Here is a 72,089-nt window from a genome sequence, read left to right as displayed (position 1 = left end):
TATAGCTGTGCGTCCATTTTCCTTAAGCGTTTCGCTACTTGTGGTCTTAGCACAGAGTCCTTACAATTTTTACTCTCCTTATCCTTACTCGTCGAACCTTTAACTATATTAATATAGCCACATATCTATTCCTTTAGCCCCATTTATTGAAATCGGTTCTCGAACCTCATACACTCCTCTCACTGTTTCCTTTTACCACACACTATCTCTTTTCACACATCTACCTCGAGGTCTTACCCAAATAGTCTCATGCTTTGCCGGTAGTTTCTCTCGAGGCTTCTCTCACTGAGGGTTTTTACCTTTCACCTCCTTCCGACACTTTGTTCTCTTTGTTTTCCATCTACTCACTCTCTTTCTTTTCCAATATCGTTATACTAGAATTTCCAATCTCAACCTATAGTAAAAATAATAGCAGCTTACCTGGTAGCACTTGTACCATTTATTTTTGCCGTCCCTCGAACTTCGGTACCCTTACTTGATCAATGTCTTCCTTACCGTAGCGCCGGTTGCTAGAACTCACATGTCCACCGATACAATCATATGTGGTATATCCTACGCATTCATATATATATATATATATATATATATATATATATATATATCTTTACTATCAACTAGCCCACAAAATACTTCCATACCCTATTCAAGCCTATCCTAATTCCCGAGCTGTGACGCACTTTTTGTCTCTTCACCAGCCTAGTCTACCTCGTCTTACGCGTCCTCTTATGGTTTCCAGCCATCCCATAAACTCTAGTTTCCCTTAGGTTACTCTAACCTCTCCTTTGTCTTTTATGTCTGGATATGTAGAATTTCTTTCATACTTCCCAGGGGGTCACCCATCCTAGAATTGCTCCCACCTGAGCACGCTTAACCTCGAAACTTCGATGAAATTCGGTGCCTTAATGCTGATATAATCGCGTCTGCTCTCTCATATGGCCTCTATTACCTAATCTGGAGCGAATCGAGGTCTTACAGACCCCAAGACATTTTCGTAACACGTCCTTTCTTTTATAATTACTATTTTACCCTTTTTAATTCCCAATGTTCACTTTTCACTCACTTGCATAACTATCTTTTGTCCTGGATTTCCAGATTCCAGATGGTAGCGATCACACCTTCGTCGCCATGCCAATTCCATAACCTTTCCGAAACAACACACCTCACTTTTGCCTATTTACAGTATTTCCTTTCCATGCTTCCTCCTGTTGGGCATACCCATTCTGGCGAAACCTCCTTTACCGTTCTTACTTTTCAAAATCTATACGTAGAAAATATCGACAATACCTCACAGAACATACGGTTATATGACATATTCAGCCATCCAGTGTTTCCAGTTTCAGGTAACAGAACAAATATCCAGACTTACCTCCATGACTTGCCATATCGTCACTCGCCGTCTTCCGTCGCTACTAGGCGTCTGCGGAAATCAACGATTAGTATAAGGAATCTTATTTCCTATGACTTGGCTCTATCGCACTAGCTAAGACAGAAATAAGGTCAATAATCCCTAGATGCCCCGCAGCCTCCTGTTTATAAATGTGGCCGGCTTCACACTCATAAACAGGACTCTACTGGACACGACTTTGCACACAACCCTTAGACCGACCTGCTCTGATACCACTTTGTCACACCCCGACTTTATTAGGGTGTGATGGGCACCCGACCCCATATTCGGAGCCGAGCGAACCCGCTGACTCTTATTACGCACTTAATCTCTCTAGACTCTAAACCAAATAATCATGAAATACATAATGAAACTTTCAAAAACTTTCTTTCTGTTAATCTCAATATTTGTAATCATAGGAAACTTATATTATAACACGAATGACACATCGGCTGAACTGACAACCAATAACTACAACTCTGTCTGCAAAGTCTCCAACTTCTAACAAGACACCATAGCATAGTACACTGACTCGGCTACACTCCAGGGCCAAATGGAGCTCGCCAACTTCGCTGGAACATCTTCTATAATAGTTGTTGCTCATCTGGGTGTACCTGCGCGGCATGAAACGCAGCCCCCGAAAAAGAGGGGTCAGTACGAGCAATGTACTGAGTATGTAAGGCATGATTAGTAACACAGTAAGGAATATGAACATGAATAATAACATGATGGAAATATAGAACATGACATGAGGTAAAAGAGTAACCTGTACATATGAGTGCCGCTTAGGCGGGTACCCTGCATGCTTAGCTTTCTTTAAAAAAAACATTTCTTATTCATATATATAGAAAATAGAACATGTCATATTGCCGAGGCGTCGGTTCCGATCCATTTAACCCCATATATACATATCATACTTTACTTGCTTTGAAAACATTTCTTTTTCATATATATAGAAAATAGAATATATCATATTGCCGAGGCGTCGGCAGCAGATCCATATAACCACATATCCCGCGTCCGGGACGATATCATATCATACCAACTGATCAGGTGGCTACGCGTATATAACACTCCGCCCTTTTTCCCATCTTCCCCATATTCATATACATGTACATATATCAGCGTCTATAGCGCTCTGGCCCTTTTTCCCATCTTCCCCATATACATATACGTAAACATGTATCATATAGCAGCACGCAGGAGAGCCCAAAGAAAGTCATATAACTATCGGAGTGACGTAAGGTCGGTAAGCTCCGATTACATTATGGAATAATCAGGACAATGATGTCTCGCCTTGAATGGACTAGTATTATAAGGCGAGACTATCCATGAGAAATAGCGTTAAGAGAACACATAGATTAAGATCATAAGCCTCATAAAACATCAATTTATACACTTTGGAGTCTTTAGAAAATAGAGTCATAATAAGGAATAGAATTAAAATCAAGACTAGCTCTTTGTTCTTATATTCATATTGGCTCCTTAACTTAAGACTTTTAGACATGAAACCATTCTTGTCATAACCATCTTAGACATATTCTCTTTTTGACATCATCGTTGTCATTGCAAAAGCATATTCATCGTTGTAACCATAAAATTTTACAAAATCATGAGCCTTTGTTTTAGGAAAGTATAGACATTTCTGAAAACGCTTACGGGTTATTAGGAAGGAAATCAAGCCATAGAATCACAAACTTCTAACTTTTGAAAACAGGAAAAAACATGGAAAAACTTATGAAATTACAACCTAAGGATCATGCCTTTGAAAGAAAAGGGACGAGTCTTAACATACCTGTGCCGCGCCTTACTAGCTATGCTTATTCGTCCAACTTGTGAGTCTACATTCAAGAAGATCGACACTATCGTTAGATTCATCGACATATACTTGTCTTATCCTTTCAAGTACATTCACTTATGGTGTGCCGAAATTTCGGCAGCATCTCCCCTATAAATACACCATCCCAGAGAATCTAACTCGGCCAATTCAACAACAAACCCGAGAATGGAACTCGGCCACATTAACAACAATATAAATACCAATAATCGTGCCAACAACACCAACAATCAATTCAAGAATATTACAAACAATTCACATAATATTCCAAACAACCCCAAATGACCTACTACTTTACCCAAGACTTTCCAAATTCCACAAGAACATTTATAATCTATACTTCAACAATATCCTTCATTCTTATAATCATAAGAAACCATATTAATATCACATTAACTTCTTCCATAACCCACAAACGATTTCTGTTTCACTTCAAATCATTAAATCTTCATTCAACATCATAGAATTTACTACAACAACACCTAAAATATCAAATAGAATCAATTCACCATAACTTGCCAAACCACCTTCACATTCGGCCACCACAACTACAAACATATTTTTATGAATTTTCATCGATTCCTATACATTACAACAATAACTAAGATACTAAATAAAATTTGTTCATCATCCTTACATACAATAACACATACACCATGCACAGGTCCACTATACATCATCCATATTTCCATGATTCCTACCCATTCCCACATACTACAACATATACAATCATCCACAACACATGAAAGAAGATTGAATGCATACCTTTCTTCACACATCTCTTCACTTGACTAGGAGTGTATGTTTGCTCAAATCAATGGGTTGCTTGCTCCAACAACCACTCCATGTTGTTAAGGACGTTCCAATTAGAAGAGAACAATTTTCCTTGGCCAATTGTAAAATGGACTTGTTCGGCCAACACCGTGGCCGAATAGTCTCCTTTGTTTCTTGCTTTTCTTTAAGTTTTCTTGAACTTTCTAAATGTGAAAAATATTGTCACACCCTAACCATATTAGGGTGTGATGGGCACCCGACCTTTATTTAAGGCCGAGCGAACCCGCAGATACGTATTACACATATAATCTTTCTGGACTCTTAATTTAAATACAAATAAAATTCGTCGTAAATACTTTAAGAACATTCTCTTTATTTTTCTCAAGTCAAACAAAATCTATAATCATATGGAATTTATATCATAATACAAAATGACACGTCGGCTGATACAGCCGCTTAAGGACTGACTTCCAATACCCACGACTCTGTCTGCAAAGTCTCTAACATTAATCAGAAACCATAACACATATACTCTGACTCGACAGCACTCCAGGAGCAAGTGGAGCTTTCCATCTTCGCTGGAACATCTTATATAATGTCTTCAACTCGTCTGGGAGTACCTGCGCGGCATGAAACGCAGCCCCCGAAGAAAGGGGTTCAGTACGGAAAATGTACTGAGCATGTAAGGTATGGAATACAGAGAACAGAACCATAACCGAACAGACAGTACAAAAGTAAGTACGTTATCCAGAGTACCAAATGATTATTTTCCAGACACAAATCATGTATACCGATATCACCTGTCCGGAGGAATAGAACAAGTACAGAATACCAAATGGGTTACTTTCCAAACACAGATGATGTCATACGTCCGAAGGAAATACAGAACGTACAGACTGCTGAAACGCTTACTTTCAAAACACAGATCATGCATGTCAGAATCATGTATCACATATGCGTATAACGTGCCCCGGCCCTCCCGTGAGGGACGCGGTGAATCATATATCATGTATACATATAACGTGCCCCGGCCCTTGGTAAGGGACGCGGTAAATCATATATCATGTAAACATATAACGTGTCCCGGCCCTCGTGAGGGATGCGGTGAATGAAATCATGCATGCCAATGTCGTGTATCATGTATGCATGTAACGTGCCCGGCCCTCTTTTGCGGTACGCGGTGAATGTGCCATCCTGGCCACCACCGCGTCATTATATCATAATGTCATCATATCATATATAACATGCCCCGGCCCGCAAGTGAGAGGGACGCGGTGAACAATACAGAGGAGTACGCACGAGAACATATCCTGGCCCGGGCTCAGTGAAATCAAACTGAAGCTTGCACGAACAGAGTAGTGTGAAACCATATGCACACAAATCAAGACCCGATAGATACGTACACTTACCAACCTCTGACGGCTCAGAAACAAGTTTCGGGTCAATCCGACTTCTTATGAGAAAGTTATGGACGTGTGAAGTACAGAACATTCCATAAGCATTTTAGAACAAATCTAGGATCTTTTCCCAATGTTAGGGACATTATGACTTACAAAATTCGTTCAGAAAAAAAACTCTTTATACTTATCTCGTTACTCAATCGTATAACAAACTGGATCATATCAGACATACTTATATCAGAAGTGAATCAGAATCGTAGGCAGACTTGGAAACATATTAAGTAGAACTTCAAAAACAAATCTTTTCCGGATATCATATGGATCAAACCAAATATAACCTTTAGATTCCTATGTGCATATCAAAATATATTAAAGACTCAATGGAATAGTTAAACGTACTATCATTTGGAAATCAAAATGTTAATCATACAAATTGTCTTTCGAATACCATTCAGAAACAAATCAAACAAAACTTTGAACATTTACGCATACGGAACTCTTTAGGGACAAAACTCGGAATTCAAGAGTAGAATCTCCCCAAAGTGCATACCATATCTTGCCTTATGTGGCTCTAGGACATGCCGAAGAAAGAAAGGGTAAGCCTTACATACCTGTGCCACGCCTTATTAGCTACGCTTATTTATCCAAGCTTGCTAATCTTTCTTCACAACTTCTCAACTTAGCTAGAGTTGTGATTTCGCAACAAAGAGTGGTTTTGTTGTTTCAACACTTAGACCACGTTGAAGAGGACCTTTGAATTAGTAGGAATACTAGAAGAAAATATTTTTTGGGATCAAAATTAAAGACTTCAATTTTCCATAGTCATGGCCGAATGGCCCCTAGTCTTGCTCTCAACTTTTTTTTTTCTTCTTGAATGTTATAATTGAAGACAAATGATAAGCCTCCTCTTTTTATCACATGGATTTTAATTCTCCATGGGCCTTGGGCCTCTCTCTATGGCCAGCCACCCCTTATGTTGGGCCTCTCCTCTTTTTGTTTTTTGCCATTTACTTCATGACAAATTGTAACTCATGAAAAATAATTTTTCAAATTCCAAATTTGCCCTTAGCCTTCCTCCGTATTTCCGCATCAATATTTTCATGAACAACTTATATATTAAGTAAGACCAAAATATTGCCTTATCTTTTACTAGTCACAATTATTTCAAATTTTCCGAATATGCAAAATACGGGATATAACATCCTCCCCCCCTTTAGAACATTCGTCCGCGAATGTTCAATTGGCCTTATGGGGTCTCGTTACACTTCGGGAGGGTCCTTACAATTATGATCGAGCATCGCCTCACATCGATGGTTCATGTACCTTCGTAACGCATATTCTCATATTCCGTACAATTAGTGGTCCATGAACTATTTTCTGGTATCCAATAATCCTTTTTATCCCATTTATAGAGACTGCGTTCTTTCTTTCTTTCAAAGGTTTCAAACTACCAATTGTTAGTACTTTTGTTATAATAATTGTCCTTATCCGAAATGTCCTTTGAATCTTATCATTTTCTCCAATATCCTTTGTGAACTTAGCTTATAGCTATTCCCTTACTCCTTTTTGCTATTCTTTAAAACAGGTCGCCGTGCACTTAAGTACGGTGCAAACTTGTCCAATATGAAGGATTCAAGTTATGTTCCAAACATGTCATAATTCATGTTGACAAGGAGCATTTTCTCAAGGTATCCTTCATTCTTCCCCTTTACGTCGGCCTCACGGTACACTCATTGTCGTTTCATTTCTATTTTTTTCCATGTGTCCTTTTAATGTGCCGACATGTTTCGAGCTCCGGTCCCGAGCTAATAAATTTTCCTTTTGTGGAGCCTGGAAATGTTGCGATTCCTTTTAAGTCTAATATAATATGTTCTGCCCCCCCCCCCCTTTTTAAGGGGTTCCTTATACGTCAAAATCTTTGAGTACCCTCGTCTTTCTTTCCAACCCTACGCTTAACATATCGAAAACTCCTTATCATAAGTTTTTCTTTCATTCTCTGTCGATATCATCATTCTTGTCGACATTCCCATATCTTTCCATCAACTATTGGTCCTTTCGCACATTTAGCTCACTTACTTACTTGTAATTTTTCTTAACCGTGCACTTGCGTTGCAACGGCGCATCCGTATTTTTGAGCATTCCACCACTCTTGTTTTAGCACAAAATCCTTACGATTGGTACCTTCTCCTTTTTTTTATTTGCAGCATCGACTTGAGGTTCGTAAAATATTTCTTCTAGTGCACAAATCTGTCCTATTCTTAAGTCACCTTTTTAGGAGAGCTCTTCCACACTCGAGGCAACCGTATTAGTATAACTGCCCATTTTATTCCCTTATGTACCTTTCAAGAGCCGGAATCTTCTAACATCGTCACAAGCCCTAATCATTCTTTTCTCTTCCTTCACGTTCCTTGTCGTGGTCGCTATTCTTTTGGCTCCACTTATTTAAATTGGTTTTAAAACCTCACACACTTTTCCTTTGTTTCATATTACCATACTTTATCCTTTCCACGCACCTATGCTTGTAGTTTCATCCAAATAATCCTGTGCTTTACCAATCGTTTCTTTTCTGGAGGTCTTGCTCAGTCATGTTTCTTACCTTTCACTTCTTTCCGATATTTGATCTTTTTATTTCCCACCTACTCACTCACTTTCTTTTTCAAATATCATAGTATTAAGAATTTTCTATTCTTGACCTGCAGTGAAAATAGCGGCCTATCTTATAGCACTTGCACCATTTGTTTTCTTATTACCACTAAGGTTCCAGTATCCTTTACTAGATTGAGGACTTCTTTACCGTAGCGCAGGTTGTTGGGACACACGTGTCCACTGATACCCTCACAGATGAGATATCATATATATATTCCTATACATATTTACATATAATTATTATCAACTAACCCACAAAATACTTCCAGACGCTATTCAAGCCTATCTAATTTCCAGAGCCGTGACGTACCTTCTGTCTCTTCTCTAGTCTAACTTGTCGCGTGCTACATGGCCTTTTATGGTCTCCAACCATCCCGTGTATTCTAATTTCCCTTAAGCTATTCCAACTTCTTATTTATCTCTTGGATCTACATTTGTGGAAATTATGGGTATACTTCCCAGGGGGGTCACCCATCCTCCCACCTTGGCACGCTTAACCTCGAAGCCTTGATGGAATTCGTTGCCTTCATGCTTATATAATCGCGTCCACTTCCTCGTATTTCCTTTACTACATAACCCGGAGCAAGTCAAGGTTTTACAAATTCCAAAGCATATTCGTAACACGTCCTTTCTTTTACAATTGCCATTTTACCCTCTTTGATCGTCAATAGTCACCTTTACAAATTCTTATGATTCGAAATCTGTACGCAGCAAATACTAACAATTCCGTACAGAGTATATGGCTACATATCACTTTCAAGCAATCCAGAACTTTCTGTTTCAGGTAACAGGATAAATATATCCAGACTTACCTTTATGACCTCCCATGTCACCACTTGCCTTTTTCGCCGTATGTAAGGCTTACGTAAGAAATCTTATTTCATGTGACTTGGCTCTATCGCACGATCTAAGAGAGAAAGAAGGTCAACAATCCCTAGATGCCCCGTAGCCTCCTGTTTATAAATGTGGCGCGCTTCACACCATAAACAGGACTCTACCGGACACGACTTTGCAGACAACCCTTAGGACAGACCTGCTCTGATACCACTTTGTCACACCCTAACCTTATTAGGGTGTGATAGGCACCCGACCTTTATTTAAGGCCGAGCAAACCCGCAGATACGTATTACACATATAATCTTTCTGGACTCTTAATTTAAATACAAATAAAATTCGTCCTAAATACTTTAGGAACGTTCTCTTTATTTTTCTCAAGTTAAACAAAATCTATAATCATATGGAATTTATATCATAATACAAAATGACACGTCGGCTAATAGAGCCGCTCAAATAAAATTCGTCCTAAATACTTGAAGAACATTCTCTCTATTTTTCTCAAGTCAAACAAAATCTATAATCATATGGAATTTATATCATAATACAAAATGACACGTCGGCTGATAGAGCCGCTTACGGACTGACTTCCAATATCCACGACTCTGTCTGCAAAGTCTCTAACATTAATCAGAAACCATTACACATATACTCTGACTCGGCAGCACTCCAGGAGCAAGTGGAGCTTGCCATCTTCGCTGGAACATCTTCTATAATGTCTTCAACTCGTCTGGGAGTACCTGCGCGGCATGAAACGCAGCCCCCGAAGAAAGGGGGTCAGTACGGAAAATGTACTGAGCATGTAAGGCATGGAATACAGAGAACAGAACCATAACCGAACAGATAGTACAAAATTAAGTACGTTATCCAGAGTACCAAATGATTATTTTCCAAACACAAATCATGTATACCGATATCACCTGTCCGGAGGAATACAACAAGTACAGAATACCAAATGGGTTACTTTCCAAACACAGATGATGTCATAGGTCCGAAGGAAATACAGAAAGTACAGACTGCATAAACGCTTACTTTCAAAACACAGATCATGCATGTCAGAATCATGTACCACATATGCGTATAACGTGCCCCGGCCCTCCCGTGAGGGACGCGGTGAATCATATATCATGTATACATATAACGTGCCCCGACCCTTGGTGAGGGACGCGGTAAATCATATATCATGTAAACATATAACGTGCCCCGGCCCTCGTGAGGGACGCGCTGAATGAAATCATGCATGCCAATGTCATGTACCATGTATGCATGTAACGTGCCCCGACCCTCTTTTGCGGGACGCGGTGAATGTGCCATCCTGGCCACCACCCCGTCATCATATCATAATGTCATCATATCATATATAACATGCCCCGACCCGCAAGTGAGAGGGACACGGTAAACAATGCAGAGGAGTACGCACGAGAACATATCCTGGCCCGGGCTCAGTGAAATCAAACTGAAGCTTGCACGAACAGAGTAGTGCGAAACCATATGCACACAAATCAAGACCCAATAGATACGTACACTTACCGACCTCTGATGGCTTAGAAACAAGTTTCGAGTCAATCCGACTTCTTATGAGAAAGTTATGGACGTGTGAAGTACAGAACATTCCATAAGCCTTTTAGAACAAATCTCGGTTCTTTTCCCAATGTTAGGGACATTATGACTTACAAAATTAGTTCAGAAACAAAACTCTTTATACTTATCTCGTTACTCATTCGTATAACAAACTGGATCATATCAGACATACTTATATCAGAAGTGAATCAGAATCGTAGGCAGACTTGGAAACATATTAAGTAGAACTTCAAAAACAAATTTTTTCCGGATATCATATGGATCAAACCAAATATAACCTTTAGATTCCTATGTGCATATCAAAATATATTAAAGACTCAATGGAATAGTTAAACGTACTATCATTTGGAAATCAAAATGTTAATCATACCAATTGTCTTTCGAATACCATTCAGAAACAAATCAAACAAAACTTTGAACATTTACGGATACAGAACTCTTTAGGGACAAAACTCAGAATTCAAGAGTAGAATCTCCCCAAAGTGCATACCATATCATGCCTTATGTGGCTCTAGGACATGCCAAAGAAAGAAAGGGTAAGCCTTACATACCTGTGCCACGCCTTATTAGCTATGCTTATTTATCCGAGCTTGCTAATCTTTCTTCACAACTTCTAAACTTAGCTAGAGTTATGATTTCGCAACAAAGAGTGGTTTTGTTGTTTCAACACTTATACCACTTTGAAGAGGACCTTTGAATTAGTAGGAATACTAGAAGAAAATATTTTTTGGGATCAAAATTGAAGACTTCAATTTTCCATAGTCATGGCCGAATGGCCCCTAGTCTTGCTATCAACTTTTTTTTTTTCTTCTTGAATGTTCTAATTGAAGACAAATGATAAGCCTCCTTTTTTTATCACATGGATTTTAATTCCCCATGGGCCTTGGGCCTCTCTCTATGGTCGGCCACCCCTTATGTTGGGCCTCTCCTCTTTTTTATTTTTGCCCATTTACTTCATGACAAATTGTATATTAAGTAAGACCAAAATATTGCCTTATCTTTTACTAGTCACAATTATTTCAAATTTTCCGAATATGCAAAATACGGGATATAACATCCTCCCCCCTTTAGAACATTCGTCCTCGAATGTTCAACTGGCCTTATGGGGTCTCGTTACACTTCGGGAGGGTCCTTACAATTATGATCGAGCATCGCCTCACATCGATGGTTAACGTACTTTCGTAACGCATATTCTCATATTCCGTACAATAGTGGTCCATGAACTATTTTCTAGTATCCAATAAATCCTTTTTATCCCATTTATAGAGACTGCGTTCTTTATTTCTTTCAAAGGTTTCAAACTACCAATTGTTAGTACTTTTGTTATAATAATTGTCCTTATCCGAAATGTCCTTTGAATCTTATCATTTTCTCCAATATCCTTTGTGAACTTAGCTTATAGCTATTCCCTTACTCCTTTTTGTTATTCTTTAAAACAGGTCGCCGCGCACTTAAGTACGGTGCAAACTTATCCAATATAAAGGATTCAAGTTATGTTCCAAACATATCATAATTCATGTTGACAAGGAGCATTTTCTCAAGGTATCCTTCATTCTTCCCCTTTACGTCGGCCTCACGGTACACTCATTGTCATTTCATTTCTACTTTTTTCCACGTGTCCTTTTAATGTGCCGACATGTTTCGTGCTCCGGTCCCGAGCTAATAATTTTTCCTTTTCTAGAGCCTGGAAATGTTGCGATTCCTTTTAAGTCTGATATAATATGTTCTCCTCCCCCCCCCCTTTTTAAGGGGTTCCTTATACGTCACAATCTTTGAGTACCCTCGTCTTTCTATCCAACCCTACGCTTAACAAATCGAAAACTCCTTATCATAAGTTTTTCTTTCATTCTCTGTCGATATCATCATTCTTGTCGACATTCCCATATCTTTCCATCCACTATTGGTCCTTTCGCACATTTAGCTCACTTACTTACTTGTAATTTTTCTTAACCGTGCACTTGCGTTGCAACGGCGCATCCGTATTTTCGAGCATTCCACCACTCTTGTTTTTAGAACAAAATCCTTACGATGGGTACCTTCTCCTTTTTTGTTATTTGCAGTATCGACTTGAGGTTCATAAAATATTTCTTCTAGTGCACAAACCTGTCCTATTCTTAAGTCACCTTTTTAGGAGAGCTCTTCCACACTCGAGGCAACCGTATTAGTATAACTGCCCATTTTATTCCCTTATGTACCTTTCAAGAGCCGAAATCTTCTAACATCGTCACAAGGCCTAATCATTCGTTTCTCTTACTTCACGTTCCTTGTCATGGTCGCTATTCTTTTGGCTCCACTTATTTAAATTGGTTTTAAAACCTCACACACTTTTCCTTTGTTTCATATTACCATACTTTATCCTTTCCACGCACTTATGCTTGTAGTTTCATCCAAATAATCCTGTGCTTTACCAATCGTTTCTTTTCTGGAGGTCTTGCTCAGTCATGTTTCTTACTTTTCACTTCTTTCCGATATTTGATCTTTTTATTTCCCACCTACTCACTCACTTTCTTTTTCAAATATAATAGTATTAAGACTTTTCTATTCTTGACCTGTAGTGAAAATAGCGGCCTATCTTATAACACTTGCACCATTTGTTTTCTTATTACCACTCAGGTTCCAGTATCCTTTACTCGATTTAGGCCTTCTTTACCGTAGCGCAAGTTGTTGGGACACACGTGTCCACTGATACCCTCACAGATGAGATATCACATATATATATATATATATATATATATATATATATATATATATATATATATATATATTCTTATAAATATATACATATAATTATTATCAACTAACCCACAAAATACTCCTCCAGACGCTATTCAAGCCTATCTAAATTCCAGAGCCGTGACGTACTTTCTGTCTCTTCTCTAGTCTAACCTGTCGCGTGCTACATGGCCTTTTATGGTCTCCAGCCATCCCGTATATTCTAATTTCCCTTAAGCTATTCCAACTTCTTATTTATCTCTTGGATCTACATTTGTGGAAATTGTGGGTATACTTCCCAGGGGGGTCACCCATCCTCCCTCCTTGGCACGCTTAACCTCGAAGCCTTGATGGAATTCGGTGCCTTAATGCTTATATAATCGCGTCCACCTCCTCGTATGTCCTTTACTACGTAACCTGGAGCATGTCAAGGTTTTACAAATTCCAAAGCATATTCGTAACACGTCCCTTCTTTTTTTACAATTACCATTTTACCCTCTGTGATCTTCAATAGTCACCTTTACAAGTTCTTATCATTCGAAATCGGTACGCAGCAAATACTAACAATACCGTACAGAGTATATGGCTACATATCACATTTTAGCAATCCAGAACTTTCTGTTTCAGGTAACAGGACAAATATATCCAGACTTACCTTTATGACCTCCCATGTCACCACATGCCATTTTTCGCCGTATGTAAGGCTTACGTAAGGAATCTTATTTCATGTGACTTGGCTCTATCGCACGATCTAAGAGAGAAAGAAGGTCAACAATCCATAGATGCCCCGTAGACTCCTGTTTAAAAATGTGGCACGCTTCACACCATAAACAGGACTCTACCAGACATGACTTTGCAGACAACCCTTAGGATAGACCTGCTCTGATACCACTTTGTCACACCCTAACCTTATTAAGGTGTGATGGGCACCCGACCTTTATTTAAGGCCGAGCGAACCCACAGATACGTATTACACATATAATCTTTCTAGACTCTTAATTTAAATACAAATAAAATTCGTCATAAATACTTTAAGAACATTCTCTTTATTTTTCTCAAGTCAAACAAAATCTATAATCATATGGAATTTATATCATAATACAAAATGACACGTCGGCTGATACAGCCGCTTACGGACTGACTTCCAAAACCCACGACTCTTTCTGCAAAGTCTCTAAGATTAATCAGAAACCATAACACATATACTCTGACTCGACAGCACTCCAGGAGCAAGTAGAGCTTGCCATCTTCGCTGGAACATCTTCTATAATGTCTTCAACTCGTCTGGGAGTACCTGCGCGGCATGAAACGCAGCCCTCGAAGAAAGTGGGTCAGTACGGAAAATTTACAAAGCATGTAAGGCATGGAATACACAGAACAGAACCATCACCGAACAGACAGTACAAAAGTAAGTACGTTATCCAGAGTACCAAATGATTATTTTCCAGACACAAATCATGTATACCGATATCACCTGTCCGGAGGAATACATCAAGTACAGAATACCAAATGGATTACTTTCCAAACACAGATCATGTCATACGTCCGAAGGAAATACAGAACGTACAGACTGCTGAAACGCTTACTTTCCAAACACAGATCATGCATGTCAGAATCATGTATCACATATGCATATAACGGGCCCCGGCCCTCCCGTGAGGGACGCGGTGAATCATATATCATGTATACATATAACGTGCCCCGGCCCTTGGTGAGGGACGCGGTAAATCATATATCATGTAAACATATAACGTGCCCCGACCCTCGTGAGGGACGCGGTGAATGAAATCATGCCTGCCAATGTCATGTATCATGTATGCTTGTAACGTGCCCCAGCCCCCTTTTGCGGGACGCGGTGAATGTGCCATCCTAGCCACCACCCCGTCATTATATCATATTGTCATCATATCATATATAACATGCCCCGGCCGGCAAGTGAGAGGGACGCGGTGAACAATGCAGAGGAGTACGCACGAAAACATATCCTGGCCCGGGCTCAGTGAAATCAAACTGAAGCTTGCACGAACAGAGTAGTGCGAAACCATATGCACACAAATCAAGACCCAATAGATATGTACACTTACCAACCTCTGACGGCTCAGAAACAAGTTTCGGGTCAATCCGACTTCTTATGAGAAAGTTATGGACGTGTGAAGTACAGAACATTCCATAAGCCTTTTAGAACAAATCTGGGATCTTTTCCAAATGTTAGGGACATTATGACTTACAAAATTCGTTCAGAAACAAAACTCTTTATACGTATCTCGTTACTCAATCGTATAACAAACTAGATCATATCAGACATACTTATATCAGAAGTGAATCAGAATCGTAGGCAGACTTGGAAACATATTAAGTAGAACTTCAAAAACAAATCTTTTCCGGATATCATATGGATCAAACCAAATATAACCTTTAGATTCCAATGTGCATATCAAAATATATTAAAGACTCAATGGAATAGTTAAACGTACTATCATTTGGAAATCAAAATGTTAATCATACCAATTGTCTTTCGAATACCATTCAGAAATAAATCAAACAAAACTTTGAACATTTACGCATACGGAACTCTTTAGGGACAAAACTCAAAATTCAAGGGTAGAATCTCCCCAAAGTGCATACCATATGCATGTAACGTGCCCCAGCCCCCTTTTGCGGGATGTGGTGAATGTGCCATCCTAGCCACCACCCCGTCATTATATCATAATGTCATCATATCATATATAACATGCCCCGGCCGGCAAGTGAGAGGGACGCGGTGAACAATGCAGAGGAGTACGCACGAAAACATATCCTGGCCCGGGCTTAGTGAAATAAAACTGAAGCTTGCACGAACAGAGTAGTGCGAAACCATATGCACACAAATCAAGACCCGATAGATATGTACACTTACCAACCTCTGACGGCTCAGAAACAAGTTTCGGGTCAATCCGACTTCTTATGAGAAAGTTATGGACGTGTGAAGTACAGAACATTCCATAAGCCTTTTAGAACAAATCTGGGATCTTTTCCAAATGTTAGGGACATTATGACTTACAAATTTCGTTCAGAAACAAAACTCTTTATACTTATCTCGTTACTCAATCGTATAACAAACTGGATCATATCAGACATACTTGTATCAGAAGTGAATCAGAATCGTAGGCAGACTTGGAAACATATTAAGTAGAACTTCAAAAACAAATCTTTTCCGGATATCATATGGATCAAACCAAATATAACCTTTAGATTCCTATGTGCATATCAAAATATATTAAAGACTCAATGGAATAGTTAAACGTACTAACATTTGGAAATCAAAATGTTATTCATACCAATTGTCTTTCGAATACCATTCAGAAATAAATCAAACAAAACTTTGAACATTTACGCATACGGAACTCTTTAGGGACAACTCAGAATTCAAGAGTAGAATCTCCCCAAAGTGCATACCATATCATGCCTTATGTGGCTCTAGGACATGCTGAAGAAAGAAAGGGTAAGCCTTACATACCTGTGCCACGCCTTATTAGCTACGCTTATTTATCCAAGCTTGCTAATCTTTCTTTGCAACTGCTCAACTTAGTTAGAGCTGTGATTCGCAACAAAGAGTGGTTTTGTTGTTTCAACACTTATACCACTTTGAAGAGGACCTTTGAATCAGTAGGAATACTAGAAGAAAATATTTTTTGGGATCAAAATTGAAGACTTCAATTTTCCATAGTCATGGCCGAATGGCCCCTAGTCTTGCTCTCAACTTTTTTTTTTTCTTCTTGAATGTTCTAATTGAAGACAAATGATAAGCCTCCTTTTTTTATCACATGGATTTTAATTCTCCATGGGCCTTGGGCCTCTCTCTATGGTCGGCCACCCCTTATGTTGGGCCTCTCCTCTTTTTTTGTTTTGCCCATTTACTTCATGACAAATTGTAACTCATGAAAAATAATTTTCCTAATTCCAAATTTACCCTTAGCCTTCCACCGTATTTCCGCATCAATATTTTCATGAACAACTTATATATTAAGTAAGACCAAAATATTGCCTTATCTTTTACTAGTCACAATTATTTTAAATTTTCCGAATATGCAAAATACGGGATATAACATCCTCCCCCCTTTAGAACATTCGTCCTCGAATGTTCAACTGGCCTTATGGGGTCTCGTTACACTTCGGGAGGGTCCTTACAATTATGATCGAGCATCGCCTCACATCGATGGTTCATGTACTTTCGTAACGCATATTCTCATAGTCCGTACAATAGTGGTCCATGAACTATTTTCTAGTATCCAATAAATCCTTTTTATCCCATTTATAGAGACTGCGTTCTTTCTTTCTTTCAAAGGTTTCAAACTACCAATTGTTAGTACTTTTGTTGTAATAATTGTCCTTATCCGAAATGTCCTTTGAATCTTATCATTTTATCCAATATCCTTTGTGAACTTAGCTTATAGCTATTCCCTTACTCCTTTTTGTTATTCTTTAAAACAGGTCGCCGTGCACTTAAGTACGGTGCAAACTTGTCCAATATGAAGGATTCAAGTTATGTTCCAAACCTATCATAATTCATGTTGACAAGGAGCATTTTCTCAAGGTATCCTTCATTCTTCCCCTTTACGTCGGCCTCACGGTACACTCATTGTCATTTCATTTCTACTTTTTTCCATGTGTCCTTTTAATGTGCCGACATGTTTCGAGCTCCGGTCTCGAGCTAATAAATTTTCCTTTTCTGGAGCCTGGAAATGTTGCGATTCCTTTTAAGTCTGATATAATATGTTCTCCCCCCCCCCCCCCCCCCTTTTTAAGGGGTTCCTTATACGTCACAATCTTTGAGTACCCTCGTCTTTCTATCCAACCCTACGCTTAACATATCGAAAACTCCTTATCATAAGTTTTTCTTTCATTCTCTGTCGATATCATCATTCTTGTCGACATTCCCATATCTTTCCATCCACTATTGGTCCTTTCGCACATTTAGCTCACTTACTTACTTGTAATTTTTCTTAACCGTGCACTTGCGTTGCAACGGCGCATCCGTATTTTCAAGCATTCCAGCACTCTTGTTTTTAGAACAAAATCCTTACGATTGGTACCTTCTCCTTTTTTGTTATTTGCAGTATCGACTTGAGGTTCATAAAATATTTCTTCTAGTGCACAACCCTGTCCTATTCTTAAGTCACCTTTTTAGGAGAGCTCTTCCACACTCGAGGCAACCGTATTAGTATAACTGCCCATTTTATTCCCTTGTGTACCTTTCAAGAGCCGGAATCTTCTAACATCGTCACAAGGCCTAATCATTCTTTTCTCTTACTTCACGTTCCTTGTCATGGTCGCTATGCTTTTGGCTCCACTTATTTAAATTGGTTTTAAAACCTCACACACTTTTCCTTTGTTTCATATTACCATACTTTATCCTTTCCACGCACCTATGCTTGTAGTTTCATCCAAATAATCCTGTGCTTTACCAATCGTTTCTTTTCTGGAGGTCTTGCTCAGTCATGTTTCTTACCTTTCACTTCTTTCCGATATTTGATATTTTTATTTCCCACCTACTCACTCACTTTCTTCTTCAAATATAATAGTATTAAGACTTTTCTATTCTTGACCTGTAGCGAAAATAGCGGCCTATCTTATAGCACTTGCACCATTTGTTTTCTTATTACCACTCAGGTTCCAGTATCCTTTACTCGATTGATGCCTTCTTTACCGTAGCGCAAGTTGTTGGGACACACGTGTCCACTGATACCCTCACAGATGAGATATCATATATATATATATATATATTCTTATAAATATATACATATAATTATTATCAACTAACCCACAAAATACTTCCAGACGCTATTCAAGCCTATCTAAATTCCAGAGCCGTGACGTACTTTCTGTCTCTTCTCTAGTCTAACCTGTCGCGTGCTACATGGACTTTTATGGTCTCCAACCATTCCGTATATTCTAATTTCCCTTAAGCTATTCCAATTTCTTATTTATCTCTTGGATCTACATTTGTGGAAATTGTTGGTATACTTCCCAGGGGGGTCACCCATCCTCCCTCCTTGGCACGCTTAACCTCGAAGCCTTGATGGAATTCGGTGCCTTAATGCTTATATAATCGCGTCCACTTCCTCGTATGTCCTTTACTACGTAACCTGGAGCAAGTCAAGGTTTTACAAATTCCAAAGCATATTCGTAACACGTCCCTTCTTTTTTTATAATTACCATTTTACCCTCTGTGATCTTCAATAGTCACCTTTACAAATTCTTATCATTCGAAATCTGTACGCAGCAAATACTAACAATACCGTACAGAGTATATGGCTACATATCACATTTTAGCAATCCAGAACTTTCTGTTTCAGGTAACAGGACAAATATATCCAGACTTACCTTTATGACCTCCCATGTCACCACTTGTCATTTTTCGCCGTATGTAAGGCTTACGTAAGGAATCTTATTTCATGTGACTTGGCTCTATCGCACGATCTAAGAGAGAAAGAAGGTCAACAATCCCTAGATGCCCCGTAGCCTCCTGTTTATAAATGTGGCGCGCTTCACACCATAAACAGGACTCTACCAGACATGACTTTGCAGACAACCCTTAGGACAGACCTGCTCTGATACCACTTTGTCACACCCTAACCTTATTAGGGTGTGATGGGCACCCGACCTTTATTTAAGGCCGAGCGAACCCGCAGATACGAATTACACATATAATCTTTCTGGACTCTTAATTTAAATACAAATAAAATTCGTCGTAAATACTTTAAGAACATTCTCTTTATTTTTCTCAAGTCAAACAAAATCTATAATCATATGGAATTTATATCATAATACAAAATGACACGTCGGCTGATACAGCCGCTTACGGACTGACTTCCAATACCCACGACTCTGTCTGCAAAGTCTCTAAGATTAATCAGAAACCATAACACATATACTCTGACTCGACAGCACTCCAGGAGCAAGTGGAGCTTGCCATCTTCGCTGGAACATCTTCTATAATGTCTTCAACTCGTCTGGGAGTACCTGCGCGGCATGAAACGCAGCCCCCGAAGAAAGTGGGTCAGTACGCAAAATTTACAAAGCATGTAAGGCATGGAATACAGAGAACAGAACCATAACCGAACAGACAGTACAAAAGTAAGTACGTTATCCAGAGTACCAAATGATTATTTTCCAGACACAAATCATGTATACCGATATCACCTGTCCGGAGGAATACAGCAAGTACAGAATACCAAATGGGTTACTTTCCAAACACAGATGATGTCATACGTCCGAAGGAAATACAGAACGTACAGACTGCTGAAACGCTTACTTTCCAAACACAGATCATGCATGTCAAAATCATGTATCACATATGCATATAACGGGCCCCGGCCCTCCCGTGTGGGACGCGGTGAATCATATATCATGTATACATATAACGTGCCCCGGCCCTTGGTGAGGGACGCGGTAAATCATATATCATGTAAACATATAACGTGCCCCGGCCCTCGTGAAGGACGCGGTGAATGAAATCATGCCTGCCAATGTCATGTATCATGTATGCATGTAATGTGCCCCACCCCCCTTTTGCGGGACGTGTTGAATGTGCCATCCTAGCCACCACCCCATCATTATATCATAATGTCATCATATCATATATAACATGCCTCGGCCGGCAAGTGAGAGGGACGCGGTGAACAATGCAGAGGAGTACGCACGAAAACATATCCTGGCCCGGGCTCAGTGAAATCAAACTGAAGCTTGCACGAACAGAGTAGTGCGAAACCACATGCACACAAATCAAGACCCGATAGATATGTACACTTACCAACCTCTGACGGCTCAGAAACAAGTTTCGTGTCAATCCGACTTCTTATGAGAAAGTTATGGACGTGTGAAGTACAGAACATTCCATAAGCCTTTTAGAACAAATCTGGGATCTTTTCCAAATGTTAGGGACATTATGACTTACAAAATTCGTTCAGAAACAAAACTCTTTATACTTATCTCGTTACTCAATCGTATAACAAACTGGATCATATCAGACATACTTGTATCAGAAGTGAATCAGAATCGTAGGCAGACTTGGAAACATATTAAGTAGAACTTCAAAAACAAATCATTTCCGGATATCATATGGATCAAACCAAATATAACCTTTAGATTCCTATGTGCATATCAAAATATATTAAAGACTCAATGGAATAGTTAAACGTACTATCATTTGGAAATCAAAATGTTATTCATACCAATTGTCTTTCGAATACCATTCAGAAATAAATCAAACAAAACTTTGAACATTTACGCATACGGAACTCTTTAGGGACAAAACTCAGAATTCAAGAGTAGAATCTCCCCAAAGTGCATACCATATCATGCCTTATGTGGCTCTAGGACATGCTGAAGAAAGAAAGGGTAAGCCTTACATACCTGTGCCACGCCTTATTAGCTACGCTTATTTATCCAAGCTTGCTAATCTTTCTTGACAACAAAGAGTGGTTTTGTTGTTTCAACACTTATACCACTTTGAAGAGGACCTTTGAATTAGTAGGAATACTAGAAGAAAATATTTTTTGGGATCAAAATTGAAGACTTCAATTTTCCATAGTCATGGCCGAATGGCCCCTAGTCTTGCTCTCAACTTCTTTTTTTTTTTCTTCTTGAATGTTCTAATTGAAGACAAATGATAAGCCTCCTTTTTTTATCACATGGATTTTAATTCTCCATGGGCCTTGGGCCTCTCTCTATGGTCGGCCACCCCTTATGTTGGGCCTCTCCTCTTTTTTTTTTTTTTGCCCATTTACTTCATGACAAATTGTAACTCATGCAAAATAATTTTCCAAATTCCAAATTTGCCCTTAGCCTTCCTCCGTATTTCCGCATCAATATTTTCATGAACAACTTATATATTAAGTAAGACCAAAATATTGCCTTATCTTTTACTAGTCACAATTATTTCAAATTTTCCGAATATGCAAAATACGGGATATAACATCCTCCCCCCTTTAGAACATTCGTCCTCGAATGTTCAACTGGCCTTATGGGGTCTCGTTACACTTCGGGAGGGTCCTTACAATTATGATCGAGCATCGCCTCACATCGATGGTTCATGTACTTTCGTAACGCATATTCTCATATTCCGTACAATAGTGGTCCATGAACTATTTTCTAGTATCCAATAAATCCTTTTTATCCCATTTATAGAGACTGCGTTCTTTCTTTCTTTCAAAGGTTTCAAACTACCAATTGTTAGTACTTTTGTTATAATAATTGTCCTTATCCGAAATGTCCTTTGAATATTATCATTTTCTCCAATATCCTTTGTGAACTTAGCTTATAGCTATTCCCTTACTCCTTTTTGTTATTCTTTAAAACAGGTCGCCGCGCACTTAAGTACGGTGCAAACTTGTCCAATATGAAGGATTCAAGTTATGTTCCAAACATATCATAATTCATGTTGACAAGGAGTATTTTCTCAAGGTATCCTTCATTCTTCCCCTTTACGTCGGCCTCACGGTACACTCATTGTCATTTCATTTCTACTTTTTTCCATGTGTCCTTTTAATGTGCCGACATGTTTCGAGCTCCGGACCCGAGCTAATAAATTTTCCTTTTCTGGAGCCTGGAAATGTTGCGATTCCTTTTAAGTCTGATATAATATGTTCTCCCCCCCCCCCCCCCCTTTTAAGGGGTTCCTTATATGTCACAATCTTTGAGTACCCTCGTCTTTCTATCCAACCCTACGCTTAACATATCGAAAACTCCTTATCATAAGTTTTTCTTTCATTCTCTGTCGATATCATCATTCTTGTCGACATTCCCATATCTTTCCATCCACTATTGGTCCTTTCGCACATTTAGCTCACTTACTTACTTGTAATTTTTCTTAACCGTGCACTTGCGTTGCAACGGCGCATCCGTATTTTCGAGCATTCCACCACTCTTGTTTTTAGAACAAAATCCTTACGATTGGTACCTTCTCCTTTTCTGTTATTTGCAGTATCGACTTGAAGTTCATAAAATATTTCTTCTAGTGCACAAACCTGTCCTATTCTTAAGTCACCTTTTTAGGAGAGCTCTTCCACACTCGAGGGAACCGTATTAGTATAACTGCCCATTTTATTCCCTTATGTACCTTTCAAGAGTCGGAATCTTCTAACATCGTCACAAGGCCTAATCATTCTTTTCTCTTACTTCACGTTCCTTGTCATGGTCGCTATTCTTTTGGCTCCACTTATTTAAATTGGTTTTAAAACCTCACACACTTTTCCTTTGTTTCATATTACCATACTTTATCCTTTCCACGCACCTATGCTTGTAGATTCATCCAAATAATCCTGTGCTTTACCAATCGTTTCTTTTCTTGAGGTCTTGCTCAGCCATGTTTCTTACCTTTCACTTCTTTCCGATATTTGATCTTTTTATTTCCCACCTACTCACTCACTTTCTTTTTCAAATATAATAGTATTAAGACTTTTCTATTCTTGACCTGTAGTGAAAATAGCGGCCTATCTTATAGCACTTGCACCGTTTGTTTTCTTATTACCACTCAGGTTCCAGTATCCTTTACTCGATTGAGGCCTTCTTTACCGTAGCGCAAGTTGTTGGGACACACGTGTCCACTGATACCCTCACAGATGAGATATCATATATATATATATATATTCTTATAAATATATACATATAATTATTATCAACTAACCCACAAAATACTTCCAGACGCTATTCAAGCCTATCTAAATTCCAGAGCCGTGACGTACTTTCTGTCTCTTCTCTAGTCTAACCTGTCGCGTGCTACATGGCCTTTTATGGTCTCCAACCATACCGTATATTCTAATTTCCCTTAAGCTATTCCAATTTCTTATTTATCTCTTGGATCTACATTTGTGGAAATTGTGGGTATACTTCCCAGGGGGGTCACCCATCCTCCCTCCTTGGCACGCTTAACCTCGAAGCCTTGATGGAATTCGGTGCCTTAATGCTTATATAATCGCGTCCACTTCCTCGTATGTCCTTTACTACGTAACCTGGAGCAAGTCAAGGTTTTACAAATTCCAAAGCATATTCGTAACACGTCCCTTCTTTTTTTACAATTACCATTTTACCCTCTGTGATCTTCAATAGTCACCTTTACAAATTCTTATCATTCGAAATCTGTACGCAGCAAATACTAACAATACCGTACAGAGTATATGGCTACATATCACATTTTAGCAGTCCAGAACGTTCTGTTTCAGGTAACAGGACAAATATATCCAGACTTACCTTTATGACCTCCCATGGCACCACTTGCCATTTTTCGCCGTATGTAAGGCTTACGTAAGGAATCTTATTTCATGTGACTTGGCTCTATCGCACGATCTAAGAGAGAAAGAAGGTCAACAATCCCTAGATGCCCCGTAGCCTCCTGTTTATAAATGTGGCGCGCTTCACACCATAAACAGGACTCTACCAGACATGACTTTGCAGACAACCCTTAGGACAGACCTACTCTGATACCACTTTGTCACACCCTAACCTTATTAGGGTGTGATGGGCACCCGACCTTTATTTAAGGCCGAGCGAACCCGCAGATACGTATTACACATATAATCTTTCTTGACTCTTAATTTAAATACAAATAAAATTCGTCGTAAATACTTTAAGAACATTCTCTTTATTTTTCTCAAGTCAAACAAAATCTATAATCATATGGAATTTATATCATAATACAAAATGACACGTCGGCTGATACAGCCGCTTACGGACTGACTTCCAATACCCACGACTCTGTCTGCAAAGTCTCTAAGATTAATCAGAAACCATAACACATATACTCTGACTCGACAGCACTCCAAGAGCAAGTGGAGCTTGCCATCTTCGCTGGAACATCTTCTATAATGTCTTCAACTCGTCTGGGAGTACCTGCGCGGCATGAAACGCAGCCCCCGAAGAAAGTGGGTCAGTACGCAAAATTTACAAAGCATGTAAGGCATGGAATATAGAGAACAGAACCATAACCGAACAGACAATACAAAAGTAAGTACGTTATCCAGAGTACCAAATGATTATTTTCCAGACACAAATCATGTATACCGATATCACCTGTCCGGAGGAATACAGCAAGTACAGAATACCAATTGGGTTACTTTCCAAACACAGATGATGTCATACGTCCGAAGGAAATACAGAACGTACAGACTGCTGAAACGCTTACTTTCCAAACACAAATCATGCATGTCAGAATCATGTATCACATATGCATATAACGGGCCCCGGCCCTCCCGTGAGGGACGCGGTGAATCATATATCATGTATACATATAACGTGCCCCGGCCCTTGGTGAGGGACGCGGTAAATCATATATCATGTAAACATATAACGTGCCCCGGCCCTCGTGAGGGACGCGGTGAATGAAATCATGCCTGCCAATGTCATGTATCATGTATGCATGTAACGTGCCCCAGCCCCCATTTGCGGGACGTGGTGAATGTGCCATCCTAGCCACCACCCCGTCATTATATCATAATATCATCATATCATATATAACATGCCCCGGCCGGCAAGTGAGAGGGACGCGGTGAACAATGCAGAGGAGTACGCACGAAAACATATCCTGGCCCGGGCTCAGTGAAATAAAACTGAAGCTTGCACGAACAGAGTAGTGCGAAACCATATGCACACAAATCAAGACCCGATAGATATGTACACTTACCAACCTCTGACGGCTCAGAAACAAGTTTCGGGTCAATCCGACTTCTTATGAGAAAGTTATGGACGTGTGAAGTACAGAACATTCCATTAGCCTTTTAGAACAAATCTGGGATCTTTTCCAAATGTTAGGGACATTATGACTTACAAATTTCGTTCAGAAACAAAACTCTTTATACTTATCTCGTTACTCAATCGTATAACAAACTGGATCATATCAGACATACTTGTATCAGAAGTAAATCAGAATCGTAGGCAGACTTGGAAACATATTAAGTACAACTTCAAAAACAAATCTTTTCCGGATATCATATGGATCAAACCAAATATAACCTTTAGATTCCTATGTGCATATCAAAATATATTAAAGACTCAATGGAATAGTTAAACGTACTATCATTTGGAAATCAAAATGTTATTCATACCAATTGTCTTTCGAATATCATTCAGAAATAAATCAAACAAAACATTGAACATTTACGCATACGGAACTGTTTAGGGACAAAACTCAGAATTCAAGAGTAGAATCTCCCCAAAGTGCATACCATATCATGCCTTATATGGCTCTAGGACATGCCGAAGAAAGAAAGGGTAAGCCTTACATACCTGTGCCACGCCTTATTAGCTACGCTTATTTATCCAAGCTTGCTAATCTTTCTTTACAACTGCTCAACTTAGCTAGAGCTGTGATTCGCAACAAAGAGTGGTTTTGTTGTTTCAACACTTATACCACTTTGAAGAGGACCTTTGAATTAGTAGGAATACTAGAAGAAAATATTTTTTGGGATCAAAATTGAAGACTTCAGTTTTCCATAGTCATGGCCGAATGGCCCCTAGTCTTGCTCTCAACTTTTTTTTTTTCTTCTTGAATGTTCTAATTGAAGACAAATGATAAGCCTCCTTTTTTTATCACATGGATTTTAATTCTCCATGGGCCTTGGGCCTCTCTCTATGGTCGGCCACCCCTTATGTTGGGCCTCTCCTCTTTTTTTTTTTTGCCCATTTACTTCATGACAAATTGTAACTCATGAAAAATAATTTTCCAAATTCCAAATTTGCCCTTAGCCTTCCTCCGTATTTCCGCATCAATATTTTCATGAACAACTTATATATTAAGTAAGACCAAAATATTGCCTTATCTTTTACTAGTCACAATTATTTCAAATTTTCCGAATATGCAAAATACGGGATATAACATCCTCCCCCCTTTAGGACATTCGTCCTCGAATGTTCAACTGGCCTTATGGGGTCTCGTTACACTTCGGGAGGGTCCTTACAATTATGATCGAGCATCGCCTCACATCGATGGTTCATGTACTTTCGTAACGCATATTCTCATATTCCGTACAATAGTGGTCCATGAACTATTTTCTAGTATCCAATAAATCCTTTTTATCCCATTTATAGAGACTGCGTTCTTTCTTTCTTTCAAAGGTTTCAAACTACCAATTGTTAGTACTTTTGTTATAATAATTGTCCTTATCCGAATTGTCCTTTGAATCTTATCATTTTCTCCAATATCCTTTGTGAACTTAGCTTATAGCTATTCCCTTACTCCTTTTTGTTATTCTTTAAAACAGGTCGCCGCGCACTTAAGTACGGTGCAAACTTGTCCAATATGAAGGATTCAAGTTATGTTCCAAACATATCATAATTCATGTTGACAAGGAGCATTTTCTCAAGGTATCCTTCATTCTTCCCCTTTACGTCGGCCTCACGGTACACTCATTGTCATTTCATTTCTACTTTTTTCCATGTGTCCTTTTAATGTGCCGACATGTTTCGAGCTCCGGTCCCGAGCTAATAAATTTTCCTTTTCTGGAGCCTGGAAATGTTGCGATTCCTTTTAAGTCTGATATAATATGTTCTCCCCCCCCCCTCGTCTTTCTATCCAACCCTACGCTTAACATATCGAAAACTCCTTATCATAGGTTTTTCTTTCATTCTCTATCGATATCATCATTCTTGTCGACATTCCCATATGTTTCCATCCACTATTGGTCCTTTCGCACATTTAGCTCACTTACTTACTTGTAATTTTTCTTAACCGTGCACTTGCGTTGCAACGGCGCATCCGTATTTTCGAGCATTCCACCACTCTTGTTTTTAGAACAAAATCCTTACGATTGGTACCTTCTCCTTTTTTGTTATTTGCAGTATCGACTTGAGGTTCATAAAATATTTCTTCTAGTGCACAAACCTGTCCTATTCTTAAGTCACCTTTTTAGGAGAGCTCTTCCACACTCGAGGCAACCGTATTAGTATAACTGCCCATTTTATTCCCTTATGTACCTTTCAAGAGCCGGAATCTTCTAACATCGTCACAAGGCCTAATCATTCTTTTCTCTTACTTCACGTTCCTTGTCATGGTCGCTATTCTTTTGGCTCCACTTATTTAAATTGGTTTTAAAACCTCACACACTTTTCCTTTGTTTCATATTACCATACTTTATCCTTTCCACGCTCCTATGCTTGTAGTTTCATCCATATAATCCTGTGCTTTACCAATCGTTTCTTTTCTTGAGGTCTTGCTCAGCCATGTTTCTTACCTTTCACTTCTTTCTGATATTTGATCTTTTTATTTCCCACATACTCACTCACTTTCTTTTTCAAATATAATAGTATTAAGACTTTTCTATTCTTGACCTGTAGTGAAAATAGCGGCCTATCTTATAGCACTTGCACCATTTGTTTTCTTATTACCACTCAGGTTCCAGTATCCTTTACTCGATTGATGCCTTCTTTACCGTAGCGCAAGTTGTTGGGACACACGTGTCCACTGATATCCTCACAGATGAGATATCATATATATATATATTCTTATAAATATATACATATAATTATTATCAACTAACCCACAAAATACTTCCAGACGCTATTCAAGCCTATCTAAATTTCAGAGCCGTGACGTACTTTCTGTCTCTTCTCTAGTCTAACCTGTCGCGTGCTACATGGCCTTTTATGGTCTCCAACCATCCCGTATATTCTAATTTCCGTTAAGCTATTCCAACTTCTTATTTATCTCTTGGATCTACATTTGTGGAAATTGTGGGTATACTTCCCAAGGGGGTCACCCATCCTCCCTCCTTGGCACGCTTAACCTCGAAGCCTTGATGGAATTCGGTGCCTTAATGCTTATATAATCGCGTCCACTTCCTCGTATGTCCTTTACTACGTAACCTGGAGCAAGTCAAGGTTTTACAAATTCCAAAGCATATTCGTAACACGTCCCTTCTTTTTTTACAATTACCATTTTACCCTCTGTGATTTTCAATAGTCACCTTTACAAATTCTTATCATTCGAAATCTGTACGCAGCAAATACTAACAATACCGTACAGAGTATATGGCTACATATCACATTTTAGCAATCCAGAACTTTCTGTTTCAGGTAACAGGACAAATATATCCAGACTTACCTTTATGACCTCCCATGTCACCACTTGCCATTTTTCGCCGTATGTAAGGCTTACGTAAGGAATCTTATTTCATGTGACTTGGCTCTATCGCGCGATCTAAGAGAGAAAGAAGGTCAACAATCCCTAGATGCCCCGTAGCCTCCTGTTTAAAAATGTGGCGCGCTTCACACCATAAACAGGACTCTACCAGACATGACTTTGTAGACAACCCTTAGGACAGACCTGCTCTGATACCACTTTGTCACACCCTAACCTTATTAGGGTTTGATGGGCACCCGACCTTTATTTAAGGCCGAGCGAACCCGCAGATACGTATTACACATATAATATTTCTGGACTCTTAATTTAAATACAAATAAAATTCATCGTAAATACTTTAAGAACATTCTCTTTATTTTTCTCAAGTCAAACAAAATCTATAATCATATGGAATTTATATCATAATACAAAATGACACGTCGGCTGATACAGCCGCTTACGGACTGACTTCCAATACCCACGACTCTGTCTGCAAAGTCTCTAACATTAATCAGAAACCATAACACATATACTCTGACTCGACACCACTCCAGGAGCAAGTGGAGCTTGCCATCTTCGCTGGAACATCTTCTATAATGTCTTCAACTCGTCTAGGAGTACCTGCGCGGCATGAAACGCAGCCCCCGAAGAAAGTGGGTCAGTACGGAAAATTTACAAAGCATGTATGGCATGGAATATAGAGAACAGAACCATAACCGAACAGACAGTACAAAAGTAAGTACGTTATTTGGAGTACCAAATGATTATTTTCCAGACACAAATCATGTATACCGATATCACCTGTCCGGAGGAATACAACAAGTACAGAATACCAAATGGGTTACTTTCCAAACACAGATGATGTCATACGTCCAAAGGAAATACAGAACGTACAGACTGCTGAAACGTTTACTTTCCAAACACAGATCATGCATCTCAGAATCATGTATCACATATGCATATAACGGGCCCCGGCCCTCCCGTGAGGGACGCGGTGAATCATATATCATGTATACATATAACGTGCCCCGGCCCTTGGTGAGGGACGCGGTAAATCATATATCATGTAAACATATAACGTGCCCCGGCCCTCGTGAGGGACGCGTTGAATGAAATCATGCATGCCAATGTCATGTATCATGTATGCATGTAACGTGCCCCAGCCCCCTTTTGCGGGACGCGGTGAATGTGCCATCCTAGCCACCACCCCGTCATTATATCATAATGTCATCATATCATATATAACATGCCCCGGCCGGCAAGTGAGAGGGTCGCGGTGAACAATGCAGAGGAGTACGCACGAAAACATATCCTGGCCCGGGCTCAGTGAAATCAAACTGAAGCTTGCACGAACAGAGTAGTACGAAACCATATGCACACAAATCAAGACCCGATAGATATGTACACTTACCAACCTTTGACGGCTCAGAAACAAGTTTCGGGTCAATCCGACTTCTTATGAGAAAGTTATGGACGTGTGAAGTACAGAACATTCCATAAGCCTTTTAGAACAAATCTGGGATCTTTTCCAAATGTTAGGGACATTATGACTTACAAAATTCGTTCAGAAACAAAACTCTTTATACTTATCTCGTTACTCAATCGTATAACAAACTGGATCATATCAGACATACTTATATCAGAAGTGAATCAGAATCGTAGGCAGACTTGGAAACATATTAAGTAGAACTTCAAAAACAAATCTTTTCCGGATATCATATGGATCAAACCAAATATAACCTTTAGATTCCTATGTGCATATCAAAATATATTAAAGACTCAATGGAATAGTTAAACGTACTATCATTTGGAAATCAAAATGTTAATCATACCAATTGTCTTTCGAATACCATTCAGAAACAAATCAAACAAAACTTTGAACATTTATGCATACGGAACTCTTTAGGGACAAAACTCAGAATTCAAGAGTAGAATCTCCCCAAAGTGCATACCATATCATGCCTTATGTGGCTCTAGGACATGCCGAAGAAAGAAAGGGTAAGCCTTACATACCTGTGCCACGCCTTATTAGCTACGCTTATTTATCCAAGCTTGCTAATCTTTCTTCACAACTTGTCAACTTAGCTAGAGCTGTGATTCGCAACAAAGAGTGGTTTTCTTGTTTCAACACTTATACCACATTGAAGAGGACCTTTGAATTAGTAGGAATACTAGAAGAAAATATTTTTTGGGATCAAAATTGAAGACTTCAATTTTCCATAGTCATGGCCGAATGGCCCCTAGTCTTGCTCTCAACTTTTTTTTTTCTTCTTGAATGTTCTAATTGAAGACAAATGATAAGCCTACTCTTTTTATCACATGGATTTTAATTCTCCATGGGCCTTGGGCCTCTCTCTATGGCCGGCCACCCCTTATGTTGGGCCTCTCCTCTTTTTTTTTGGCCCATTTACTTCATGACAAATTGTAACTAATGAAAAATAATTTTCCAAATTCCAAATTTGCCCTTAGCCTTCCTCTGTATTTCCGCAACAATATTTTCGTTTACAACTTATATATTAAGTAAGACCAAAATATTGCCTTATGTTTTACTAGTCACAATTATTTCAAATTTTCCGAATATGCAAAATACGGGATATAACAAAGATGAACATGTCTTCTTATTATATATTCTTTCCACCACTTTCTATATTTATGTTTAAGTCCCTTAATAAAAAAAGAATGGATACATGACCCTTCTTTCTTTCTCTAGAAATTTCTTCTTTTTTCTTGAATTTTTCTTAAAATAAAAGATGACCTAATATCTTACTATGTACACTTTGGTCCTTCAAGAACTTTCTTGAACACCTTGTGAAATTCCCGTTTTGCCCCTAGCCTTCCACAATATTACCATGGGCCATTTTGTAAATTTCCCTTTTTACCCTTAACCTTTCTCAACATTTTCATACTACCAATGTTCATAAATAATATTCATAACCAACTTGTATATTAAAATAATTTTGGAAGATGGTCATTCCCTTAGCTTTGCCGCGACTACCTTGAAATATCCGAACGTATAAAATACGGGATATAACACGCTGAACATGTAGGCTGAACCCCAACTCTACCACTCATTGACGGGCAATTTTTCATCATGTGCCCAGCCTGGCCACAAGTATAACAAGCATCCGAACCCTGGCGAAACTGTCCGGAATGTAATCTACCGCACTGGCTGCATCGCGGTACTGGGGATCTCCTCTGGCTATAATCTTCTCTGAACTGGGAATCTGAGGCCCTCAAACTTTGGCCCTGTCCTGAACGGAAGGAGCGATCAAATCTCCTACCTACGAATCGAGGGGGCGCACTGGTCACTTACTGGCCTGAGTACCTAGGATATGTCTGTTTTGATCCCCCTCTATAGTCACTGCCTGCTCCCATAGATCTGGCCCTCTTGCTTTGCCTTCTATCACTATCACGATCACTTCTTTGTAGTTGTTGTCACCCCTCTAAATTCTGAGCATGAGCCTCTATTCGGGAAATATCCACCCCGTCTTGCAAGGACGCCGTCATACAATCTCTGATTAAATGTGGCCCTAGGCCACTTACAAATCTATGTACCCGATCTCCCATGTCGGCCACCATAGCCGGGGCATAACTAGCCAAAGAATTAAATTGCATACTATACTCCCGGGCACTCATATTTCCTTGCCTCAAATTTAGAAATCTATCCGCTCTAGTGACGAATGAAAGCATCCACGAATTCTTGCCAAACCGGAGGAGAGGAATTCTCTCCTCTTGATAATACCCAGTTATTATACCATAAAACTGCCACATCCCAGAGTCTATAAGATGCCAACTCTGCGGATTCAGTTTCGGAGGCATGGACAATCATCAATGTCCCCAAGATCTCATCTATGAAACCTTGTGGGTCTTCATCCGGCTTTGACCCGAAGAACTCCGGAGGATTTAGACTCATAAAATCACGGGCTTTGGTACTTGCTGCCCGATCACTTGAACTCGCATTTTGTCGTTGTGCCTGTGCGGCCTCGGTCATTTGTTGACCCGAAGCAACCGGTGGAGGAATTAGAGCTGGAGCTCCTCCTTGTCCTTCCACATTAGGCGGGGTAGAAGAAGTATTAAACAAGGCCTCATTATGTGATTTTCCTTCTTCTATAGTCATCGGAGGCTCTCTTTCTACCCGCCTCTTTGCCGTAGTCTTGCCCTTCTGGGCGGCTGTAGCTTTTCCCTTTGGCGGCATTCTGAAATCATAACACACTATTAAGGGGGGTAAAATCTTATACACGGCTTTATCGCACGATCTCATGAGGAGAAAGATGGTCATTTTTCCTAAATGTCCTGTAGCCTCTTGTTTATTGATGTGGCACGCAAAACACCCTAAACAAGACTCTACTAGACACGGATCGTAGACACTTCCTAGGACTAAACCGCTCTGATACCACTTTTGTCACGACCCAGCTAGGCGCCGTGACGGGTACACCCGGGGCTAGCCACCGAGCACCACTCGTTCTACTACTCATCTTACTCATTTAATGCTCTTTTATCAACTTTTATACTCAAATGGTAAGAAAATCATATTTCAAATAGAAACATAATTACTTTTATATACATGTGCCTTTCGGCCATCAAAATAATATATAATTATAATAGCATCTCGTGAGATCATCTAACCCACACTACGCATCTACGAGCCTCTACTGGAGTGCTAAACATAAGGACGGGACAAGACCCCGACATGCCCAAAAATACATACATATGATTATACACAAAAGAATCATCATAAGCAGCTCCGAACAAATGAGTGCTTTCAATCAGGTGACAGCTACTACAGATCTGGGTCGAGCTCTCCTCTCTGTCTACCTGTGGGCATGAACACAGTGTCCAAAGAAAACAGACGTCAGTACGAACATTGTACTGAGTATGAGAGGCATAAACAATGAAATAAGGCAATGATATAAAGGAAACATCAATATGGAACATCCGTATCTGACTGTCAAGTATAAGGAAAATAATGCATGCTGGCTTACTCATACTTCTCATCATGTCATGTATGCGTAAATATATAAGTTGCCCGACCACATAGGATCGGTGTGATAATAATAACATTAGCCTGCATCCAGGACTCCCGCGTTGGGGGTACCATCTCATGCCGCCCACTACTGGTGTCTGCCCGTGCCATTTGGCCATGGTGTATAGTATAGCTGACCGCCTTGGGGTTGACTGCCCGCCCAAATAGGCGCGGTGTTATATCATCATCATACATGCTCATCATAAATGCTTATCGTAACATATTTATCACACTACATGCATAAGCCTTATCAACAACTCTACTTTATCGGCGTGACGTTAGGTCGTGATCCCCCGATTTCATTATGGAGCATTCTTTGACATTTTTCCTCACCTTGAAGGAACTAACATATAAGGTGAGTGTGAGCAATAAATAACATCATATCATTTTAGGGCTCATAACATGTCTTTTATCTTATATAGCTATTCATAGACATAGGCGTTTAACTTTCTGAATATAGGAACGCATAAAGAGGAAGGAAAATCATGCTAGAAAATTCATGCCATTAGAAAGAAAGGACTAGCCTCACATACCTTTGACGTTTAACTAAGCTATCACTTGCTTGTTCTCCTTCGATATCACGTTTCTACCTTCAAGAGATAATTCACATTAACGTTAGTTAATTCGACTACGAGAACGCGCTACTATTTCTAGGGAAAATTGGGCAGCACTTCCTTGGTTTATACTACTTTTCCCATATGCTATATCGACTCCCACACGCTCACAACAACATTCACAGTAGCGCAATCAACAATCATCATTCATATACATTGACCACAATCCACCATTTCTTTTCAATTTCTCCGCATTTATGGTTATAGCTTACTATCGCGTCTCCTCATATATAATACTTATTTCATGGTATAAATGTCATTTATAACATATTCATAATCACAACACACCAACATTCATGATTCAACCCAACTACCATCCAACCATGACACTATTCACTCATTAATGACCCATTTCCTATGTCTTTCTACAATTCGTTTATCTTAACCTTCCAATACCTTAAACAACATGGTTTAGTCATGAAACTTACCTTATATAATGGTTGAACAAGACTTGAATGGAATTACTCCTCTAGCATCAAAACCCTAATTCACTTCTTTTGGGTTTCCTTGAGAGAGATGAACTCTAGCTAGGTTTCATACACTTTGTTTCATGGATTTAGTGTTATTGATCATGGATTTCCTTTGATTTTCTTGTAAATGAAGAGTGGAGAGTATTCTAGAGGTTTCTAGAGAGAAGTATCGTGGAAATGAAATGAATTTAATGAGCTTGGGTCTCCTTTTAATGACTTAAAATCTGATCCGGAATGAACAGTAGTTGAAGTGCACAGTGGTCGTAAACCCAGTTTACGGTCCGTATTCCAGTTTACGGGCCGTATTTCGTGGTCGTATTTAAGCATAACAATACCAGAAAGGTATGCTGGGAATCATGGTGATTTACGATCGCAGTTTACCGTATTTCAATTTACGGTCCGTATTCCAAGTCGTATTTAACCATTTGAACATTTGACAGAAAGTTGATGTTTTGTAAGTTGGAATACGACAAGGAAGTATACGGGCCGTATACCACTTTATGGTCCGTATTCCATTTTACGATCGACTGGGCGAAAGTGCAAATCTGCAACTTTTTCACATTTTCGAGACCCATAAATTGTCGTTGTGGAGCATAAACTACCTATTATTGCAATTGCCTTTGAAATCCTACTCAAGGTCGTCAAATGCCGTTCCCTTCTTATTAAAACATCAGATACTCATATTCTTCGTTGGTCTATTCGTTGTACGTTCACGGGGGAATTTCCGAGGTGTAGCAATAAGGACGGGATAGGACCCCGTCATAACCCAATATAGACACAAAATAATATGACCATAAGTACCACCTCCGGAGTAGTGGAGTGCTCCTATAAACCTGCTGATAAGATAAGCTCCTACGGGTCTGCACCGTCTCCCTGTCTACCTGTGGGCATGAACACAACGTCCAAAAGAAAAGGTCTTTAGTACGGAAAGTGTACTGAGTATGTAAGGCATGAACAATACCAACATAGTAAAGAAATGATGAAACGTAAGGGGAAGACATAACTTGCTTAGCTTTTAATGGAAAACACATGTTATGCATATAAAATATACCATCATCGTTAACCCGCGTCCGGGTAACTATCACTCGCCGCCCACTAGTGGTGTCATGTCCGGCCGTCTAGGCACGGTGTTATCTTAAGCCGCCCGCCTTAGCGGTGTCATGCTCGGCCATCTAGGTACGGTGTAATCATAAGCCACCCGCCTTCGCGGTGTCATGCCCGGCCATCTAGGCATGGTGTAGTCTCATCATCATGTACTTATCATAGAGCATGCATTAGAAAGCAATTAAAGCTACAACTCTATCGGGGTGACATAAGGTCGAGAACCCCCAATTCCATTATGGAGTAGTCAGGATCATCATGTCCCACCTTGAAGGGACTAGAATTATAAGGTGAGTCTAGCAATAATGAGTAACATCAAGGAATCGTATAAGGATCATTAGCTTCATAAAAAATATCATATCATGGGCTTTAGAATCTCTAGACTTAGACTCATCGTCATCATTATCATATTCGTAACGTATCTCTTATCTTTATCTCATGAGGAGCTATTTATAAACATAGACTCATAGTTTCCAGAATGTAAGAAGGTCATGGAAAAACAAAAGAAGTCATGTCATAGGAATCATGCCTTGGGAAAAGAAGGGACTAGCCTTACATACCTTTGTATCTCTTCAACTCTATTGTCTAATTGCGTGCCCCTCAAGCTTGCGATTCTACCTTCAAGGGAATTCGTACGAAAATTAGATAATTGAAGACAAACTTAAGCTTAAGCTGGAGCGACTAAGAGCTAACGAAAATTGGGCAATATCCCCATTGTTTTAACCACTTCCTCCAACCGTAACAATTTCCAACCATCAACAACAACACCCATAATATCCTAATCAATAACCTCTTTAAGCTAAGCATTATTCAATTCTCACAATTCCCCTCCAAGGATATCCATAACCATAATTATAATACAACATCATATTTATTCCTCACACACTTTTCCACAACATCATTAGCATCATCTATAACGAGATTATATTCATCTCATATTAAGAATCATGATTCACATTACCTTACTACCCAACATACCATTATTTCCATATTTAAGCTCATATTCCACTTTCTTCCATAATCCAAGTCTTTTAACCACTCAATAACATGAAATAAACATAAAACTCACCTTAGTTACTTAGAAACAAGCCTTGAGTCAATTTACTCCATTAAAATGAAATATTGAATACTAAAGAAATTCTTACTCTTCAAAACCCCTAATAGGCTTCCTGGTACATGAATCTCTTAATCTTTGCTTTTGATCTTGTTTTTTTTTTTTTTGGTATAGATTTGTTGTAGAAATATAGGGAGGGTTTTGGAGAGTTCTAGAGAGATATAGGATCTGTTTTTGGGAGAATAATGGAATAAAAATGTGGGATCTTATATTTATAATCAGGGCTGGAAAATTCTAGATCCGCAGGTAGACGAGCAGGGTCAACAGTCGACGGTCCGTCGACATGCCTCGTCGAACGTTCAGTAGTTTTTCTAAACTGCTCCGTTTTGTTTCGATTCGATTCGTTTCACTTCTAATTCCCTCGTAATGTCAAGAATGCATACTTATACTCTTGTACACATACAAGGTAAAATATCTCATGTCCAAAACTCTGGTGCGGATTATCGAACCGAAGGTACACACTGCCAATAAGCCAAAATCTCATTGCAACAAAACGGAAAGTGTAACAAGCTATGCTTAGTCGGCCGATGATGCCTACCAATACTGTTGTTTTGTACTGACCTGCACTTGCTGCATTCCTTTATGAATGCAGAGTATTAGGTTGGATCTGCTTCCGGTACACGTGGCTGATAGTTGCTTCAACATTATCTTCGAGTTTCCAGGGTGAGCATGGACATTCGCTGCCTTGAAGACTTTTGTATCATTATGTCCTATTTATATTCAGAGACATAGACACTTTATGTATTATTATTCCAGACTCGTATTATTTTCCTTTTAGATGCTCTTGTATTACCTCTCTTTTCATAATCAATCCTTTATTCCTCGTAGAAGGAATCCTATTCTTAACTCTGTACGGCTCTGTCCTTTAAAATATATTACCTCTATACAATCCATTATTCGCTTCCAAAACTCATTCTGTTCATTCTGATCGTCCCCTCTCATCCTTATTATGGTGATCCTTTTTCTAACAATCGTCCTATTTCGTTATTCATCTTTCTGTAGTCTTGGTCTTTTAAATCCAGCTAAAGATATCACTCACACTCTTGATTATACCAATCACAAACCATTACTACTTTGCCATATCACTTTTCTCTAATTTCTTTTTCAAGTTGACTTCCCCCTTTTTGCTTGCTATTATTTATGTCATTGAGGAACCCCTATGCTAGACTTTCCCCTAACAAGGTCTTATAAGCTTTCTCATCTACTGCCCCATGGGTCGCTTGCTAGTTTCACACTTGCATTCATTCTTTATTCATATGGAACATGTCACATCCTTAGTCGTTTCTTCGCTATACTTTGTATTACAGTTCTTGTTAAGTTCTCATTATACCCTGATCATAATCAAATCTATAGAGTGACACTTCTTGATCTCAGTCACAAGCCCTCTTATGAAATAGAATAAACCTCGTGAAGGAAGCATACTTAACCTATTACTCTTTCTGATCAACCCTATTACACTTACCACATAAGTTATCTCACCAATGTATTCATATTCATTATATCCCTTCATATTCGTACCCTTGTCTCCGGATGCTGTTACTTTATTTTGCTAATAGACTTGTCGTATTTTAGTTGTACTTATCCATCCAATCAATACTTCAGTATCACACTCTATTGGGGCTACCCTTTCCCTTCTGTGTCACGTTTTAGTACTACCAAGCATTTCTCTTTACCGCATCAATGTCGATCTTAAAGCTACTGTTACTATCAATTCAATAGTATTTAACTCATCTCTTGTAGTTGTTAACGATGCTCCTAACTTAATCTCGTCCTGCCATTTCTTTTTGCACAACATCTTTTCCTGTTGGGACATATTACAAGCTTATATCTTATCTCCTTTAGATTCTAGGAAACTTTCGGCAGAGTTTCCTCTATATTTCTTACTATCTCAAAGCTTGCACGCAGCAAATACCAACAATGCCTCACGGGTCCAATATATATGTATGACATATCTCAGCCACACAGGGCTCCCACTGTCAAGTAAAAGCACAAAGATGTCGAACCTTACCTCATATATCTCACTTCGAGATGTGCCTGATCCTTTAGCGATCTGCCCTGTTATCCCTTCCTATTTACTTTCCCTTTCATCCTTCAGCTTTACATTTCAATTAAACCTCAATATTCTTACCTTACTCGACACACATCTTTCGTACCGTCGCTTACCTTTGTTCTGATTCATTCAATCTCTGTAACTTCAACATCATTAATCACTTTCTTCAGTCAATACCGTTCTTCTGCTGCAATTAGGGGTTAGTATAAGGAATCTCATTTCCTATGGCTTAGCTCTATCGCACGATATTAGGGATGAAAGAAGAGTAACCATCCTAAATGCCCTGTAGCCTCTTGTTTATAGATGTGGCGCGCAACACACCATAAACAAGACTCTACTAGACACGGCTCGAAGACACTTCCTAGGACTGAACTGCTCTAATACCACTTTTCTCAAAACCCGTCTAGGGCCATTACGGGTACCCGGGGCTAACCACCAAGCACCACTCATTCTATTGCTCATCATACTCACTAAGCGTACATTCATTAATATAATACTCAAATCATAGGGAAACCATTTTTCATTTGAAAATATAGCTACTTTTACATACATAAGCCTCTCAGCTATCAAAATAATAATATAAATACAATAGTAACATCGTGAGACCATACTACCCACACATACGTATCTACGAGCCTCTACTAGAATGCTAGACATAGAGACGGGACAGGACCCCATCGTGCCCAAAATACATATATATATATACAGAAAAGAATAAGTCAGTGGCACCTCTGGAACAACGGAGTGCCCTCAAGTCAGCTAATAGCTCCTACGAGTCTGAATCACCTCCTTGTCTACTTGTGGGCATGAACACAGCGTCCAAAGAAAACGGACGTCTGTACGAATATTGTACTGAGTATGTAAGGCATGAATGAAATGAACATAATCGAGAAATCATAAAACATAAGATGAAGATAAAACCTACGTAACTTTTGAGGGTGGATACCATTCATGCCCATAACATATATAATCATAGTACATGGATCATCATAGCGCATACATCATCCTGTCATATATATATATATGTATCATGGTATCGTATTTGCTCATACACATTAAACATTATCCGTATTTGGCCACGTAGTGGCTCGACAATATCTGTATTCGGCCACGTAGTGGCTCGACAGTATCTGTATTCGGCCACGTAGTGGCTCGACAGTATCACATACATATCTTCCATATTCGGTCACGTAATGGCTCGACCATATCACATACATCATAACAAGGATCAGTATATCTCATCATCATCATTGTCATCGCATGCATCTTATAAGTGTATCGTAACCTTTCATTAATGCATACATTTAAATTTAAAGACAATCTATGAAAATCACATTATATTCGTAGCATGGACTTCGTATGAATATCGCAGGATAGACTTTATAATCTCTAGGCATAAGCTCAACATCACCACTACCGTTTATATAGCATATGTCTTACCCTTATCTCATACGAAATTCTCTATGGACATAGACTCGCAACTTTGCGGAACATTGGTCATAAGACGTGCAATAAGGCTTATGGACAAACTATTACAATGTCGGGGTGACATAAGGTCGCGAACCCCCGATTACATTATGGAGCATTCATAGGTATTTCGCCTCACCTTGAAGGAATTAGCACATAAGGTGAGTGTATACAATAAGTAACACCAATAGATTATAGTTAATGACGTAAGCTTGGTAGGAACATTATACCATGAACTCTAGAATATTTAGACTTAAGCTAATCATCTTCATTATCATATTCACAATGCATTCCTCATCTTTATCTCATAAGAAGATCTCTATTAATGTTGACTCACAGCTCCGGAATATAAGAAAGTCAGGGAGAGGTAGAGAAATAATATCATAGGAATCGTATAAGGATTGCCATCTTCGTAGGAATGTCGTTTATGAGCTTTAGGACTCCTAGACTTAGATTCATCATCAATATCATCATGCTCATACATGTCTCTTTTCTTTATCTTGTGATACTCTTTATAATCGTAGACTCATAGCTTTTGATACGTAGGAAAATCATGAAGAAGGAGGGGACATCATACTATAGGATTCATGCCTTAGAAAGAAGGGACTAGCCTTACATACCTCTTTCGTTTAACCATTTCCATCGCTTGATTGTTCTCCTTTAATGTTCACGTTTCTACCTTCAAGAGAATTCGCATTAACATTAGCTAATCGATTATATGAACGTGCTTACTAAAGCTAGAGAAAATTGGGCTGCATTTCCTTTGTCTATACAACCTTCCCCATATTGTATATCAACTCCAAGACATCCATAACAACATTCACAATATTATAGGCAACAATCATCATTCATCTACATTTTGCACATTTCACAATTTCACTTGAATTCCTCCATAATCATGGTCATGATTCCCTATTGCGTTTTCTCACATGTAATACTTACCCCATGTTCTAAATGTCATTTATAGCTTAATTATAATTACCACATCTCAATATTCGTGATTCACTCTAAACTACTACTCAAAATGTCACTATTCACACATTCATGATCCATTTTCTATCTCCTTCGACAATCCAAGTGTTTCAACTTTTCAATACCTTAAATAACATGTAAATACCATAAAACTTACCTTATATAGTGAGAAATAAGCCTTGAGTTGAAATACTCCTCTTGCACCAAAACCCTAGTTCACTTCCATTGATATTCCTTGACTTGGATGAGCTTTAATGTGTTTCTTACACTTGATTTTGTGGGTTTGATGAAGTTGATCATCAATTTCTCATGAGTTCTTGTATATGGATTGTGTGGAAGGTTCTAGAGAATTCTTGAATCGTGGAGGAGAAATGGGAATGAAATAAATGAACTTGGGGTGCTGTTTTTATAAATTAAAAATTTGTGCCGACCTTATTATACGGACACCTATACGGTCCGTATAAGTGACCGTGAAATCACCCCGTCGAATTTTCTCTTTTGTGTTCATTATACGGTACTTTATACGGGCCGTATAATTTTATACGGTCCGTATAAGTGACCGTAAAATCACCTCTTCAACAACTTGCCTCTGTGACCATTATACGGCACATTATACGGGACGTATAACTTTATACGGTCCGTATAAGTGACCGTATAATCTCACCAATGAGGGGCTTCACTGTGACCATTCTGCGGACTATTATACGGACCGTATAACATTATACGGACCGTATAATCGACTATAACTCATCTTTTCACTGATCTTTTTCCTGTCACTTCATTTGATCTCCAATCCTTAGGGAACCTTCTTAGCACTTGTTTATGACCTCATTAAAAATCTAAGGGACGTTATAAATCTTCTCCAAAACATCATTAATTCGTTACTCATAAATCCTTCTCAATACATAACGTATACCTTGTCTTTCTTGGAAAACTTTCTTCTTTTACTTCGAATGTCTTTGAAATCTCATCTAGAATCATCAAATTTTATTTCTTACTTATCAAGACATTGAATACGTCGTACCCTTCGTCAGTCTATTCACTGTGCATGAACGGAATTTTTTTCTGAGGTGTAACATTCTTCCCCACTTGGGAATATTCGTCCTCGAATGTTAAGCTATCCGGTAGTCCATGAAAATTTCACCATATATTTTCCTTCAACTGACCCGGAGTGTCATACCCACACTATTCTTGCTTACCTCTTACTCCTCTTTTTGAGTACCCACTTGGTTTTATTGGCGACGCATAAATACTTGCAAGTTACATAATCGTCCTTGCGTGATTCGTGTACATACACATCTATACATATACATGTATCCATATCCGTATCCGTATTCATAATCGTACTCATTTACATATCGTATCCACAGTCATGTTCATATACATATTCATTTACATAGCATACCCGACCACGAAGGTTCGGCGTTTCGCGTACCCGACCATGGATAGGCTCGGTGATTATATATACCTAAACTCTTTTGTCTATCTATAGTAACTTATCTCGCCATGCTCTCTTCCTTCCTTCATTTTTCCCTTGATTATCATATCTTATGTTCTACTATAGAAAACCTTAGGTCCCTTTCTGAATTGTCGCTTATAAATCGCAATATCATTAATTACGACTTTACCGATAGTACCTTTGCCTCCATTCTAGTATAGCATCGCTATCTTTTACAATATCCCTTGAGTTATTCTCTCTCAATGTCACATGGTTCAAGGTCTTCATGAATGATTTCCCGTACAGTCTCAGATGTTTGCTCAATTCGTGTTCGTTTATTTACTAGTTATTAGACTCATTTCTACGTAACTCTCACTCTTTGTTTTAGAGTCTCTATCTGTCACACCCTAGGGTCCATCATTTCAATCTATAAACTTGTATTCTCTTTACTTTCTTCCCGCCTTTAAGGATTTTACTTGTACCATTCTCAAATCCGCTGCCTCACCTTCAAATCTTGAATTCATATATCCCTTACTATACTACATCTCATATATGCCGTTTCCCATAATTTATAGCTACGATAATTCATGTGTGAAGTCTTGACATACTCATCTTGCAGTTTTGTAATCAAGTATCACAACCGACATAGCAATCCGAACAAGAATATATTTTTCTTAGCTCATCTAGTAGTTATGAGTCAATGTCTAAATCCGCTCCAATTAACAACTTTTTGCCCCATAGGGATGCTCACAATAGTAGTAGGTCTAGTTATCGATACAATCCATATAATGTCACTTGCCCTCTTCTTCGGAGTTCAAAGTTCACTTGTAACGTCATCTTTGTTTTCCGACGCCTAAGTCTCATGCGCAACTAATACCCCTTATGCCTCATACTCTTTTACTCTTGAGTTGTACCCGACATTGATTTCAAAACAAATCATAATCATACTGTATCTGTCGTTGATGATAACTTTTCTCCATCACTTTATCGTCGTTGTTATGTCCCATATTTTCATACGTCGGGACGTTTTAAAATAAGCACGACAAGTTAAAGGCAAGACTATCTTAAGATATGAAGTAGAGATTTTAACTTCCGGTTTCGTGTCGAGTCAAAATTTATCCACAATTTTCGTGTGGCATTAAATTATTAATGGAAAATTGGGATTAAACTAACCATAATCGGATTAATAAGTGGGATTGGAAAGACCAAAAATCAGTCCACTTTTGGACCATGTTTGGCCGTGCCTTTCAAGGTTATGGTCAAGGAATCTTGACTCAATTTAGTGTGATCCACATGTCCAAGTCAAGGAGGGGGGACATATAGACACAAAATTCTGATTCACTCCACTTTAGCAATTCATTTCAACACCCAAAGTTAGAGAAAGAAGAGTGTAGAGAGAGGTGCTCTCGGCTAAGAGCTAGCCGAGAGAGTGAGGTGAAATTGTGCCCAAAAATTCCAGTTTTTCTCCATCAAATTTACTCATCATCTAGTGTATAAGAAGGTGTGTTAGTTTTTGAAGAGAAACAAGAAAGTGAAGCACCCAAATAGATTGAAGTTTCGGCCAAGTGAAGCACAAGATTGAAAGGTAAGAATGTTTGTTGTTTCTTGTGTTGCATGATGATTTGAATGTATAGTTCATGCAAGTTCTTGTTGGATTGTGGTTGTAGTTGAAGTAGGGAGTGAGCCGTGTGTGAGGTGAGTTCATGACTGATTTCATTGTGCATGTATTGTTGGTGAATTGAATATGTATCAACATATGTAAATGAACAAAGATTGTAGGAGTTTGGTTGTGATGTTGCATGTTGGATATTGGACTGTTTTTGCTCGAATTTAAAATGAATCATGTGTTGAAGATTCTAATGAAGTCATGCTTAATCTTGTTGAACATGTATTGGAATTGGATTGAATGCATTGTAGTTGGATAAACGGATGAAAATCATGAAATGGTGGAAGGGTGTTGTAGCCGTGTAGTAGGGACTGTTTTAGGGAGAATTAGGGACTGTTTTGGGTCACATTTCGATTGTTGTTGTTATGGACATTGTGGTGTATTGTATGCATGTTTAATTTGTGAATTGGGGTGTTAAAGAAATGAATTATATTGAGGTGTAAAGGCAGTCCAAAACCGTGGACAGTTTTTGGAAGTTAGAAGTAAAAAATTGTGTGTGTTGAATGTTGATTCTTGTTGCAAACGTTTAGCGAATGTAAAATGCCATGATTCAAGTTAAAACTGAAATGATTGTGGGCTGTTGTAAGAATTAAAATGATGCTAAAACAGTTCCAAGATTCATGAAAGTAAAGTCATTAAAAGTGTTGTGTTGTTGCAAGTTAAAACTGGAAATTTGCTAAGTAAGAATGGAAATGCGATGTGTGTTGATTAGCCGTGTGTATGAAACTGTTTTGGATGGTGTATGGACTGCCCAAGTTCCCTAAGTCATGCTTAAACAAGTTTTGATCAATATATGAAAGAACGATTAGCAATGGTAGCTTGTAACGCTAGTTGGTTCGAATGCGAACGAAACGTCGTTTAATTGTTAGAAAGGAAGTGTGAATGTCACAAGACGTATTGAATGCCCTTGTAGACTAATTGTAGTTCTTCACATCTTGATATAGGATAAGTGTTTTTGGGCAGCAAGTACAAGTTAGAATACAACTAAACGCAAAAGGTATGTAAAGCCTATTCCTTCTTTCTTTTGGCATGTCCTAGACGTAAGAATGAAACGATATGAACCTTGAGGTAAATTCAATTCTCTAGTTTCATGTATGACTTATGATTCTATATTTCATTAAGGTTATTGTCATGTGCCTACAATATGATTGACTAATGAATAATGCATGAAAGTTCCTATACTTAAAGAATTGCACAACTAGAGACATACTTGACTTTCAAAAGCTATACCTTGTTAAAGTGATACATGTACATGAAATCTGAAATGTTTCTTGAATAGTTTGTTATGAGACTTAAAATGAACTGAATATGAATATTATTTTGACACTTTAGAGCTGGTTAGTTGCTTATCCATTGAGTCTCAAAAAAGATGAATTGCATATATGTGGTTGCCTATTATTCTGCTCGTGCTTACCGCTATATCTTTCACTGAGTCCCGGGCCAGGATACGTTTTCATGCGCATGTTTACTAAATTATTCACCGAGTCCCTCATTAAAGGGCCGGGACACGTTATATATATATATATGATGGTATGATGATGATATGATGACATAATGATATGATGATAATATGACGATATGATAATATGATGATGTGGAGATGGTGGCCAGGAGGGCATATATATATTCATTATTACCGAGTCCCTCATTAAAGGGCCGGGACACGTACATGTTTATGTTTATGATGCCACGATTATAAATACCGAGTCCCTCATAAAAAGGGCCGGGACACGTTATATATGTTATATACAGAATGACTATGCAGCTTTGATTACGAAACTATATAATGACACTGATATGAGAACGATACAGATGAAATATATTCAAAGGCAAATTTTATGAAAGTCTAGTTGTTGCATTGAATCCTATACACCTTGTCTCAATATAAGTCTATTACTATGTTTCAAGCTTTACATATTCAGTACATATTCCGTACTGAACCCCTTTCCTCGGGGGGCTTCGTTCATGCCCGCAGGTACAGACGCTCGTTTCGGAGATCCGCCAACTTAGGTCATCATTCAGCTATTTTGGACTGCTCCTTTGTTCCGGAGCTAGCTTGTGGTATAATCTCCTTATGTTGTGCTCGTATGTGTTTGTTTGGGTACGGCGGGGCCCTGTCCCGCCACATAATACGGTCATTACTCTTAGAGGTCTGTGGACATCTGTGTGGGTCTGTTTACAGTTGTTGATGCGTTTTATGTTTTGACTTAAGTTTGGGGCATACCCATTCGTAATGGCAGCCTTGTCGGCTTGCATATGTGTGTATATTTGGTATTTTGTATATCGTGGCAGCCTTGTCGGCTTGCTTAGGATTATATATATATATATATGATGTTGTTTGAAAAGTGCAACTCCTCGGGAGACAGGTGACTAAGACATACAAAACTTGACGAATTTAAAATAACTCCCTATCTTTTTATATACAAATGAGATCATGACATGCTAATTGTAAATGACTATAGTTAACATATAATATGAGTGTCCAATTCGGGCACGAGTCACGGCCTACGGGGTTGGGTCGTGACAAAAGTGGTATCAGAGCGGTCAAATCCTCGGAGTGTCCACAGACTGTGTCTAGTAGAATCTTGTTTATCGATGTGTTGTGCACCACATTTATAAACAGGAAGCTACAGGACATTTAGGATGTCATCTTTTCTTCTCATTCTAGATCGTGCGATAGAGCTGTATTACCAGGATAAATCTTTCCCTAACAGATTGTTATGTTTACAGCGATGCCTCCAAAGAAGGCAATAGCCGCCCAGAAGGGCAAAGCGGTAGTTGGGGAGACCAGTGGGACCCGGAGGGTCACTAGAGCTTATTCCCATCACTATCAGAGGAGCCTAGGGCAGCAACAGCTGCAGGTCAGGAGACAGATTTACCACCAGCTCCTGCGGCTCCAGCACCCGAGCCTCCAGCTCCCCAGCCAGGGGCCGAGGATAGGGCTATGCGTGAAGCAGTACAGTTATTGACTTGGTTGGTATCGGGACAGGCTCGGAGACGTGGGTTAGGAGGTGATTATGCGGATAGACACGACAGTTTGAGGGTCCGCGATTTTCTAACTTGTAAACCCCCAGAGTTCTATGGGTCAAAACCCGCAGAGGATCCACAGGAGTTTATTCGACAGATGCTGCGTACGTTGCGGGTGACAAAATCCTCCGAGACTGAGTCGGTCGAGTTTGCTTCATATCGGTTACGGGATGTGGCAGTTAATTGGTATGAGTCCTGGGAGTTGTCCAGGGGTGAAGATGCTCCACCAGCAGTATGGGACGAGTTCGTAGAGGCTTTTCTGGGTCATTTTCTGCCTCCAGAGATGAGGCGAGCCAGAGTTGACAGATTTATACACCTGAGGCAGAATGGTAGAAGTGTTCGAGACTATAGCATCGAGTTTGATTCGCTGGCTAGGTACGCGCCCGCTATGGTAGCTGACATGGCAGATAGGGTGCATCGTTATGTAATGGGGTTGGATAATTATTTGATTGATAGCTGCATGGCAATGGCTTCTCAGCCCGGTATAAATATCGCTCGAGTGCAGGCATATGCACAGGGAGTTGAGGGTCGACCGAGAGGGCGTCGATTTGATAGGGAGCAGGACAGGGGTCAACATAAGAGAGCTAGATCAGCTGGGTATCATTCTGGTGACTTTCGGGGCGGACAGCCCCAACAGCAGTATAGTCGATATCCTTCCCAGCCGGCACGGAGTGCACCTTCACGATTTACTGGTAGGAGGTTTGATAGCATGGGGTACTCGGGAGCTAGTCAAAGCTCCATGACTTCAGGATTCCAGATGCACAGGAATTCGGGCCAGATGAGACCACCTATACCCCCGTGTCCTCGATGTGGCAGACGCCATCCGGGGGAGTGTCGTTTCATGACTGGTGCTTGTTTCACTTGCGACCGTCAGGGCCATACTATGAGGGAATGTCGATTTGGGGGTGGTGCAGGTGGCCCACACCAGTATTATTTGTACGAAAGAAAGATGGGTCACTGCGGATGTGCATTAACTATAGGCAGCTGAACAAAGTCACAATAAAGAACAGATATCCCCTCCCCAGGATTGATGATTTATTTGATCAGTTGCAGGGTGCTAATTGCTTCTCAAAGATAGACCTGCGGTCAGGTTATCACCAGGTGCGGGTAAGGGAGACAGATATTCCGAAGACTGCATTCAGGACCCGATATTGACATTACGAGTTTAGAGTGATGTCTTTTGGGCAGACCAATGCTCCAGCAGTGTTCATGGACTTGATGAACAGGGTGTTTAATCCATTCCTTGACTTGTTCGTGATTGTATTCATTGATGATATTCTGGTCTATTCACGATCGGAAGAAGAGCATGCAGAGCACTTGAGGAAAGTACTCAGGGTACTCCAGCTCCAGAAGTTATATGCTAAGTTCTCTAAATGTGAATTCTGGTTGACTTCTGTAGCATTTCTGGGGCATATTGTTGGAGCAGATGGTATTCGGGTAGACTCGCAGAAAATCAAAGCGGTCAAAACCTGGCCTAGACCTACGACGCCTACTGAGGTACGTAGTTTTCTGGGGCTTGCAGGGTATTAAATGAGATTTGTTGAAACGTTTGCCTCTATTTCAGCGCCTTTAACAAGGCTAACACAGAAGGCAGCTAAATTCCAGTGGACCGATGCTTGTGAACGGAGTTTTCAATTATTGAAAGATAAGTTGACTACAGCTCCTATTCTAACTCTTCCTGAAGGGCCAGAGGGATATGTTGTCTATTGTGATGCTTCCGGTGTTGGGTTGGGTTGCGTGTTGATGCAACACGGCAGAGTTATAGCCTATGCCTCCCGACAACTTAGGAAACATGAGAGAAATTATCCTACACATGACCTGGAGTTGGCAGCAGTGATACATGCTTTGAAGATATGGAGACATTATTTGTATGGCGTGCATGTTGATATTTATACAGATCATAAAAGTCTCCAGTATATCTTTAAGCAGAAGGAGCTGAATTTGCGACAGAGGAGATGGTTAGAGTTGCTGAAAGATTATGATGTCGATATTCTATATCACCCAGGAAAGGCTAATGTGGTAGCAGATGCACTCAGCCGTAAATCTATGGCTTGTTTGGCAGGCGTACAACCAGAAAAGAAAGAGATAGTCCGTGGGATTCATCAGCTAGCTAGTCTTGGATTTCGCTTGGCTGATTCTGATAATGGTAGCATTATTGTACGAGGTGTTGCTGATTCCTCTATTGTAGAAGAGGTAAAGAGGCGGCAATATGAGGATCCTGTTCTGGTACATTATAGAGATACAACACTTCAGAAGGACGAGACCCCATTTAAGATGTCAGCCGATGGAGTACTACGATACAGTGACAGATTATGTGTACCTGAGGTTGCAGGGTTGCGGCAGCAGGTAATGGGGGAAGCACACTGTGCTCGTTATTCTATTCACCCGGGATTGACAAAAATGTATCATGATCTTAGGTGTTTGTACTGGTGGGATGGTATGAAAAAGGACATAGCCGAATTTGTGGCCCAGTGCCCAAATTGTCACCAGGTTAAGATAGAGCACCAGAAGCCTGGAGGGCTATTGCAGGAGATGGAAATTCCAACCTGGAAATGGGAGGTAATTAATATGGACTTCGTCACAGGTTTCCCTCGCACTCCACGGAAAAATGACTCTGTCTGGGTTATTGTTGATAGACTGACAAAATCAGCCCACTTTCTTCCAGTCAAGACTTCGTACTCAGCTGAGGATTATGCCCGATTGTATCTTAAGGAGATAGTGAGACTTCATGGAGTTCCCACAGCTATTATCTCAGATAGAGGGGCCCAGTTTACAGCTAACTTCTGGAGATCTTTCCAGGAGGGATTAGGGACACAAGTGAGTCTCAGCACCGCATTTCATCCTCAGACTGACGGGCAGGCTGAGCGCACCATCCAGACGCTACAAGATATGTTGAGAGCCTGTGTTATTGACTTCAAAGGCAGGTGGGAGGATCACTTGCCGCTTATCGAGTTTGCTTACAATAACAGTTACCACTCTAGCATTCAGATGGCGCCGTACGAAGCCCTGTATGGCAGGAAATTCAGATCCCCTATAGGCTGGTTTGATGTTGGCGAGGCTAAGCTGTTAGGCCCAGATATGGTTCAGCAGGCTGTCGATAAGGTGAAACTTATTCAGGAAAGATTACTGGCAGCTCAGAGTCGGCAGAAGGCGTATGCGGATAATCGACGTCGACACTTGGAATTTCAGGTTGGCGATTGGGTGTTCTTGAGAGTGTCACCCATGAAGGGTGTTATGAGATTCGTCAAGAAAGGGAAGTTGAGCCAAAGGTACATTGGACTTTATCAGGTCATCCGTAAAGTAGGCCAAGTTGCTTACGAGTTAGACCTACCAGCGGACTTAGCAGCTGTACATCCGGTCTTCCATGTGTCAATGCTTCGGAAGTATATAGGCGATCCTTCCAGGGTGTTCCCTACAGGTGATATTCAGGTAACAGAGGAGCTATCATATGAAGAGCAACCTATTGCCATACTTGATCGACAAATCAGGAGGTTACGAACAAAAGATGTGGCGTCGGTTAAAGTGTTGTGGCAGAACAATAATAGGGAGGAGATGACTTGGGAGGCTGAAGAGCAGATGAAAAAGAAATATCCTCACTTGTTTTCCACATCTACAGGTAATTTAAACTCCTTTACTTGATTGTGTTAAATTGTCTGCTCAATTTATATGTTAGCAATAAGGAAAACCCTTCCCAAAACCCTTATAGAACCTAACGGGAAAAAAAATCGACATTCGAGGACGAATGTTCTAAAGGGGGGGGGGGGGGGATGTTATGTCCCGTATTTTCATACGTCGGGACGTTTTAAAATAAGCGCGACAAGTTAAAGGCAAGACTATCTTAAGATATGAAGTAGAGATTTTAACATGTTTGGCCGTGCCTTTCAAGGTCGTGGTCAAGGAATCTTGACTCAATTTAGTGTGATCCACATGTCCAAGTCAAGGAGGGGGGACATATAGACACAAAATTCTGATTCACTCCACTTTAGCAATTCATTTCAACACCCAAAGTTAGAGAAAGAAGAGTGTAGAGAGAGGTGCTCTCGGCTAAGAGCTAGCCGAGAGAGTGAGGTGAAATTGTGCCCAAAAATTCCAGTTTTTCTCCATCAAATTTACTCATCATCTAGTGTATAAGAAGGTGTGTTAGTTGTTGAAGAGAAACAAGAAAGTGAAGCACCCAAATAGATTGAAGTTTCGGCCAAGTGAAGCACAAGATTGAAAGGTAAGAATGTTTGTTGTTTCTTGTGTTGCATGATGATTTGAATGTATAGTTCATGCAAGTTGTTGTTGAATTGTGGTTGTAGTTGAAGTAGGGAGTGAGCCGTGTGTGAGGTGAGTTCATGACTGATTTCATTGTGCATGTATTGTTGGTGAATTGAATATGTATCAACATATGTAAATGAACAAAGATTGTAGGAGTTTGGTTGTGATGTTGCATGTTGGATATTCGACTGTTTTTGCTCGAATTTAAAATGAATCATGTGTTGAAGATTCTAATGAATTCATGCTTAGTCTTGTTGAACATGTATTGGAAATGGATTGAATGCATTGTAGTTGGATAAACGGATGAAAATCATGAAATGATGGAAGGGTGTTGTAGCCGTGTAGTAGGGACTGTTTTAAGGAGAATTAGGGACTGTTTTGGGTCACATTTCGATGGTTGTTGTTATGGACATTGTGGTGTATTGTATGCATGTTGAATATGTGAATTGGGGTGTTAAATAAATGAATTATATTGTGGTGTAAAGGCAGTCCAAAACCGTGGACAGTTTTTGGAAGTTAGAAGTAAAATATTGTGTGTGTTGAATGTTGATTCTTGTTGCAAACGTTTAGCGAATGTAAAATGCCATGATTCAAGTTAAAACTGAAATGATTGTGGTCTGTTGTAACAATGAAAATGATGGTAAAACAGTTCCAAGATTCATGAAAGTAAAGTCATTAAAAGTGTTGTGCTGTTGCAAGTTAAAACTGGAAATTTGCTAAGTAAGAATGGAAATGCGATGTGTGTTGATTAGCCGTGTGTATGAAACTGTTTTGGATGGTGTATGGACTGCCCAAGTTCCCTAAGTCATGCTTAAACAAGTTTTGATCAATATATGAAAGAACGATTAGCAATGGTAGCTTGTAACGCTAGTTGGTTCGTATGCGAACGAAACGTCGTTTAATTGTTAGAAAGGAAGTGTGAATGTCACAAGACGTATTGAATGCCTTTGTAGACTAATTGTAGTTCTTCACATCTTGATATAGGATAAGTGTTTTTGGGCAGCAAGTACAAATTAGAATACAACTAAACGCAAAAGGTATGTAAAGCCTATTCCTTCTTTCTTTTGGCATGTCCTAGACGTAAGAATGAAACGATATGAACCTTGGGGTAAATTCTATTCTCTAGTTTCATGTATGACTTATGATTCTATATTTCATTAAGGTTATTGTCATGTGCCTACAATATGATTGACTAATGAATAATGCATGAAAGTTCCTATACTTAAAGAATTGCACAACTAGAGACATACTTGACTTTCAAAAGCTATACCTTGTTAAAGTGATACATGTACATGAAATCTGAAATGTTTCTTTAATAGTTTGTTATGAGACTTAAAATGAACTGAATATGAATATTATTTTGACACTTTAGAGCTGGTTAGTTGCTTATCCATTGAGTCTCAAAAAAGATGAATTGCATATATGTGGTTGCCTATTATTCTGCTCGTGCTTACCGCTATATCTTTCACTGAGTCCCGGGCCAGGATACGTTTTCATGCGCATGTTTACTATATTATTCACCGAGTGCCTCATTAAAGGGCCGGGACACGTTATATATATATATATATGATGGTATGATGATGATATGATGACATAATGATATGATGATAATATGACGATATGATAATATGATGATGTGGAGATGGTGGCCAGGAGGGCATATATATATTCATTATTACCGAGTCCCTCATTAAAGGGCCGGGACACGTACATGTTTATGTTTATGATGCCACGATTATAAATACCGAGTCCCTCATAAAAAGGGTCGGGACACGTTATATATGTTATATACAGAATGACTATGCAGCTTTGATTACGAAACTATATAATGACATTGATATGAGAACGATACAGATGAAATATATTCAAAGGCAAATTTTATGAAAGTCTGGTTGTTGCATTGAATCCTATACACCTTGTCTCAATATACGTCTATTACTATGTTTCAAGCTTTACATATTCAGTACATATTCCGTACTGACCCCCTTTCCTCGGGGGGCTGCGTTCATGCCCGCAGGTACAGACGCTCGTTTCGGAGATCCGCCAACTTAGGTCATCATTCAGCTATTTTGGACTGCTCCTTTGTTCCGGAGCTAGCTTGTGGTATAATCTCCTTATGTTGTGCTCGTATGTGTTTGTTTGGGTACGGCGGGGCCCTGTCCCGCCACATAATACGGTCATTACTCTTAGAGGTCTGTGGACATATGTGTGGGTCTGTTTACAGTTGTTGATGCGTTTTATGTTTTGACTTATGTTTGGGGCGTACCCATTCGTAATGGCAGCCTTGTCGGCTTGCATATGTGTGTATGTTTGGTATTTTGTATATCGTGGCAGCCTTGTCGGCTTGATTAGGATTATATATATATATATATGTTGTTGTTTGAAAAGTTCAACTCCTCGGGAGACAGGTGACTAAGACATACAAAACTTGACGAATTTAAAATAACTCCCTATCTTTTTATATACAAATGAGATCATGACATGCTAATTGTAAATGACTATAGTTAACATATAATATGAGTGTCCAATTCGGGCACGAGTCACGGCCTACGGGGTTGGGTCGTGACAAAAGTGGTATCAGAGCGGTCAAATCCTCGGAGTGTCCACAGACTGTGTCTAGTAGAATCTTGTTTATCGATGTGTTGTGCACCACGTTTATAAACAGGAAGCTACAGGACATTTAGGATGTCGTCATTTCTTCTCATTCTAGATCGTGCGATAGAGCTGTATTATCAGGATAAATCTTTCCCTAACAGATTGTTATGTTTACAGCGATGCCTCCAAAGAAGGCAACAGCCGCCCAGAAGGGCAAAGCGGTAGTTGGGGAGACCAGTGGGACCCGGAGGGTCACTAGAGCTTATTCCCAATATGTGCCTGGGACTAGGATTCAGTCAGCGAGCTCCGCTACACCATCACTATCAGAGGAGCCTAGGGCAGCAACAGCTGCAGGTCAGTTGACAGATTTACCACCAGCTTCTACGGCTCCAGCACCCGAGCCTCCAGCTCCCCAGCCAGGGGCCGAGGATAGGGCTATGCGTGAAGCAGTACAGTTATTGACTTGGTTGGTATCGGGACAGGCTCGGAGACGTGGGTTAGGAGGTGATTATGCGGATAGACATGACAGTTTGAGGGTCCGCGATTTTCTGACTTGTAACCCCCCAGAGTTCTATGGGTCAAAACCCGCAGAGGATCCACAGGAGTTTATTCGACAGATGCTGCGTACGTTGCAGGTGACAAAATCCTCCGAGACTGAGTCGGTCGAGTTTGCTTCATATCGGTTGCGGGATGTGGCAGTTAATTGGTATGAGTCCTGGGAGTTGTCCAGGGGTGAAGATGCTCCACCAGCAGTATGGGACGAGTTCGTAGAGGCTTTTCTGGGTCATTTTCTGCCTCCAGAGATGAGGCGAACCAAAGTTGACAGATTTATACACCTAAGGTAGAATGGTAGAAGTGTTCGAGACTATAGCATCGAGTTTGATTCGCTGGCTAGGTACGCGCCCGCTATGGTAGCTGACATGGCAGATAGGGTGCATCGTTATGTAATGGGGTTGGATAATTATTTGATTGATAGCTGCATGGCAATGGCTTCTCAGCCCAGTATAAATATCGCTCGAGTGCAGGCATATGCACAGGGAGTTGAGGGTCGACAGAGAGGGCGTCGATTTGATAGGGAGCAGGACAGGGGTCAACATAAGAGAGCTAGATCAGCTGGGTATCATTCTGGTGACTTTCGGGGCGGACAGCCCCAACAGCAGTATAGTCGATATCCTTCCCAGCCGGCACGGAGTGCACCTTCACGATTTACTGGTAGGAGGTTTGATAGCACGGGGTACTCGGGAGCTGGTCAAAGCTCCATGACTTCAGGATTCCAGATGCACAGGAATTCGGGCCAGATGAGACCACCTATACCCCCGTGTCCTCGATGTGGCAGACGCCATCCGGGGGAGTGTCGTTTCATGACAGGTGCTTGTTTCACTTGTGGCCGTCAGGGCCATACTATGAGGGAATGTCGATTTGGGGGTGGTGCAGGTGGCCCAACTCAGCCTACGGGATCAGTTGCGGGTTCTTCTTCTTCAGTTGCTATGCGCCCTATGGGGCAAGGTATTCAGACACCAGCAGGCCGTGGCAGAGGCCGTGGAGAGGCTTCTGGTTCTGGCGGTCCTTCCAACCGCTTATATGCTTTAGCCAGCAGACAGGATCAGGAAGCGTCGCCAAATGTGGTCACAGGTATAGTATCGATTTTCTCCCGAGATGTATATGCATTGATAGACCCAGGCTCCACATTATCATATATTTCCCCTTTTGTTGCTAGTAAAATTGGGATAAAATCTGAATCAATAGAACCATTTGAAGTAGCTACACCAGTAGGGGACTTTGTCTTAGCAGAGCTAGTATATAAAGACTGTTCGGTAGTCATATGTAATCGCTTTACCAAAGCAGATTTGATAGAGTTAACCATGACTGAGTTCGATGTTATTATGGGGATGGATTGGTTAGCTTCCTGCTATGCTAACGTTGATTGCCGAGGAAAAGTAGTTCGGTTTCAGTTCCCAGGGGAACTAATTATAGAGTGGAGAGGGAATACAGCATCGCCGAGGGGTAAGTTTATTTCATACCTCGAGGCAAGGAAGATGGTTAAAAAGGGCTATATTTATCACCTGGTTCGTATGCATGACTTGAAAGCAGAAACACCGACTCTACAATCTGTCCCGGTGGTTAATGAATTTTCAGGTGTATTCCCAGATGAACTTCTAGGCCTTCCTCCTGAACGTGAGATAGAGTTCACTATAGATGTATTGCCAGACACTCGACCTATATCTATTCCTCCTTACAGAATGGCACCTGCAGAATTGAAAGAATTGAAGGAGCAACTGAGAGATTTGCTGGAAAAGGGTTTTGTCAGGCCCAGTATATCACCTTGGGGAGCACCAGTATTATTTGTACGAAAGAAAGATGGGTCACTGCGGATGTGCATTGACTATAGGCAGCTGAACAAAGTCACAATAAAGAACAGATATCCCCTCCCCAGGATTGATGATTTATTTGATCAGTTGCTGGGTGCTAAATGCTTCTCAAAGATAGACCTGCGGTCAGGTTATCACCAGGTGCGGGTAAGGGAGACATATATTCCGAAGACTGCATTCAGGACCCGATATGGACATTACGAGTTTAGAGTGATGTCTTTTGGGCTGACCAATGCTGCAGCAGTGTTCATGGACTTGATGAACAGGGTGTTTAAGCCATTCCTTGACTTGTTCGTGATTGTATTCATTGATGATATTCTGGTCTATTCACGATCGGAAGAAGAGCATGCAGAGCACTTGAGGACAGTACTCAGGGTACTCCAGCTCCAGAAGTTATATGCTAAGTTCTCTAAATGTGAATTCTGGTTGACTTCTGTAGCATTTCTGGGGCATATTGTTGGAGCAGATGGTATTCGGGTAGACTCGCAGAAAATCGAAGCGGTCAAAACCTGGCCTAGACCTACGATGCCTACTGAGGTACATAGTTTTCTGGGGCTTGCAGGGTATTAAAGGAGATTTGTAGAAAAGTTTGCCTCTATTTCAGCGCCTTTAACAACGCTAACACAGAAGGCAGCTAAATTCCAGTGGACCGATGCTTGTGAACGGAGTTTTCAATTATTGAAAGATAAGTTGACTACAACTCCTGTTCTAACTCTTCCTAAAGGGTCAGAGGGCTATGTTGTCTATTGTGATGCTTCCGGTGTTGGGTTGGGTTGCGTGTTGATGCAGCACGGCAGAGTTATAGCCTATGCCTCCCGACAACTTAGGAAACATGAGAGAAATTATCCTACACATGACCTGGAGTTGGCAGCAGTGATACATGCTTTGAAGATATGGAGACATTATCTGTATGGCGTGCATGTTGATATTTATACAGATCATAAAAGTATCCAGTATATCTTTATGCAGAAGGAGCTGAATTTGCGACAGAGGAGATGGTTAGAGTTGCTGAAAGATTATGATGTCGATATTCGATATCACCCAGGAAAGGCTAATGTGGTAGCAGATGCACTCAGCCATAAATCTATGGCTTGTTTGGCAGGCGTACAACCAGAAAAGAAAGAGATTGTCCGTGGGATTCATCAGCTAGCTAGTCTTGGAGTTCGTTTGGCCGATTCTGATAATGGTAGCATTATTGTACGAGGTGTTGCTGAGTCCTCTATTGTAGAAGAGGTAAAGAGGCGGCAATATGAGGATCCTGTTCTGGTACATTATAGAGATACAACACTTCAGAAGGACGAGACCCCATTTAAGATGTCATCCGATGGAGTACTACGATACAGAGACAGATTATGTGTACCTGAGGTTGCAGGGTTGCGGCAGCAGGTAATGGGGGAAGCACACTGTGCTCGTTATTCTATTCACCCGGGATCGACAAAAATGTATCATGATCTTAGGTGTTTGTACTGGTGGGATGGTATGAAAAAGGACATAGCCGAATTTGTGGCCCAGTGCCCAAATTGTCACCAGGTTAAGATAGAGCACCAGAAGCCTGGAGGGCTATTGCAGGAGATGGAAATTCCAACCTGGAAATGGGAGGTAATTAATATGGACTTCGTCACAGGTTTCCCTCGCACTCCACGGAAAAATGACTCTGTCTGGGTTATTGTTGATAGACTGACAAAATCAGCCCACTTTCTTCCAGTCAGGACTTCGTACTCAGCTGAGGATTATGCCCGATTGTATCTTAAAGAGATAGTGAGACTTCATGGAGTTCCCACAGCTATTATCTCAGATAGAGGGGCCCAGTTTACAGCTAACTTCTGGAGATCTTTCCAGGAGGGATTAGGGACACAGGTGAATCTCAGCACCGCATTTCATCCTCAGACTGACAGGCAGGCTGAGCGCACCATCCAGACGCTACAAGATATGTTGAGAGCCTGTGTTATTGACTTCAAAGGCAGCTAGGAGGATCACTTGCCGCTTATCGAGTTTGCTTACAATAACAGTTACCACTCTAGCATTCAGATGGCGCCGTACGAAGCCCTGTATGGCAGGAAATGCAGATCCCCTATAGGCTGGTTTGATGTTGGCGAGGCTAAGCTGATAGGCCCAGATATGGTTCAGCAGGCTGTCGATAAGGTGAAACTTATTCAGGAAAGATTACTGGCAGCTCAGAGTCGGCAGAAGGCGTATGCGGATAATCGACATCGACACTTGGAATTTCAGGTTGGCGATTGGGTGTTCTTGAGAGTGTCACCCATGAAGGGTGTTATGAGATTCGTCAAGAAAGGGAAGTTGAGCCAAAGGTACATTGGACTTTATCAGGTCATCCGTAAAGTAGGCCAAGTTGCTTACGAGTTAGACCTACCAGCGGACTTAGCAGCTGTACATCCGGTCTTCCATGTGTCAATGCTTCGGAAGTATATAGGCGATCCTTCCAGGGTGTTCCCTACAGGTGATATTCAGGTAACAGAGGAGCTATCATATGAAGAGCAACCTATTGCCATGCTTGATCGACAAATCAGGAGGTTACGAACAAAAGATGTGGCGTCGGTTAAAGTGTTGTGGCAGAACAATAACAGGGAGGAGATGACTTGGGAGGCTGAAGAGGAGATGAAAAAGAAATATCCTCACTTGTTTTCCACATCTACAGATAATTTAAAATCCTTTACTTGATTGTGTTAAATTGTCTGCTCAATTTATATGTTAGCAATAAGGAAAACCCTTCCCAAAACCCTTATAGAACCTAACGGGAAAAAAAATCGACATTCGAGGACGAATGTTCTAAAGGGGGGGGGGGGGGGATGTTATGTCCCGTATTTTCATACGTCGCGACGTTTTAAAATAAGCGCGACAAGTTAAAGGCAAGACTATCTTAAGATATGAAGTAGAGATTTTAACTTTCGGTTTCGTGTCGAGTCACAATTTATCCACAATTTTCGTGTGGCATTAAACTATTAATGGAAAATTGGGATTAAACTAACCATAATTGGATTAATAAGTGGGATTGGAAAGACCAAAAATCAGTCCACTTTTGGACCATGTTTGGCCGTGCCTTTCAAGGTTGTGGTCAAGGAATCTTGACTCAATTTAGTGTGATCCACATGTCCAAGTCAAGGAGGGGGGACATATAGACACAAAATTCTGATTCACTCCACTTTAGCAATTCATTTCAACACCCAAAGTTAGAGAAAGAAGAGTGTAGAGAGAGGTGCTCTCGGCTAAGAGCTAGCCGAGAGAGTGAGGTGAAATTGTGCCCAAAAATTCCAGTTTTTCTCCATCAAATTTACTCATCATCTAGTGTATAAGAAGGTGTGTTAGTTGTTGAAGAGAAACAAGAAAGTGAAGCACCCAAATAGATTGAAGTTTCGGCCAAGTGAAGCACAAGATTGAAAGGTAAGAATGTTTGTTGTTTCTTGTGTTGCATGATGATTTGAATGTATAGTTCATGCAAGTTGTTGTAGGATTGTGGTTGTAGTTGAAGTAGGGAGTGACCCGTGTGTGAGGTGAGTTCATGACTGATTTCATTGTGCATGTATTGTTGGTGAATTGAATATGTATCAACATATGTAAATGAACAAAGATTGTAGGAGTTTGGTTGTGATGTTGCATGTTGGATATTGGACTGTTTTTGCTCGAATTTACAATGAATCATGTGTTGAAGATTCTAATGAAGTCATGCTTAATCTTGTTGAACATGTATTGGAAATGGATTGAATGCATTGTAGTTGGATAAACGGATGAAAATCATGAAATGGTGGAAGGGTGTTGTAGCCGTGTAGTAGGGACTGTTTTAGGGAGAATTAGGGACTGTTTTGGGTCACATTTCGATTGTTGTTGTTATGGACATTGTGGTGTATTGTATGCATGTTGAATATGTGAATTGGGGTGTTAAAGAAATGAATTATATTGAGGTGTAAAGGCAGTCCAAAACCGTGGACAGTTTTTGGAAGTTAGAAGTAAAAAATTGTGTGTGTTGAATGTTGATTCTTGTTGCAAACGTTTAGCGAATGTAAAATGCCATGATTCAAGTTAAAACTGAAATGATTGTGGGCTGTTGTAAGAATGAAAATGATGTTAAAACAGTTCCAAGATTCATGAAAGTAAAGTCATTAAAAGTGTTGTGTTGTTGCAAGTTAAAACTGGAAATTTGCTAAGTAAGAATGGAAATGCGATGTGTGTTGATTAGCCGTGTGTATGAAACTGTTTTGGATGGTGTATAGACTGCCCAAGTTCCCTAAGTCATGCTTAAACAAGTTTTGATCAATATATGAAAGAACGATTAGCAATGGTAGCTTGTAACGCTAGTTGGTTCGAATGCGAACGAAACATCGTTTAATTGTTAGAAAGGAAGTGTGAATGTCACAAGACGTATTGAATGCCCTTGTAGACTAATTGTAGTTCTTCACATCTTGATATAGGATAAGTGTTTTTGGGCATCAAGTACAAATTAGAATACAACTAAAGGCAAAAGGTATGTAAAGCCTATTCCTTCTTTCTTTTGGCATGTCCTAGACGTAAGAATGAAACGATATGAACTTTGGGGTAAATTCTATTCTCTAGTTTCATGTATGACTTATGATTCTATATTTCATTAAGGTTATTGTCATGTGCCTACAATATGATTGACTAATGAATAATGCATGAAAGTTCCTATACTTAAAGAATTGCACAACTAGAGACATACTTGACTTTCAAAAGCTATACCTTGTTAAAGTGATACACGTACATGAAATCTGAAATGTTTCTTGAATAGTTTGTTATGAGACTTAAAATGAACTGAATATGAATATTATTTTGACACTTTAGAGCTGGTTAGTTGCTTATCCATTGAGTCTCAAAAAAGATGAATTGCATATATGTGGTTGCCTATTATTCTGCTCGTGCTTACCGCTATATCCTTCACTCGGTCCCGGGCCAGGATACGTTTTCATGCGCATGTTTACTATATTATTCACCGAGTCCCTCATTAAAGGGCCGGGACACGTTATATATATATATATATGATGGTATGATGATGATATGATGACATAATGATATGATGATGATATGACGATATGATAATATGATGATGTGGAGATGGTGGCCAGGAAGGCATATATATATTCATTATTACCGAGTCCCTCATTAAAGGGCCGGGACACGTACATGTTTATGTTTATGATGCCATGATTATAAATACCGAGTCCCTCATAAAAAGGGTCGGGACACGTTATATATGTTATATACAGCATGACTATGCAGCTTTGATTACGAAACTATATAATGACATTGATATGAGAACGATACAGATGAAATATATTCAAAGGCAAATTTTATGAAAGTCTGGTTGTTGCATTAAATCCTATACACCTTGTCTCAATATAAGTCTATTACTATGTTTCAAGCTTTACATATTCAGTACATATTCCGTACTGACCCCCTTTCCTCGGGGGGCTGCGTTCATGCCCGCAGGTACAGACGCTCGTTTCGGAGATCCGCCAACTTAGGTCATCATTCAAATATTTTGGACTGCTCCTTTGTTCCGGAGCTAGCTTGTGGTATAATCTCCTTATGTTGTGCTCGTATGTGTTTGTTTGGGTATGGCGGGGCCCTGTCCCGCCACATAATATGGTCATTACTCTTAGAGGTCTGTGGACATCTGTGTGGGTCTGTTTACAGTTGTTGATGCGTTTTATGTTTTGACTTAAGTTTGGGGCGTACCCATTCGTAATGGCAGCCCTGTCGGCTTGCATATATGTGTATGTTTGGTATTTTGTATATCGTGGCAGCCTTGTCGGCTTGCTTAGGATTATATATATATATATATATATATATATATATATATATATATATATATATATATATATATATATATGTTGTTGTTTGAAAAGTGCAACTCCTCGGGAGACAGGTGACTAAGACATACAAAACTTGACGAATTTAAAATAACTCCCTATCATTTTATAAACAAATGAGATCATGACATGCTAATTCTAAATGACTATAGTTAACATATAATATGAGTGTCCAATTCGGGCACGAGTCACGGCCTACGGGGTTGGGTCGTGACAGTCGTATGGTAAACTCATAACTCATGGCCACCTTTTTCCTTTACATTCTTTCCTCCACAATTTATCTTATTACCTCCCTTTTTATAATCAATCCTTTATTCCTTGCAGAAGGAATCCGATTCTTAACTCAGTACGGCTCTGTCCTTTAAAATATATTACCTCTATACAATCCATTCTTCGCGTCCAAAACTCATTCTGTTCCTTCTGATCGTCCCCACTCATCCTTATTATGGTGATCCCTTTTCTAACAATCGTCCTATTTCGTTATTCATCTTTCTGCAGTCTTGGTATTTTACATCCAGCTAAAGATATCACTCACACTCTTGATTATACCAATCACAAACCATTACTACTTTGCCATATCACTTTTCTCCGATTTCTTTTTCAAGTTGACTTCCCCCTTTTTGCTTGCTATCATTTCTGTCATTGAGGAACCCCTATGCTGGACTTTCCCCTAATAAGGTCTTATAATGATACACCTCGGAAAAGTCCCCGTACATGTACAATGAATAGACCAACAAAGGGCATGAGTGTGCGACGTTTTACTATGTAGGGAATGGCGATTCATGAAGTTTTTGGAAATAAGAAAGTTGTAGAATTTCAATTCAGCCAGTGGTCGTAAAACAGAATACGACCCGTAAAGTGATTTACGGACCGTATACTGCCATCGTCCTCCACCGTTAAAAAAATTTCAACTTTCTGTCCAAAGCTTAAATGGTAAAATACGACCCAGTTTACGGACCGTAAAATGAAATACGGACCGTAAACTGTGGCCGTAAACCATCATGACCTTCAGCAAACCTTTCTGTTTTTTGATATGCTTAAATACGACCACGTAATACGGCCCATAAACTAGTATAGGGTCGGTAAACTGTGGTTTACGACCACTGTACACCCCGACTGCTGTTTATTAAAAATCAGATTTTGAGTTATTAAAAGGGACCCTAAACTCATTTTATTTCATTTCTCATCTCCACAATTCAAGAACACTCTAGAATATTCTCCAAACACTTCATCCAAGAGAATCAAAGGAACATCAAGATCAACAACATTAAATCCATGAAGCCAAGTGTATGAAACTCAAGTGACGTTCATCCAAACCAAGAAATCTCAAATGAGGTGAAGCAGGGTTTGGTGAAAGAGGAAGGAATTCCACTCTAGACATATTCCACCATCATGTAAGGTAAGTTTAATGACTTTATCATGTTTTTTAAAGTATTGGAAAGCTAAGACACTTGAATTGTAGCAAGACATAGAAAATGCACCATTACTGAGTGAATAGTGCCATAATTGGGTGATAGCTAGGCTGGATCATGAATGTTGGTGTGCTATGATTATGAATACGTTATAAATGACGTATAGAGCATGGAGTAGGTGTGAAGTATGTGAAATTAAGATGATGAGCTAAAACCACTAAAGGTGGAGAAATTGGAGAAAATGGTGGATTTTTCTTAAGGTATATATATGACGATTGTTGATACGATATTGTAAATGATGTTGTAAGTGTTTGGGAGTTGAAACGAGACATGAGAAAAGTAGTAGAAATAAAGGAAACGCTGCCCAATTGTCCTTAGGAATAACGACATGTTTTTATAGTCGATTAACTAATACTAATTCGAATTCTCTCGTGAAGATAGCGACGTGATATTGAAGGAGATCAAGTGGACGATAGCCTAGCTAAACGACAAAGGTATGTGAGGCTAGTCCTTTCCTTCTAATGGCATGAATCCTATAGCATAAATTCCTTTCCTCTTCATGAGTTCATGTATTCCGAAGAAAGCTAAAAAGCCTATATCTATAAATGTCTATATAAGATAAGAGATATAATACTATGATGCCATAATGATAGAGATGTTATTTATTGCTTACACTCACCTTATGTGCTACTTCCTTCAAGGTGAGGCAGAATGTCGATAATTGCTCCATAATACAATCGGGGGATCACGGCCTTACGTCACCCCGATAAAGTATAGTTGATCTTGAACCTTATGCATGCATGATTATATTACTATTACCCCGCGCCTATTTGGCCTGGCAGTCACCGCCACGGCGGGCAGCTACACGTATACACCATGGCCAGATAGCATGGGCAGACACCACTAGTGGGCGGCATGAGATGGTACCCCGGACGCGGGAGGCCTAGACGCGAGCTATTGTTATTGATTATCACACCGTTCCATTATGGACGGGCGGCTAACATATTATGCATATATGATATGATGATGAGTATTAGTAAGACAGCATGCATTACTTCTCCTATGATTGTCATTCAGATCCGGATGTTTCATATTGATGTTCTCATTATATTATTGTTGTCTTCCTTCATTGTTTATGCCTCCCATACTCAGTACAATATTTGTACTGACGTCCGTTTTCTTTGGACGCTGTGTTCATGCCCACAGGTAGACAGGGAGGTGAGCTTGATCCAGATCCATAGTAGTTGTCAGCTGATTGAGAGCACTCCATTGTTCGGAGGTGCTTGTAATTCTCCTTTTGGTATATATGCATATTTTGGGAACGACGGAGTCTTGTTCCGTCTATATATATACAGTCTGTCAGTAGAGGCTCGTAGATACGCAGTGTGGGTTAGATGGTCTCACAAGATGTTATTATATGTATATATTATTTTGATGGCCTTGAGGCAAATGTATATAAAGCATTTATACTTCTATCTAAAATATGTTTTTCCTATAATTCGTGTATGAAGTTGATAAAAGGGCCTTAAGTGAGTAAGATGAGTGGTAGAGTGAGTGGTGCTCGGTGGCTAGCCCCGGGTACCCGTTGCTGCCCCTAGCAGGGTCGTGACAAAAGTGGTATCAGAGCAGTTCATTCTAGGAAGTGTCTACAAGTCGTGTCTAGTAGAGTCTTGTTTATGGTGTGTTGCGCGCCACGCTAATAAACAAGAGGCTACAGGGCATTTAGGAAAATGACCATCTTTCTTCTATAAGATCGTGCGATAGATCCATGTATAAGATTCCATTCTTTCTAAAAGTGTGTTATTGTCACGACCCAGCCCCGTGGGCCGCGACTGGCACCCTACCTGGGTACCCAGACCAAATCGCATATTCATTTCCGAATCCAAACTTATTTCAGAATTTTTCAAATTTTATATCAAACATAATTTATATCGAAAATACGTCTTAAGCGGTCGTAACAGATCAAACTCAAACAAAGCGGCGGAAATAGGCATCGCCGGTCAAAATGCAAATATATACAGAAGGGCCATTTGGGGCCATCATATCAAACAGACCGCTTTAAGACCCGAAAACAAAATCAGACAACATACACATAGGACCCTCGCCCCACACAGATGACTACAGGCCTCTACGAATTCAAAACATAACATATGGCGAGACAGGGCCCCGCCGTACCCAAACCGTCAAATGTACAAAGTATATACAAAGTGGAGGAGTCTGTACCAAGAGTGGACTCCGGATCTAGCAAGAGTACTCCGAGAAAGAAATAGGTGAAGCCTACTGCGGAAGATCACCGGAATCTGCACCTGCGGGCATAAAACGCAGCCCCCGGAGAGAGGGGGTCAGTACGGAATATGTACTGAGTATGTAAAGCACGGAGTACAGAAATATGAATCAAAATCGAAAGCAAATCAGATGTCAAAGTCTGTATCGAAATCATATACATATATATTATGCAAGTAAAATCATGCAAACGCTTAAGAACGTGGTCGCCACTCCGACGCTGGCGCCACACACAGCATAACACCAGAAGGTTTCAAATCTCCGTACATCCCCGAACATAATCATAATCATCGGTGAGCGTATCGCATCCCGAGCCATATCACAGCATAACTCCAAACGGAACCGGGCCCTATGGCGAAGCCTCGGGAACCGTAACACAGCATACTGCCGAATTTATCATACAGCGCACGAATCAAAACCGGCCCGGGAACCGGTGAACGAAGTCATACTAAGGCACGAGCGGAGTCGTGAGCAAACAAATGCAAATCGTATTTCAAAATAGTCTTTCAAAGCAAAGTGAACTCATAAGTCATTTTACAATACAAGTAGTCGAGTACTTAGCCGACATAAAGTTTCATTTTGCAAAACGTTTCCAAAATGGTCCATATAGTGCAGAACATAGATTAGCGCATCGAATAGTCCAAACATACCCCGTAGGAGGATGTTCCAAAGATCAGAAGTAGTACGTTCAACTTGTTCTCAAAGGTGGCCCGAAGGGCAAATCGGGCATCTTTGGGGTAGCGGACCCACCTCGAGTTGAAATGAGGTGACGAACATATCTTTATGAGCAGTTATATGCCAAGGGTCATACATAATCATTTCTAGGTTACCCGACCACATTTCGATAGGTCTCGGACGAATAGTGGCATTCTAGCCAAATTGGAGCCCTTAAGCTTCAATAGAATTGAATGAATAGTAACTTTTCTGTGGATCGGGTTTCGAGGAGCAGAAATACTCCGGAAGGTCTCATATTCAACTAACACACTAAGATATGCCAAATAAAGAATTGGGAAGCTTTACATACCTCACAGACGTCGTAAGCTCTTCCAAATGTCTCGTCCCGTTTCGTCAAAAATCTGCAAATGGTCAAAGTTACCAAATGAGATCCTTAGGCTTTGAAATGCCTTTAACTCCATAATTGCCTACCGAAATTTCGGCAGCACTTCCCCTATAAATCTAACATCCCCGAGGCATAGCTCGGCTCCTATTTCATCCACTACAACAGCCCACATATCAACAACCAAAACAAACAACAATAACACCATTCTAGTTTCAAAGTTTTACATGATTTCTTAAGTTGGCAACTTTTCATTCAAACCTTCACAACTCCAATTCTATATCTACATAATGGTATGCATTCCCACATTCAAACTTGTATAATCCCATTCTAATTACAAACCATGCCATACACGAAATTGCATAAAAATCCATTATTTTCCCAAATTCTTCAAAACATCTAAAATGCACTACGAACATTCTAACTCACGTCGTTTCATTCCGAATTCATCAACATCGATATAGATTCATATCTAAAGTCTATAACACCTAAGATATACATTGATATACATAAAGATACCGAAGGTATACGCTTTCCGATAATATTCAAAATCATTTTTCAATGCCAATTTCATTCACCAATTAATCATTTACGATATAAGGGCCACAACAACACATTCTACCAACTTAAACAAGATTAATTCACACCAATTTCCCTATCTATGGCTCACGGCCAAACACACTACAAACACACACCCACGACTTTCTATTTACGTCTAAATTACGGGATTCTCGTCTACTTCCCATCCTTAACACATTCATAGCAATTCTATAACATAAAAGGGTAAGAATTCATACCTTTTCTTGAAACCCCGACTTGTCGAAAACGTCGTTCCCGTGCTAAACTAATTATACCACTTCGGAGAGTGTCTTGAGTACTTCACAAATATGTGAAAACTTTGGATTTTTGGTCACTAATCAAACTTGGGAATTTTCTTTTCTTTCTCCTAAGTGGTTCGGCCGAATGCCCTTTTGGGTGTTCTTGACTTGTGATTTTGTTTTTTTTTTGAATACAACTAAGTGTACTCTCATATATATCTATTTAGGGGTCATGTGCATAGCACATGACCCTTTTAAAAATGGGTTTGGGCCAATGACATGGCCGGATCCCCTCTTCCATTGTTGGGCCTCAATAGCATTTTTGGTTTCTTGGCCCAATGCTTAAAAAGTCCCGTTTTGTAATTCCCGAAACTAATTTCCGAAATTCCAAATTTATCCTCGGCCCTCCCCGAGGTCTTAGCATTAAAGATTACACAACCAACATAGTCATATTCTCAAAAATTAATTTATGTCCTTTTAACACCCGAGTCATAGTTATTTCTCGATTTCCAATTGTGCGAAAACACGGGGCCTAACATTCTCCCCCCCTTAAGAACATTCGTCCTCGAATGTTAGATTAATCTTATAAGGTCTTATGATCAAGGTAGGGGTGTCCCTTTTAATAATGACATACGTAATTTATTTTAGCAATCGACACAACAAACTGAAAAAAAAGGAAATTAGATTACCTGCGGATGTCGGAAACAAGTGGGGATATTTCTTCTTCATCTCGTCCTCCGCCTCCCAAGTCATCTCCTCCCGATTATTGTTGCGCCATAGGACTTTGACGGAGGGCACTTCTTTAGTGCGTAGTCTCCGCACCTGTCGATCCAGAATAGATATAGGCTGCTCGTCATAAGATAACTGCTCCGTCACCTGAATGTCATCTACTGGGAATATCCTGGCAGGATCACCAATACATTTCCGCAACATAGACACATGAAACACTGGGTGTACGGCCTCCAAGTCGGATGGTAAGTCTAGCTCATAGGCGACCTCGCCTATCTTTCGCACGATCTGATACGGTCCAATGTACCGGGGGCTCAACTTACCCTTTTTACCGAATCTCATGACACCCTTCATGGGCGACACCTTCAGGAATACCCAGTCGCCGATCCGGAACTCTAACGGTCGACGTCGTCTATCTGCATAAGCTTTCTGTCGACTCTGAGCAGCTAATAGTCGATCCCGAATAAGCTTTACCTTATCTACAGCCTCCTGGATCACATCTGGCCCAATCAACTTAGTCTCGCCCACGTCAAACCAGCCAATAGGAGACCTGCATCTCCTGCCATAAAGGGCCTCGTACGGAGCCATCTGTATGCTGGAGTGATAACTGTTGTTATAGGCAAACTCAATAAGCGGCAAATGATCATCCCAGCTGCCCCTAAAATCAATAACGCAGGCCCGCAACATATCTTCGAGCGTCTGAATAGTGCGCTCGGCCTGCCCGTCGGACTGAGGGTGAAAAGCTGTACTGAGACTCACCTGAGTCCCTAATCCCTCCTGAAATGACCTCCAGAAATTTGCTGTAAACTGGGTACCTCGGTCAGTAATAATAGATATCGGGACTCCGTGAAGTCTGACTATCTCTCTGATATACAATCTGGCATAGTCCTCAGCCGAATAAGTAGTCCGGACCGGAAGGAAATGGGCTGATTTCGTCAGCCTGTCCACAATAACCCAAATGGAGTCATACCTGCGTAGAGTACGCGGCAACCCAACAATGAAGTCCATATTAATCATCTCCCATTTCCAGGCTGGAATCTCCATCTCCTGTAGCAACCCACCGGGCTTCTGATGTTCGACCTTGACTTGCTGACAGTTCGGGCATTGACTAACAAATTCAGCAATGTCTTTCTTCATGCCGTCCCACCAATACAAACACCGAAGATCCCGATACATCTTAGTGGAACCAGGATGAACAGAATACCGGGCACAATGTGCCTCGCCCATAATCTGCCGTCGTAAGCCCGCAACGTCCGGTACACAGAATCTGCCGTCGTACAATAGTACCCCTTCAGGCGAGATCTCAAACTGGGTCTTTGTCCTATTAAGGGCCGCATCCCGGTACTGAATCAAAAGAGGATCCTCAAACTGGCGCTGCTTTACCTCCTGAATAATAGATGACTCAGCAACTGGACGAACAGAAATCCCAGAATCTCCAGAATCCACCAAACGAACTCCGAGGCTGGCCAGCTGATGAATATCACGAACCAAATCTCTCTTATCAGGTGGAACATCAGCCAGACTGCCCACGGACTTGCGGCTAAGCGCATCAGCTACCACGTTGGCTTTCCCCGGATGGTACAAAATATCAACGTCGTAGTCCTTTAGTAACTCAAGCCATCTCCGCTGCCGCAAATTTAGTTCCTTCTGTCTGAAAATATACTGGAGACTTTTATGGTCCGTATAGATATCAACATGGACCCCATATAAATAATGCCGCCAAATCTTCAGAGCATGAATCACCGCGGCCAACTCAAGATCATGAGTGGGATAGTTTTTCTCGTGCGGTCTGAGCTGCCGGGAAGCATAGGCTATGACTCGACCGTGCTGCATCAATACACATCCTATCCCAATACCAGAGGCGTCACAATAGACAACATACCCGTCAGCTCCCTCTGGAAGAGCCAAAACTGGTGCTGTAATCAATCTCTCCTTCAGCATCTGAAAGCTGCGCTCGCAAGCATCTGTCCACTGGAATTTTGCTGCTTTCTGGGTAAGCCTCGTCAATGGTGCTGAAATAGAAGAGAAATCCTCCACGAACCTGCGGTAATACCCAGCCAATCCAAGAAAACTACGCACCTCTGTCGGTGTAGTAGGCCTGGGCCAATTCTGCACAGCCTCAATCTTCTGCGTGTCAACCCGAATACCATCTGCGCCGACAATATGGCCCAAGAATGCCACAGAAGTCAACCAGAACTCACACTTAGAGAATTTAGCATATAACTTCTGCTGACGGAGGATGCCAAGTACCGTCCTCAAATGATCTGAATGCTCCTCGGCTGATCGCGAGTAAATCAGGATATCATCAATAAATACAATAACAAACATATCCAGAAAAGGCCGAAATACCCGGTTCATCAGATCCATAAACACCGCTGGAGCATTAGTCAGCCCGAAAGACATAACTCTGAACTCATAATGCCCGTACCGGGTCCTGAAAGCAGTCTTCGGGATATCAGACTCCCGTACTCGCACCTGGTGATAGCCTGAGCGCAGATCTATCTTGGAGAAGTGTCTAGCACCCTG

This window comes from Lycium barbarum, chromosome 3 (genome assembly GCF_019175385.1).
Source record: "Lycium barbarum isolate Lr01 chromosome 3, ASM1917538v2, whole genome shotgun sequence".
Classification (NCBI taxonomy): Eukaryota; Viridiplantae; Streptophyta; class Magnoliopsida; order Solanales; family Solanaceae; genus Lycium; species Lycium barbarum.
This window is presented reverse-complemented; position numbering follows the sequence as displayed.